General features: G+C 41.3%; 1 protein-coding gene across 1 annotated transcript; it reads right to left on the bottom strand.

Moving 5' to 3' along the window:
- Window positions 1–475: 475 nt before the first annotated feature.
- On the bottom strand, window positions 476–28913 carry s1pr2 (sphingosine-1-phosphate receptor 2). Its single transcript, XM_077619727.1, has 2 exons — window positions 28557–28913; window positions 476–1893 (listed from the first exon to the last, which is right to left on the bottom strand). The coding sequence occupies exon 2, from the start codon at window positions 1790–1792 to the stop codon at window positions 677–679; it is 1116 nt and encodes a 371-aa protein (XP_077475853.1). The 5' UTR covers window positions 1793–1893; window positions 28557–28913; the 3' UTR covers window positions 476–676.
- Between the last annotated feature and the right edge of the window lie 43176 nt (window positions 28914–72089).

A 72089-nucleotide genomic window follows, 5' to 3' on the forward strand; every position in this document is an offset into this window, starting at 1 on the left:
TGATGAGACAAAGAAAAGATTAAGGATTTCATTATTTGTGAAACCGATTCTAAAATACAACCAAAGTCTCAGTATTGTTTAGTTTATTGAATGTGGTGTGGTGCAGTGCCACGTCTCGTAATATTAGGTAAATATTTGTTGGATCTTAATATTAGCATTAATCAGGGCTGCATTCTGTATATTATATGCAAAGCAGAAAAAAATAGAGAATATTTTTTTGCTTTAACATTTAACACTTTTCCTATAATATTATGACTTTAATCTCGTGTAATGACAATTTTTCTTGTACATTTTGAAATTCTCAATTAATTTCTCTTCTTTAATCTCAAAGGCTTATCTTTTAATGGAGATGCGCAATGTTCTGTCTCATGTTATATAAAATAACATTATGATTTAGCCCCGCTGCATCTAAACATATTACGTAAAGTAATAATATTAATATTCTGAACTTGTGTTACGACTTTTTACCCTTCCAGCCCAAATGGATTGGACATCTATCGCTGTCAACGGCACTGAAACGTAATAATTCAATGTCGGCTTCCCAGTTCAAATGTATTTGACGTGTATCACGGTCAATGGCAGTGAGTGATTGAAAAAGTGGTCTTACACCTCGAGATGGGCGTCATTTGATTGCATGTTCAATACATTGCATCCGCTCATTTTTTGGCCGCAGCTATCATACGCATGTGGTGCAGTGCTGCATAATGGGCGTGGTCTGGTGTTCGTGTTTGTGCGTGCAGTGCTCCAGAGAGCTTGAACTCTTCAGTGGCACCAGGCAGCGTTCGGCGGGCCGTCCACTCTGCAGCACCCCCCAGCAACACAACACTCGCAAGAACTCCTTGCGCATGTCCTTGCTGCGCAGCGTGTAGATGACCGGGTTGAGTGCCGAGTTGAGCGTGGCAAAGCCGAAGAAAATGTTGGCTTTGTAGAGTATTGGACAGGACTGGATGGTGCAGGATGAATCCAAGAGGAGGATGGTGAAGGCCGGGAGCCAGCACATTATGAAGACCCCGAGCACGATCGTGACCGTTTTCAAGAGAGCGTAGGCGGGGGAGTTAGTGGCTTCCTGGTGGCTTGACCGTACGATCAAGTAGATCCTCACGTAGAGGATGACAATGGAGAGCAGGATGAGGCTGAAAATGGTCACCACGAAGAGGATGTACTTCTTGGAGTAGAGCGGAAGCACAGCCGAACATTCAGGGAGGTTGTCAATGCAGTTCCACCCGATGATGGGCAGCCCGCCGAGCAGGATGGACATCACCCAGCAGGCTCCGATCAGCAGGAACATGCGGCACGTTTTAGTGGAGCCGTAGACTTTGACCTTTGTGATGGCGATGTAGCGCTCGATGGCGATGGCCAAGAGGCTGAAGACTGATGCGGCTAGGGCAATGAACGCCGTGCCCTCGCGGATGAACCACTGCACGGGCACCAGTTCGAATGTCCGTGAGCCTGACAGGAAAATGTTTGCGATATAGGCTGAACCGGCCAGGAGGTCAGAGAAGGCCAGGTTGCCAATGAAGAAAAACATGGCCGAGTGGAACTTTTTGTTGCGGCACACTGCGATGAGCACCAGCAAGTTCTCCAGAATGATGATGGTGCACAGGACCACGATGATGATGCTGGGGTCGGTCAGCAACTTCTTGTCATCATAACGCTTGTCCAGCTCCTCGATGGTCATGTTCTTGGCGAACACGTAGTAATAGGGGATCAGAGTCCGGTTGTAATATTGGGAGTATCTGCTCCTCATGGTGACCTGCTGGCACAGCACTGCTGCTTTACGGCAAGGATTCATTCACTCTGCAAGCTGATGTTGGGGAATGTGAACATGGCCTTGAAGGAAGGAGGGAGAACCTCTGTCCCAAAGTTACGTCTCAGGAGATGTATGTGGGTCACCTGCACGCAAGAAAAAGATCACTTTAGAAAGGGGATTATTTGTGTGGAGTATGGAATGAATTCTTATGCTATTTATTAGTCAATTGGTTTATTTAGTGTAGTCACTAGAATAGAATTTTGCATAGCCTGGTGGAAATTTCCATCATGACACCTATTAGTTAGGGGCGCGTCATCTACCATGACACGCCCATTTCTTTGTTCACATTTTCCCGCCTAAAGTTTGTATCTATGTCACATGACCTTTGTCAATAAAATTGGTGGATCTGTTGGGGGCATGCATTCAAACTGGTCAGGCTGGAGGATAGACGCATCTCCTGGCGCTGGCTACTCTGACTCCCTCCTTCAGCTGAAGCTAGTTAAAACTCATCACGGCTGACTCTGTGTGCTTCCTCTAATTCGGAGTTATTGAATGTAAATGGATTAACTCCAACAATTTGGGTTTTACAAGACACAAGCTGTCACTTGTCTCTTCTTTACTCCTAAAATCAGATTTGAGTACACTTCAGAAACTATGATAGAATATTAAGGGTACATAAAGAAAATTGGGCTTCGTGGTAAGTTGTAATATAACAAAAAATAGGAAATTATTCGTACGAAATCAGAATCTTATGATTTTACCTTTAATCTCGTAATGTACATCCACCTGTGTGGAGTTTTCATGTTCTCCCCGGGCCTGGTGGATTTCCTCCGGGTACTCCGGTTTCCTCCCACATTCCAAAAACATGCATGGTAGGCTGATTGGACACTCTAAATTGCCCCTGGGTATGGGTGTGAGTGTATATGGTTGTCCGTCTCCTCGTGCCTTGCGATCGGCTGGCCACCGATTCAGGGTGTCCCCCGCCTCTGGCCCGGAGACAGCTGGGATTGGCTCCAGCACCCCCCCCCCCCCCCCCCCCACGACCCGAATGAGGATAAAGCGGTTCAGAAAATGAGATGAGATCTCGTAATGTAACAACTTTATTGTCAGCATATTACAAATTTCATCTCATAATGTTACATCGCATGATTTAAATCTCAGAACATTTTGACTTTGAGACCAGGGCTAGGGAACCTATGGCTCTGGAGCCACATGTGGCTGTTTTGATGGGTGCACATGGCTTTCCGCCAACCTGTGATGTAAAATATGAAAATCGCTGGTGAGAGAGCTGAGTCCCCAACGCACCAATAGGAAGCGTCACGTCGGTGTGTCATTGACACTACTACCTCTAGCGCAACTTTAATCATATTTTTTTCCATTACACTCTTCTTCGTGCATACTCACATTGATTCTCATTGATTAGCAACAGCGTAACATTCTTGTCAAAAGAATGCAAAGACTTTTAAAAGCGGTGAAATTACTAGAAAATGTACATATTCTCATGTACGATGCTTTCTTTATAATTCTGAGAATGGCTCACAATGAATAATATTTGAAAATATGAATTGTTTAAGGCTCTGTCTGTGAAAAAGGTTCCCGGCCCCTATTCTAGACCCTTTAAAAAAATCTCATGTGTTTTGAGAACCTAGTCCCAAAATCGCTGTGGCATAGTTTACAACAGGGGTCATTAACTCCGGTCCTCGGGGGCACCTAGCCAGTCTGTTTTCCATATCTTCCTGCTCCAACACACTTGAATCAAATAAACAGGATCGTTATCGTGGAGAACTGACTGGATAGCTACCCTTGAGGACCGGATTGGTGAACCCTGCTCTACAACTTCACTTTAGCTTCCTTGCGGTGAAAGGCCAGTTGGTGGCAGTGTTGCTTCATAAACATGGTGTGTCAGTAGACTCCTCAGAAAAACAAGGAATGCCTAGCTAAAGATACAGTTACAGTCATACCTCTACTTACGAATGCCTCTAAGTACGAAATTTTCAGGTTATGAAAGCTGTATATATGCAAATGAGTGCCGGGAGATTCGAAAAAGATCCAAGTTACGAAATCCCCCCAAAAGTAAATGCATTTGCTTATCTGTTATTAAATATTGTCGCGGATGCATTGATTCTCACTTTGGAACCTCGCTACACTGTACCGGGCTGTCATTGGCTGTCTCACAACAACCACTATCCATGTTTCAAGATTCTCTCTTACATACCTGTCAACCTTGGCTAAATGTTCCCCTTAATAATGATTGCAATTCCCCTTATTACGCAAGAAAAACTACAAATGCAACGCGGTACATATTTACACACACAAATATAGGGCACATGTTCATTCATTCATTCATTTATTCATTCATTTTCTTAATCACTTTATCCTTGCTATAAAAGTCTAAAATGTACTACAAAGTGGACAAATGAAAGGGACGGGTGAAAGGGGAATGCTCGTCCGCATATTTTGTCCTGTCCACCTTGGCTAAATGCTCCACTTATTAATGACTGCAATTCCCCTTATTAATTAAAACACACACACACGCATGCACACACACAAACACACACACACACACACACACACGCACGCACGCACGCACGCATGCACGCACACACAAACACACACACACACTGGGCACACGTCTCATCTCATCTAGTTTTCTGAACCACTTTATCCTCATTAGGGTTGCCGGGGGTGCTGGAGTCAATTCCAGCTGTCTCTGGGCCAGAGGCGAGGGACACCCTGAATTGGTGGCCAGCCAATCGCAGGGCACAAGGAGACGGGCCATGCACACTCACACCCACACATATGGGCAATTTAGAGTGTCCAATCAGCCTACCATGCATGGTTTTTGGAATGTGGGAGGAAACCGGAGTTTTAAAGGGTTTAGTTGGTAGTTATGTGAGGACCGTGGAACAAATGAGAGAATTTAAATATCAAGTACTGCTCTACTTACGAAATTTTCAAGTTACGAAAAAAGTTCTGGAACCTATTAATTTCGTAAGTAGAGCTACGACTGTACTAGGTTTTAAAGTACATTTAATTCATTGGCTGTAATTAATGGCTCGAGACGTCCAATCCATTTGAAGTGAGAGGGTTGGCAGCCATCCTTGCAGTTCAAATGAATTGGACATCTACTAGTCTCATCTTCTTCCGCTTTATCCAAAGTCGGGTCTACTAGTGATAAACTAATTTAAAGAGTTTTCATTTCGTTTTAAAGAGCCACAAGACGTCTATCTTGGGTCAGTAGTTAACAGACATCGAGGCCATCTAAAAGCCTGAAATCACAAAGACAGTTTTACTCGTCACATATTTTTTCTTGACATTCTTGATTTCTCATAACAGTGGCAGGCAGTTAACACAGTGTTTCTGTTTGGAAAAATCCTTGCTCATCGCCCCCACATACAAAGCTTTCTACTGCTTTTTGCATTGTACCGATAATCCCGTGGTTTGCATGACAGTTTAAACAGCACTTTGGGGAAACATATATCATTATGTGGTACGGTGAGTTCCTTTTTTCAGATGGAGATCCCATCTTCAGGTAGATAAACTGAGTTCAAGATGGGGGATGAGGATTGCCAGCTGGACAAAAGGGACTTCTCTGGCTGACTGAAAAAAGTTAGGGCCACAAAAGCCTGGCCCTAATGCTCTGCTGTCAACACAAGGCATTGTTGTTAGAACTAAACCATTCCGCTCTAGCAAGAGATTTTTAGACACCAGCCTCCTCAAGAGTGTAAGGAAGATGTCAAAAGCTACATACATACTATGCATCTATTTCAGACAGATAGAGTTTGTAGAAATAGGTGTTCAGAAAACGAGATTCTGACAATTACCACAACTCCTGTTCTATTTGCTGCAGTTTTTGTTTCTGTACGATACGGCTTTTATAAGAAATTACCTTTTAATGTAATTTTTCGGGACAAACGAGCTTCATTTTTTCTCATTAAAAAGAAAAACATTTTCATTTACTTTTGCTTTGTGGCCCCGCGAGTCATGCTGACGGGTTGCGTTCATAATCTCTCACTCTCTTTGTTTATTAAAACTGTAAATAGATCTCATTTCTCATTTTTTGAACCGCTTTATCCTCATTAGGGTCGCGGGGGGTGCTGGAGCCTACCCCAGCTGTCTCCGGGCCAGAAGTGGGGGACACCCTGAATCGGTGGCCATCCGATCGCAGGGCACAAGGAGAGAGACAACCATGCACACTCACATCCATACCTAGGGGCAATTTAGACTGTCCAATCAGCCTACCATGCATGTTTTTGGAATGTGGGAGGAAACCGGAGTCCCCGGAGGAAACCCACGCAGGTGTTCTGTGTGCCCCTATTGGCACTTGACAAGCCACACAAACTCTTTGGCTGGCCAATGGATAGCCAAACCATTTTGATTGGGGCTGCTAGCAACAATCAGATTATATAGATTGAACATCTGTTTCCGTTGTGTGTTTCTAATGCAAATCATGTCAATTCTTGTGAACTACCACAACACAGACTGTGAATTACGGGTGGATTTGTGAAATATAAACGTCAAATACAGTCGGATTACTGTGTTGCTGAATGCAAACACGCAGGGTTAAAGCACAGCTGAACTATGGAAACACAAGCAATAACCGGCTCAGTGTTTCCTTGAGCGGCAATGAGGAACAATAAACTCCTTGAGCAGGCAATGAGAGCTCATAATGCCTGCCGTTCACTTTGCATTGAGTCTGATGATGCATCATGAGGGCTGGCACGAATGGACGTACAGCTGCGAGCATCCAGCCGTCACTTTGCAGCTAGTAGTCTAGTCAGTCTGAATCTGACTGTTACCATTGTTAACTCCCTCATTGAGTCATTCATTTTCAACATCACTTATCCAGTGTTAGAGCCAATGGAGACACTGGAAGTGAACGCTCACACGTGTCGTGGTAGTAAGTTTGCTGCAAATAAATAAAAATAAATTCTTATGAGGTGAAGCGGTCTGAGGTGTAATGGCTGGTCTCTCCGCCCAGGTTGCTGTGCTGCGTGCTGCACCGACTGTTTTTCTCCCCAAAGCGCTCCCCCTTTCCTTGGCTACCGGCGCGCATGTGCTCGCATCTTCCAAGGTGGGAAATTGCAAATTCTCGTGTGGACGAAAACACCCGACTCCGAGGAAGAAAAAAATGAACAAGCATTATGATAGATTTACGCCCCAGATACGGCTGTGAAGCTGGCATGACGATAGAACATCAACACATTGCATGGAGCCTTTCGGAAGTAGACTGATGATGACGTGCTTGCAGCCATTGAATTTGGCAATCGTCTTGACAGTGTCAAAACAACAACAACAACAGCAAAAGAAATGCCTCTCGAATCTGACAAAGAGAACTTGGACTAACGCTCCAATATCCTCATCTCATCCCATCTAATTTTCTGAACCGTTTTCATTCATCTTCTGTCCTTGAAAGGGTTTGTTGCTGGAGCCTAACCCAGTTGACTTCGGGTGAAAGGCAGACTACTCCCTAGACCAGGGGTCGGGAACCTTTTTGACACAGAGAGACATAAACAATTCATATTTTCAAATTTTATTTCTTTGAGAGCCATACTCAGAATTTTAGGGGGTTATTTTACCACTTTTAAAGTACTAGATGAATTATTTTGACAGCACTGTTGCGCAGTTGCTAACCAATGAAAATATGCATGCAGAAAAGTCTAATAAAAATATAATTTAAAAAAAAGATGATTAAAGTTAGAGGTACTGTCAGCGCCATAGTCCCGACGTGACGCTCCTATTGGTGCATTCGGGACTCGGCTCTGTCACCAGCGGTTTGAAAACATATTTTACCTCACAGGTTAGCCAAGAGCCACATGCACCCATCAGAAGAGCCACATATGGCTCCCGAGCCATAGGTTCCCTACCCCTGCCCTAGACTGACCGGTCCCCAGGCAACCGTAGGGCACACAGAGAGACAAACAACCATACACACCCAATCATACCGCTACCAGCGGGAATTGAGCCCAAGCCTTCCCGCACCGAAGTCAGGCGAGTGAACCTATTCACCTCACCAGAATGTATTTTTATTTATTCTCAGCATACAGATCGCCACAACAGGCCAGAGGGGAAATGAGTTTACTTCCCGTGTTTCACTTTTAACCGCAAGGCGGACCTCATTAACATTAAAATGATTCCTCCCAGCTGAATTATGTACAAAAGAACAGTATCTATGCTGCAATGGCGTGCCACGCCTTTAGCATATCAAGGAACGTCAATATTTAGGAGGCATTTTCAATGGCGACTCAAAAAAAGTTTAAGTGTTTTTTGCACATCTGATGCGCGCAATGCAAAATTCACTTGCAACAAAACAGAAAATGGCAAGATGTAATGCACGGTATATATGATATTTGGCGCACCCATGTTCCCTCTATTGTATATTCTTTCTTCGGCGCTGAGAGATGAAGTGGTGCCCTGTCTTCTGCCATTTTTCATCACCATTTTTTATGTCTTCCGGTTGCAAGTTTCAGCGTAGATTGAGACATTTTTACTAACTTTTTTCATACAGTAATACCTCGACATACGAGTGCCCTGACATACAAGCAATTTGAGATACGGGTAAAATTTTCGAGCAAATATTTATTTTGAGATACGAGACAAATTTTGATATACGAGCATACAGTCAGGTGTGGCCAACGCGAGAGGCTGCTTTTGAGAACAACACTGTCGCAACTCCCGTCCGAGCGTTGCATTTTTTTCAGTGTTTTCCCCCCCGTTAGTCAGTGCAGAATGGCGGAGCTTGCTCGCTAATACGAGAGGAGTATACTACTTGTCGTTGGCAAGTGGGCGTGCGTTATCCTATTGTAAGGACATTTGTGTGCATCATTTTCGGAATATTTTGAAGGGAAGACAAAACCAAACAACCCTTGATAAATTGCAGCTGAAAGTCAGGGTGGAGGCGGGGAAAACAGAGCCAACACGGGAGAAGAAAGGTATAACAATTTAAAACAAAATTAGAATTAAGTTTAGTGTAAGGTTAGAATAAACGTATTTTGAGTGTCTGTACTGTAATCCAAGTTCATTTAAATCTGTTTATGTTATGTTACGAGCGCATTGCCGTGCAAAAAGTCTCTCTCTCCCCCTCTCTCTCTGTCTCTCATTCTCCCCACCGCAAAATTCGTCTAATTTTAGTACTATTAAACATCATAAACACTAGTTATTTGTTACTCTGTTAATAGATGGTGAATTAGAACAAATAAAATGTTTTCCGTTCCAATATCCTGTTTTTTGGTGTTTTTTTCAGAGGGTTGGAACGAATTAATTTGTTTTTATTTCATTTATATGGGAAATGTTGATTTGAGATACGAGTAAATCGACATATGAGGTCAGTCCCGAAACGCATTAAGCTCGTATTTCAAGGTACCACTGTATAACTCGGAAAAAAATGTGCGCTGTAGTGAAGCCGCGAAGTGAAGGATCACAGTACTCATTGTCCACACTCACAGTTCAAATGGATTGGATGTCTACAGGTGACAAACTCATTTAAATTGACAGTATAAAAATGATTGAATGCTTCGTCAATGGCACTGAAAGAGTTCAGGAGTGACCATATGCTTGGCTACACTGATTCTTGCTGCAAACACTGCCCAATGAAAAAAACAGTTTCTCTGTCAACCATGCCACTAAAAATGAGCTGGAATTATAATTTTGCACTAAACCCTAATGCAATGTTTCCCAACCACACACCAGTGGGAAATTACAAGAAGTCATACATTGTTAAATTCCGAGAGAAAAATCTTTATATTACGAAATTAAAATTGAACTATTATGAGGCTAAAATAAAAATATATTGAACATAAAATCACAGATTCTACTATTACAGGATTCAAATCGTAATACTATTATTAGTCATTAAAGTCATTTTCAGCTAACGGATGGTGCAGTGCTGTAGTCTGCCTTTTGCCTGAAGACAGTTGGGTTAGGCTCCAGCAACCCCCGCAATCCTTTCGAGGATGGGGGGTATGGAAGATGAATGAATAAAGTCATTTTGTTGCTTAATTTTCTGTAGCGTGAACTGAAAGTTGTTTGGCTTCATGGGCTTCAACTTTTGTCGCCGTTTAGTCTGTGTGAGCACAAAATTGCTATTTGCCTAATGTTAGGAGATTAAAGTTATATTGAGAGTAAAATAAATTGTAATGTTCCGAGATTTAAGACGTTTTCTTGTTTTTACGTTACGTGAACCGTAAGTTGTTCGATTTCAAGGGCATCTCCTTTTGGCGACGTAAAGTCTGTGTGAGACTACAGTCCTGAGTTGGAAAAAGGTGGCATGCACCCTCTGGGTCAGGGATGAGGTCCTTCCCCAAGTGGGGGGGTATTTGGGGGTCTTGTTCATGGGTGAGGGAAGAACGGAGCGTGAGAACGACAGGTGGATCGGCACAGCGTCTGCAGTGATGCGGACTCTGCATCTGTCCGTTGTGGTGAGGAAGGAGCTTAGCAGAAACATGAAGCTTTCTATTTACCGGTCGATCTACATTCCTTCTCTCATCTATGGTCACAAATTGTGGGTCATGACCAAAGAACAAGTTTCCAGATACAAGCAGCTGAAATGAGTTTCCTCCACAGGGCGTCCGGACTCTCCCTTAGAGATAAGAGGAGAAGTTTGGTCATCTGGGAAGGGCTCAGAGTAGAGCCGCTACTCCTTCGGATCAAAAGGAGCCACGTGAGTTGGCTCGGGCATCTGATTAGGATGCTCTCCTGGACACCTTTCTGGTGAGGTGTTCTGGGTATGTCCCACTGGGAGGAGGCCACGGGGCCGAACCAGGACGTGGTGGCGAGAACGCCTTGGGATCCACCCGGAAGAGTTGGATGAAGTGGCTGGGGAGAGGAAAGTCTAGTCTTCCCTGCTAAAGCAGCCGCCCCCGCGACCCAACCTTGGATAAGCGAGGAGGATGACATTAGATTGGAGAAAGATTTTACATCAAGTGATCTGGAACTTGTTTGGGGGTCCGCAGACATCAACTTTTGGTGTCATTAGATCAGTGTGAAAAATTTGATTTTGGATTAATTTGGGGGGTTCATTTGATTATTAGTGAGAACAACTTTATATTGTTAATATGTAACATATAAGAGACATAGTAGTTTAAATTAGAAGATTTTCAGCTGGTGGTATGCCTTGACAATTTTTGAATGCAAAAAGTGTGCCGCAGCTCAATAAACGTTGGTAAACATTGCCTTAATGCATATGAGATTATATATATATATATATATATATATATATATATATATATATATATATATATATATATATATATATATATATAATCTCATTTTCGGAACTGCTTTATCCTCATTAAGGTCGTGGAGCCTACCCCAGGTGTCTCCAGGCCAGAGGAGGGGGACACCCTGAATCGCGCCGGACTCACAGCTCTGGGGTCCTGGGTTCAAATCCAGGTCATGTCCATCTGTGTGGAGTTTGCATGTTCTCCCCGGGCCTGCGTGGGTTTCCCCCGGGTACTCCGGTTTCCTCTCACATTCCAAAAACATGCATGGTAGGCTGATTGGACACTCTAAATTGCCCCTGGGTATGTGTGTGAGTGTGGGTGGTTGTCTGTCTCCTTGTGCCCTGCGATCGGCTGGCCACCGATTCAGGGTGTCCCCCGCCTCTGGCCTGGAGACGGCTGGGATTGGCCCATGCACCCCCCGAGGATCAAGCGGTTCAGAAAATGAGATGAGACTTTATTTTACTTCTTTGATGTAGTATGTAGAGAATTTGAAATCATTTAATGCATGCCTTGCAAGTGCTAATTCAAGCCCTTTCTCTTCTTTTCTGATTTCTAGCAGGTCAGCACATGACTGATCTCCTCGCATGTGTTGTAGAGACAGCTTACAGGTCCTCCTGTCACCAAGCTGGCGTCTGTCGTTACGGGATGGGGAAACCTGATGCGCCGGTTTCTCCCGATGCACACACCCACCCTCAACCTGCCTTATCCCTACTTCACACACTCATTTCAGCCATTAGCTAATAAAAGACCCCACTTCCTGCTATTGGAAACCTCACACTCAAGAAGTGCCCTGGATTTGAACACACATTACAGCTGTTACATTTTGTCATAGAAAATAAGATTTAGAACATGCAAAAAGTTTTGATTGAGACTGAGAGAGCTGTTCATTAGTTTAGTTGTACTGCATTATACTGTAACTATATATATATATATATGTATATATATTATATATATGTGTATATATATATATATATATATATATATATATATATATATATATATATATATATATATATATATATATATATATATATATATATATATATATATATATATATATATATATTTGGCTGGCCACTAATTCAGGGTGTCCCCCGCCTATGGCCCGAAGTCAGCTGGGATAGGCTCCAGCACTCCCCGTGACCCTATAATATAAGAGGACCCCCTCTTTTTCAAAACTCAGGTTTGAAAAAGAGGGGGACGTCAATTTTTAGACACAATAATTACAGTACATCTGAAACAAATGATAATAACAATATATTGAAACCATTTATAAGCAAGCTCTGAAAGTATTGGACAAAAAAACAAAAACGTACCATCAGTGTTGGATAGAAAAACAACACAAGGGCCTGAACTGGGACAATATTGTTAAATATGCTGATACCATCTTGGTTTAATAAATCTTTCATCACAAAACTCCTCCACTGCAAGAGTTTGTAAAAAAAAATCCAACAGATCAACAAGAGCTAGTTCTAGAGGTGACTCTATAGTTCCCTTCAGAAAGAGTGCATTTAGCCAAAGCACTGTTCGTGTCTCACATAGCTGGAACTCAATACCAATTACCATACGTGAACTCGCGTCTCTGAACCTGCCAATCATCTTAAAGCTTGGCTCCTGGATGAACAACATTGTGATCATAATGCTGTCAAGACTTGTGCTACTTGTGTATGTCTCATGTCTTATCGTTTCTACACACAAAATGATGCGGCGGGCCAGATTTGATCCCCCGGGCCACCACTTTGACACATGTGCTCTAAATTGCCCCTAGGTATGAGTGTGAGCGTGAATGGTTGTCCGTCTTCTCATGCCCTGCAATTGGCTGGCCACTGATTCAGGGTGTCCCCCATCTGGTGCCGGAAGTCAGCTGGCTCCAGCACCCCTCGCGACCCTTGTGAGAATAAGCGGTTCAGAAAATGAATGAATGAATATATATGTATATATTTTTGGGCCTATTTGCTTGATTATCAAAATCTTTTCAGAGAATAAAAAGAAAACATTGTCTTGACATATGAGAGAGCAAGTTGTGCAAGTTAGCAATGCTTCATTCAACTGTCCATTCTGTTGAGTTTTTATTCCTTCATAACACGTGCATACCGATTATTTGCCACAATGTAAACAACAACAAAATACAGTAACTTTTGTAAGCACAACTTAAATTTACTGGTGTTTATGAGCAAGCAGCATTTAAATATAAGTTGTGCTAACTTGAAATATAAACTATAGTTGTGGCCTTGGTTTATGTCTGTCTTATGCCTATAAAAGGGTGCAATGGCCACACATTAGACAGCCTTACTGATTAGCTCAGTTGCCTACCCAGTGCAAGGCAAGCTCAAAATTCTATTGGGTTAACTTTATATTCATCTGCAACTTTTTTTTCTACAATGTATATACAGCATGTCCACAGTAAATTGGGTAAATACAAAAAAAATAGGATAAAGAACCAGTGTATTAGTTGCATGGTCATCAATGCTTTAGTAAAAATTATCTCGAAATAGGTTAAGTAATGCATAAAGAGCTTTCATCCACTCTGAAATGAATTTGACTGCAAACTTGTCACATTTTGTTTTGTTTGACACACGTCACCATGTGGCTTTGCAGGTGGCCAACAGGTCGCGCAAAGACAAAACAACACGACACGCCGTCTGGCTTTTTCTTTGAGAAAAGGCTGACGAGAAGCGTCATCGCCTGCGAGCCAGCAGGCAGGCGTGTCTGGACGAGTGGCCGACATACAAAAACAAACCAGGTACTTGTGGCTGGTGTGCACCATCCAAATTTTCAATTTTGGCTCTGAAAGCCGATGCCTACCAATTTTCCCAACAGATCAAGCTGTCCCACGAGGCAAGCACAAAAGGCACGCACACTTGGGTTTTTCTTTTGTTTTCAACCCCCAACCTACACTTTCAAACACCTGATAAGCTCCAATTAGCACTTGCACCACCTGCTAACTGTCACTTCTAAAAAAGTCCCCCACTTTCTCTTCAAATAAAGAACTCCACACTTTTCATTCACCTAACATTATTTTGTTCTGGTTAGTTTTTTTCCATTTCAGGAAAAGCTAGATTGCGCATAAATTCAACTGTCAGGTGGCCAGTCAGACGTTTGTGGTTTGTAACTAACATCCTGCAAGAAAGTAAGGCTTTCAACGCACTAAAAGGGATGTCATTCATGTTACAAACAAGTTTAGAAAGAAATTGTATTCATTCTTAAGGTATCCTGAACAAAAATTACTCTAAAACAATTGTCTTGATATCGCCATTGTAATAAATACTCAATAATCAAGACCATTATTAATAATACATGAATAAAATAAACCTAAATTAAATGTTTTTTATCAACTGTGCCACAGTGCCATTGACAAAGATAGACGTCCAATTATGTTGCATCCACTCATCTTTCAGATATCTATTTAAATGAGTTTGTAACAAGTAGAGGTCCAATCTATTTCAATTGGCAGGGCTGGCAGCAAATGAACAAATTTTGATTCATTGGAAATCATTCATTCATCATCTATACCGCCCATCCTCGAAAAGGTTGAGGGGGTTTCTGGAGCCTAACCCAACTTTCTTTGGGCAAAGGGAAGACTACAGACTAGACTGGTCGCCGGTCAGTCGTAGGGCACTGAGAGACAGATAACCACTCGCACCAAAGTCAGGCAAAAGAACCACTGCATCATCGGGTGGCTCATTGTAAATCTTTCTACGTCAAATGCATTGGATGTGTAGCGCCATCAATATCAATGGTTTTTTTCAAGATAACTCAAGAACGAATTAAGGGATTATTATCAAACATGTAGGATATGTTTGTGATATGAAATGGAATATGTGATTAACTAACTCCCCGGCTGCCATTAATGGCACTAGACCAGGGGTGGGCAAAATATTCCACAAAAGGCCACAGTGGGTGCGGGTTTTCATTCCAACCCATAAAGAGGACACCTTTTCACCAATCTGGTGTCCTACAAGTACACTCAGTGGATTGCAGTCAGGTGCTTCTTGTTTCATCAGAATCCCCATTGGTTGAACAGTTTTTACTGGATTGGTTGGAACAAAAACCTGCACCCACAGCGGCCCTTGAGGACTGGTTTTCCCACCCCTGCACTAGACCAATACAATCCACTTGAACTGGGACACACGAGTGGCTGTCTATCTTTGTCAATGGCACTGAAAGAGTTAAAATGAGATAATGAGGTCAAAGGTCACTAAGGTCAAAAAAAGAAATTTCCAGATAAATAGATTAGTTAACTCAAATTTGCAGGGTAGGTGATATGATGAGGATAGAAAGAGTTATGACGCTTTGGGGCATTAGGGAAAAGAGGTTATGAATGTACATGACAATTAGGCGGCATAAGGTTAAATGTTGTAAATGTAGTATATACTCCTCTCGTATTAGCGATCGCTCCGCCATTCGCACTGACTAATGGGAAAAACACACTGAAAAAATGCAGCGCTCCGCCCAGTGCTCGTAGAGACATTACACGAGGGAGTAGCGACCAGAAAGACAGTGGCCATGATGTTCTTATGAGCAGCCTCTCGCATCCGCTGTGTACTCCTATATCAAAATTTGTCTCGTATATCAAGATAAATATTTGCCCAAAATTTTACTCGTATATCAAATTGCTGGTATGTCGGGGCACTCATATGTCAAGGTATTACTGTACTAAGTTTCAGTATTATACATGAGAGACATTACTTTAGTCACTATAAGTGTGTATGACTTTAAAATATTATAAAGAGCAAACACATCACAGCTAAAACACAACATACCAACAGTGCAACCACTTCACCTCAAATAGAACTGTGATTACATCGATTGGCCTCATTTGAACGACACAAACACTGACATGCTTGTCTCACAATGCCGGTGTGTAGTAAGTGAAGTACTTTTGTGCATTACCAAAACAGGAAGCGCTTGGATGGTGTGCTGGCACGTGGCAATACTCTCCCTATGTCTTTACCCTGGGGCTTCATGTGTGCGGTTAATCATTGGCACAGCACAGTATTGATCCACAGTCAATATGCGTAGGATAAAAGCATGCACTAAAAGCAGGATGATAAATATCAGTGCTGCTAATCCTTTCAATGACTCCCCCTCATCCCTTGAGGGTGCAGACAGATCATAAACCCACACGATTCTGCTGGTTTAGTCTGCTAAATAAGATCAAAATAACAGCACTTACGTGCTTTAGCAGTGCTAGCCCGCATGTATTTGTTTGTGGCGCTCCTTATCTGCCCTGCATGCTCTTCTGCAAAGAGTTAATCTAAGTGTGCGTGTTGGGAGATGCATAGTTCCCCAGCAAGCAAAGCGTGGGCTGAGCCCGTAGGAGTACAACACTGCCAGGATCAGGTTTTGAAACAACTGCGATTTACAAAGTCATCACACTGAAAGATGACAAATTTTGAAGAGGAAGTTCAAACGAGGAAGAGGAGAGGTAAACTTGAAACTCAGTGATTTCCAAGCAGCAGCAAGATGGTTCAAGTTGAACTCTTTCAATGCAATTGACGATGATAGCTGTCCATTCATGCTGAAATTAGTTTGTCACTAGTAGACATCCAATCCATTAGAAGTGGGAGAGTGTCAGTGAATGAATGGGTGTTAATTGGCAGAGTAAAAATGGATTGGACGTCTAGCGTCATCAAAGGTAGCCAATGGGTTAATAAGAGGCTTTTTTCATAGTAAACTTTTCTCTACCAATTGTATGAATACAGCTACAGCCAATCCAAACAAATCCGATTACATAAAGTATCTGAGTTTGAATATCTAAGTGTCATTTTGACATTTGTTGACAGCAGATGGAGTGAACACTTCCTCTGTTGTTGACAAATAAATGGCTTCCCTCTTGGCCTTTTTGGTTCACTTTGTTCCTTTGTGTTCAACACCAAGAACATTCTTGGTCTTTGTAACACGCGAGGATAACACATGCTTCATTAAAACCGCCCACAAGCGTCTGCATATTCGCAGTGGCGGGGTGGGTGCCCTCAATTCATAGAAAGGGGTCTCGTCATTTAATTAGGGATTAACCTTTATGCTTGTCAAAGACTCTGACAGTTTGGGCACAGTCTGACATGCGTGTCAAGGCAGTTCCATCAGTACGGCGACAGAGGCGGACATGCCTTCCTCACTCAAGTCCAGCTTGGGAAGTTTGCAATTTATTTTTCACGGCAGATGTTCTTACTGTGGGGGCACAGGAGACAAAGTGATACGTGAACGAGGGCACGATACTGCCTCAGGAGGCATAACACACATGACTGGACCAGACCAGACCCCCCTGCGCAAAATCCCGGATATAGTCTACTCATATAGGGTGGGGGGTGATGGCTCGATGATAGACATGATGATAGACATCTAATTACATCCTTTCTTTCCATCCTACTGCTGTGGCTTGAAACGAGTTTATCATTATTAGGTGTGCAAACCATTTGATGAGGGAGCATTGGCAGCATAGAAAGGTTGTTCATATGAGTTATCGGAATATTTCTATAGATATCTTTGACATTTGAGGTCACAAAGAACAAGAAAACTCTACACAGCCTAATCCGAATATTGAATTGAATGCTTTAAGTATAATGAGATTTAAAGATTTCGCGAAATAGTGCTAAATAACAACAACAAACACACAAATAAATAATCAATAAATAAGAAATGAATAAATAAGTAGTCCAAGTGAGATCAGTTGAAGCAGAAGCTATAATTTGCAAATGTTCTTATAGATTTTTCTTTTTTTATTCACATTTTTAAATAAAAAACAAAATGACATATCTCATGTTGTATGTATATATATCTCAACTCTCATCTTATCTCATTTTCTGAACCGCTTGATCCTCACTAGGGTGGTGCTGGAGCCTATCCCAGTTGACTTCGGGCCAGAGACAGGGGACACCTTGAATTGGTGGCCAGCCAATCGGCGGGCACAAGGAACAAACAATCATTCACGCACACACTCATACCTAAGGGCAATTTACAGTGTCCAATCAGCCTAACATGCATGTCTTTGGAATGTGGGAGGAAACCGGAGTACCCAGAGAAAACCCACGCAGGCCCAGGGAGAACGTGCAAATTCCACGCGTGGACCGACCTGGATTTGAACCCATGTCCCCCACTGGGAGGCCGACGCGCTAACCACTCAGCCGCCGAGCAGCCCTGTATATGTATGTGGGCATATGTATGTGTGTATATGTATGTGTATATATATATAAATATATATATATATACATACATATACATATATATATACATATATATATATATATATATATATATATATATATATATATATATGCCTGCGTGGGTTTTCTCTGGGTACTCCAGTTTCCGCCCACATTCCAAAGACATGCATGATAGGCTGATTGGACAATCTAAATTGCCCCTAGGTATGAGTGTGAGAGTGAATGGTTGCTTGTCTCCTAATGAATGGAAACACAGTCTTGCAAAGTACTCACTATGCATTGGCACATTATTTCTTAGTACTCCTTGATACTGATTTTATAATCAGTGCAACGCTAACTCTTTCAGTTACATTGACAAAGATAGAGACAGCAAATCATGGCTTTTTTAATCCTTCTGCTGTCAATTAAATTCAAATTCATCACCAATACAAACGCTTCCAACCCTAAACATTTGAATGTATTTGGATGTCTACTCATGACAAACCACACATGTGCCATTGGAAGTCAACCAGCCCTGCCAAAAAAAGTTTCAGTTGACACCTTTCTTGTTCATATCTTCACAATGAGCTCATGTTAATGAATGGTTTTGAACCTTTTTGGGGGACTCTATTGTCCCCTCTCTGCTCCCATTCTTCTCCGTTCTCCGGATCTTAAACTAGACCCTTCTCGTGTTCACGCATGATCGTTTCGTCAAGGATTGGGGGAGGCAATGAAACGTATTCGTGGATGTTTTCTATCCCATGACTGCAGATAAGAGGGGTGACGAAATGGAACATGATACCATCTACGCAGACATTTACCGCTGCCTAGCACCTGCTGATAAGACATGGTACTGATGGATAGTCAGTCCATGCTCACATTACAGCAAAAAGAACAAAGCTCCAAGACTCAGGAAGAGAAGAGAAATCCATTAAGACAGAGAAGATATTTATGGAGGGAAAATGTTACATTTTTTTTAAAGTAACTCTTACCGTACTATTGATGATGGGCACCATCCAATCGTTTAAATGTTTTGGCCCTCCCAGTTAAAAAAAAGCCCATTACCATTGTCATGATCGCCTCGGGTACGTGGCGAGGACAGTACCCAGGATGAGAGTCAGGAAAAAGGCGGCGAAAGTGTAGGTGTACAACTCAGGACTTTTAATACAAAAATGGTCAATAAAAAAGTGACAAACACGGGGACCAAAATAACGACTGAACTGGGGTAGACGCACATTGACAATGAGGTAAAAACATGACTTGCGTGAAGGCTACCAAACGAAAGAGAGGGAAACAAGGTAATACTCCCACACGTTAGAACACTCGCGTTTAAATACTTAGAAACTGGGGCTAATCACAAAATAAGCACAGCTGGTTTGCGAATGGAAAGGGAAGCCAGGAGGGACACAAGAGGCAAAACCACACAATCACCCACTCAGCATACACAAGGAAAACACACACACACGCACACACAAACATCTCCACCAAAACCCCAACAAAACGTGACACCATTACTTTCTAGAGTAGTGCAAAAATAATTTTCCCGATGACGACAAATTTCTGGTGATCTGTCATAGTGCAAAAACAAATAAAAGAGCATCTTTTGCAATCAACAATTCTCTAAAATCAACCGGAGATGACGACTCACGATGATGGAGCAAAAAGAAGGCAACCAACACCTCAGCGAAATACATTTAGTAAATAAGTTACCAATTAAAAGGCAACCAGCTTGTACCCCAGCTGTCGAGTGCACAATAATGTTTTCAAGAAGATTCGGTCCCTACCTTCTTCAATTATACACTGGTATTGATTAATCCATATGCAAAAAGGCAGACTGATACCAGCCCACTAGTTAACCCTGTAAGACACCTGTGTGGCTCACAGCAAAATGGAAATTGCCTATTCAACTGCACTAGGGCCACAATACCTTATCAGCAACGATGACCTTGCTACCTGGAAAGAATCTGATAGCTCCCATTCTTCATATTCAACTCAAGGCACAGGTTACAGACACTGGATGAATTAGACAAAAAATCCGGGAATGAATATACACCTAGTGAAATGAAAAAAAATATTTGAAATACAGTGTGAATAAATAAATATATGTACAATATGTTTCGATAGCATGTTCTTCCTGGGCCTGTGTGGTTTTCCTCTGGGTACTCTGGTTTCCTCCCACATTCCAAAAATATGCATGGTAGGCTGATTGGACACTCCGAATTGCCCCTAGGTATGGGTGTGGGTGGGCATGGTTGTCCCTCTCCTTGTGCCCTGCGATTCAGGGTGTCCCCCACCTGTGGCCCGGAGTAAGCTGGGATATGATCCCATAATGAGGATAAAGCGGTACAGAAAATGAATGAATAAATGAATTTGTTTCGATACGTTTGACAACTCTATTAGGTCGGGATGAGGGCTTTTCCCACTAAAGAAAAATCCATGTCCTGGATATCTATGATGTCAATTCCATTGAAGGATAGCTACAATCTACGTTAGTCACTCTTTCATGAGTGCATGGAGAGGTTTTTCTGACAACACCATAAATTACAATCTCGCCTGCCAAAAGGAGAGTTAGCGTTTATAGGCAATTTGAAAACAAACTGTCTCAGAGAGCCGCCTCATGGTGTAGAGTTCCACTCGCCTGACTTCAGTGCAGGGAGTCACGGGATCGATTCCCGCTGGTGGCCGTATGATTGAGAGTGCGGATGGTTGTTTGTCTCTCTGTGTGCCCTACGACTGACTGGCGACCAGTATAGGGTGTAATACTCCTTTCGCCCGAAGACAGTTGGATTAGGCTCCAGCAACCCCCGCAACCGTTTCGAGGATGGGTGGTATGGAAGATGAATGAATGAAAAAAAAACAGTCTCAGAGGTTTCAAACTATGTTTGTCATGGGTCACATTGTAGTTATGATTTCCTTCCAAGGGCTATTTTTTGGCTAACCCAAATAAATGTTTAACTAATTTAGCTGACATTGACAGCGCTAGACATCCAATACTTTTGGACTTTCTACATTTTCAAAATCAAGAAAGAAAGCCCATAATTTTTTTTATTTGACATTAAAATAGGGAAAATGTTGTCTTTATTTTTATTTGATGAAAGAGAGAGGGAGTTAATATTCTGCACTTTCTAGACCAGGTACTAATCTTTAAATAAATGTTTTTTTTCTAAAAAAAAAAAACGTTAGATTGCTGCATCTGGTTTACTGGTTTAGTCCACACAAAATTATCTGGATCTGAACCTCGGGGTGCCACTTTCACACCCCTGTATCGTGAACTGGTTTATGGAAATCAGAGATCTAAATAGCTGTTTCTAAGCAAAAGAAACTATAGCAGTCAGCCAAAACCAATTGGTGGATTTTTTTTTGTAATATGTGTGCATGATATCCCAAGTGTCTGAGCTCAAACCAGTCGGATAATTCAAAACCTAAAAAAAATACCAGGATAACTGCTGGATTGGAGGTAACCCTGTTGAGTTTTGCAGCTGCACAAACAAAACTCAGTGAACAACATAGACATCCAAGTGAGAAGAACTGTAGTAGGAAGTGGAGGTGGGGCAGGTCTTCCCAACCACAGCCACCTTGCGTGTACCAGCCCTCACTCTGTCATGTTGCACCCTGAAAGGATCAGTCAGAAAGACAATGACATTTACTGCAACCTCAAGCTGTCAATCATGTCCAAAACCACTGCATGAACTTGAAAAATGAAAATGAAGATGCATTCAAATAATTGCTGAAAAATCTTAATCTTGTATGAATCAGCTCAAAATCTTGCAAAAAAGCAACACTTTGCATTTTGGACTGTTCTATCAGAAGATAAGTAAAAAACAAACTGGCAAGAGTTACAAAACATCAAGAACCATTAGAATCATATGCGTTGACTATTTGCAAAGTGAAGTTATATTCCTGTACATCAGGATAAAAAAGGATAAAAGGATCAAATCTGCGTACGTAAGGATATGGTGGTAACGTCATACTAAAGAGAAGAGCCAATGAAAACGTTGGTTTTCCCCTTCTGCACACAAATGCTGACAATAATTTTTGGAAAGTCTTATTGCTGGTTTTCATTGACCAAAAAGAGAAAAAAAGGAGATGAAGGTCTGAAACGTTTTTAAAAATAACACACTCCACGAACTGGGCGTAAAATTCCTGACCTCGTATGTTTCGAGACTGACTTTTGGAATGAAACGTGACAGTCCCCGTTTTAGAGGGCTTCGGGATATCCTGGCATGTCGCTACAAGAATCCGGGCCTGGTCACGGTGTGTTGAAAATTCAGGGAGGAAGGAGGGGGTGGAGATGCGGGGGTTCCTATACTTTATTCAAGTCCCTCAAGTGGAAAAGGAATGTAACAAGAGTTAATGGATTTTTCATTGACGGAGAACCTTCTGTGCCCAAGAAGAGCCTGTGTGAAAGTCTATATCGGGGTGCTGTGGGGTAGGGTCTGGTGTTCAGTGGAAAATCATCCACGTTCACCTAGTTTATAAAAAGATAAGGGATGGGGTACTGAACTAGCTGAATCGGAGTTAATTCACAAATTAACGACATTGACAGTTATAGACATCAAAACATTTGAACTGGGACTGCTGACATTGTTTCTTCACTGACATTGATAGCGACTGAACAATCACTATGAGCCAACTCAGTGAAAATTAGTTTGATTGCCATCATGGGCAGGCAATGAGTTCTATATTTTAATTGCCTATTAAAATTACAGCCCTTTAGGCTCCTTGACAGTGTGTTACTTGTATATAATACTACGCTGCAGAGATCAGGGGTGGGCAAACTATTCCAGAAAGGGCCGCAGTGGGTGCGTCTTTTCGTTTAAACCTATAAAAGGAAAGCTTTCCACCAATCTGGTATCTTAGAAGTGCAATCAGTGGATTGCATCTTCAAAAGGGCCACGAGGAGTGCTGGAGGCTATCCCGGCCAACTACGGGCACCAGGCAAGGTACACTTTGAATCGGCGAACAGGCAATCGCAGGGCACAAGGAGACGGACAACCATTTACGCTTACACACAATTTAGAGTGTTCAACTAGTCTACTCTGCATGTTTTTGGGATGTGGGAGAAAATCTGAGTATCTGGCGAAAACCCACGCAAGCCCGGAGAGAATATGCAAACTACACACATTGCGGACCGACCTCGGAATAAACCAAACCGCCCCTACCCTATTCAAAATTTAGGTGACTCAAACTCACGTGTGGTTGGTATATGCCTAGATTTTTTGGAAAAAATGGAAACAGTATACGGGCGGCCCAGCGGTTGGAGCGGGTGGTTAGCGCATCGGCCTCACAGTGGGGGACTTGGGTTCAAATCCAGGTCGGTCCACCTGTGTGGAGTTTGCATGTTGCCTGTGTGGGTTTTCTCCGGGTACTCCGGTTTCCTCCCACGTTCCAAAGACATGCATGGTAGGCTGATTGGACACTCTAAATTGCCCCTATGTATGAGTGTGAGCGTGAGGGGTTGTTTGTCTCCTTGTGCCCTGCGATTGGATGGCCACCAACTCAGGGTGTCCCCCGCCTCTGGCCCAAAGTCAGCTGGGATAGGCTCCAGCACCCCCCGCAACCCTAGTGAGGATAAAGCGGTTCAGAAAATGAGAGAGAGCGGGGGCAGTATACCTTAACTCAAATAAAGATTGAAAAACATTGGTTTAGAGATGATAAGTAGAGCTAGCAGGATTCTGAGTGGATCTATGTCTAAAACAGGGTGACAAAAAATCCTATGCATGACACTCCCTGTTTTTGCCAGTGAATGAGCACCATGCTGCCGGTGTTGTGTTGGGACTTGAAAGAACTGAAGTATTCTTTATTTTTTTACCGCATTTACCACACCCTACAAAAAGTTTTTCAAACTGTCAGGAGAAGTGTTACAACATTACACCCCCAAAGCACCCCCCACCCACACACACATAAAACTTAAACAGCTGCATTATCTGCCGTCATCTGTCACTTATTCTTTTACGCTTTTAGGTATGGCAATCCTCTCCTCAGATCTTACGGTGTTGTTAGCTCTCCAATAGACCTGAATAAAGTGGTGTGTGTCTCCAACAAAAGAGAAGTCACCCTCCCAAAGGAGAAGCTGTCTCACTCCCAGGCCTGGGCTGAAACCCTAGCTGGGGGTATCTACACCACCCACCCGCACCCTGTCCCCGCCCTCACCCCTCCTCCAGTGACCAGTCCCTTGCAACGACTCTCACGAATCCAGTTCCCACTGCTCAATTGTCTTTATTTATTTATTCACATTAGCAGTTAAACATCTAAATATTTGACAGATAAATGTAGTTACATTGAGTTAATCACCTTGCATCCCTCCCACTTCAAATGGATTGGACTTCTACTTGTGATAAACTCATTTAAATGGATAGGATTTATACTAAAGATAAACCAATTAAAAGTAACAGAAGACAGAAGAGGATGATTGGATGCCAACATTATCAATCGTACTGAAAGTTCATTAATTTATTCCTTTGCTGAACTGTTTTATCCTCGTAGGATGGGGTGGGGGTGGGGGTTGTTGTCGGAATCTATCCCAGCTGACTTTAGGCAGGGGGGACACCCTGAATTGGTGGCCAGCCAATTGCAGGAGACGAGGGGTCAGACAACCATTCACGCTCACACTCACCTCAGGGCAATTTAGAGTATCCAATTAGCCTTCTGTACATGTTTTTAGAATGTGGGAGGAAACCGCAGTACCCGGAGAAAACCCACGCGGCCACAGGGAGAACATGCACAGGGAGTTCAAAACCAGGAGTCACCAGGGATTGAACCCTCGGTCTCACAACTGTGTTTTTAATTCGCAATGTAAAACATTATAAATAAAACAGGGGACATTTTCTTTTATTTCTATATCCTCACTTGCACTTAAAGATCTTTTTGATTGGCAGATATCTTTAGCTGAATTGAAATCATCACTAGTAGAAGTCCCTCTACTTGAAGTGGGAGGTCTCGCAGCGAGCCCAACCACCTCAAATGGATTGGACGTCTTACCCTGTCAATAGCAGTTAACGAGTTAAAGTCGCAAGCAGGCCATACAGGTTTTGTGATGCCACAAAAGACTGTCAAAAGCCAGATAATCTGATATAACCAAATCTGTATATTCAACCAGCTCTTTACTGTAAATTGGTAAAGTATCCTGGAAATGACAATGTGCAAAACCTGTGGTAAAAATGTCTTTTGTGGTGTTCCTCAAAAGATACTGTTGTTGTACTGCTTGTCTTTCACTCCTTGAAAACATAAAGTTGCTGTAACTTTTAGACAACAGCTACATATGGTAGAAAATTCGAAATAACTGAAATGGAGATTTTACTTTTACAACTGTAGCGATTTGTCACTGGGATTAATTTGCCAATGTATGTTTTCAAGGCTACAATATCTTAATATGTTTATTAAAAAAGTTTTTGAGCTTGTTATAAAACTTCTCTGATTTTGGAGACTGATATGGTGATTAATTTTTTAAGGGTGTGGTGATTTGCGTAACAACATTGACTTTCATCACTTGGCAATAGACCTCTACCTTTTTATTTTGAGAAGACAGGGATTATATCAATTTTGCCACCATACCTGACAACCCTTATTATTTCAATAAGATTGCAAGACCAAACACAATAGGCAAACCTGTGTGTGAAGATGACAAAAACAGCGGCTGGCTAGGAAGTGTTTGTTCTGGTTCAATGAGCCATGCAGTCACACAAAGCCAAAATGCGAGGGAACAATTGACGCGTCAACTCCGGTTGGTCAGGGCCATGCTGGGGTTGCCCAAGAAATGGCACCCAAAACAAACTGAGCGAGTCCGGCGCCTCTGTCAATAAACCTGCCGACAGAGCCTTCGACACTCGATAAACCAACACCCCACGCTGCCGAGCGTGTTTCCTCCTTATGCACCGAGATGTTATCATAGGTGTGCTTGTTGTCTTATCCAAGGTGCATTTACATGTTTTTTATGTGTGTGTATTTTCGAGTTGCTTAATCGTCTTTAGATAATAGTCACACTTGTTACTGCTTTAGCTACAACAGCAGAGTGGATGATGGATCACCGCTTCTATCTCGGCAATAAACGTTATTTCCTCTGCCTTATCATGTTATCTCAGGGGTTTCTGATAATTTAACTCTTTCAGTGCAATTGACAATGATAGACGTCCAATCGTGTGGCGTCCAGTTATCCTTCTGATGGGAATTTAAATGAGTTTGTCACTAGTAGATGTCAGTTCGTTTGAACTGTGAGGGTGGCATGAGGTGGGTGAACAAAATGTGCATTCGCTGCCAAACCTCGCACTTTAAATGGATTGGACGTCCATTGCTGTCATTTGTCATTGACAACCAATGAGTGAATAGCCTTTTTTTTTCTTTTTCCATTTCCTTGATTTCGCTTTTTATTAACTACAAGAGTAGAAAGAAATGAATTAGTATAGATTTAAAAAAATGAAAAAACTTGTTCTTTTAATGTATTGATTCATTTATTTATATTGCCTATTATTCATTGAAAAAGAATTCATATAAAAATTTCTGAAGTCTTCAGTGAGAGATCCCGAACTCCAGATAGTCGATTTCGTTATATTAACAAAATTATTAAGAATTATAATCAGTAATGGCGGCCCGGCAGATGAGTGTTTACCGCGTTGGCCTCACAGTTCTGGGGTTGAGGGTTCGATACCAGGTCGGTCCTCACTGTGTGGACTTTGCATGTTCTACCCGGTCTTGCGTGGGTTTCCTACCACATCCCAAAAACATGCAGCATAGGCTGGTTGAACACATGCACTGCATCTGCCTCACAGTTCAGGAGTTGGGGGTTCGATACCAGGTCCAATGTGTGGAGTTTGCATGTTCTCTCTGGGCTTGCGTGGGTTTTCTCCGGGTACTCTGATTTCCTCCCACATCCCAAAAACATGCAGAGTAGACTAGTTCAACACTCTAAACTGCCCTTAGGTACGTGTGTGAGCACGAATGGTTGTCCGTCTCCTTGTGCCCTGCGATTGGCTGGCCACTGATTCAGCGTGTCCCCCGCCTGGTGCCCCTAGTTAGGCTCCAGCACCCCCCGCAATCCTTGTGAGGATAAGCAGTTCAAAATATGAATGAATGAATTAGGAAAAAACCTGCACACGTTCAGATGATTTTTAGTGGGAGACATGGCTTTTTAAGAATGTAGTGACAGTATTGTGTGTTTCCTCAACAGGAGTGTGTTAAGTCTGTCATTGTTTGAGATGTGAGCCTTTCTCTGGGGAGGACAACTCTCATCTCTGACCCAAGAGACTAAGCCAGAACATGGTGGTGTCGGTGGGGGGTGGCAGGGCTATGTTACCAGCGATAATGGAAGCTTTTGTTTTATTAATACATCCTTTCAATACAATGCCTTCTTTGGAGTGACGGATGAACAAGCCCCAACAACATTGAAGGGGTCATAGCAGTGCGGGGGTGCACAGCAGGCTGCGCAACGGCTTTAAGGACAACCCCCCCCTCCACTTCACTCATCCTTCGACACCACCCCCATGTACATGCATGCAGAAGGCAGAAAATGAGGCATCGCACCCTCTGTACATCCATTGCCATCTATTTAATGTTTAACACCATTTATGTTAACCATTAAACACACACACACACACACACACACACACACACACACAGACTTGCTATTACAGAAAGCGCCTCATCATCTGTGCTGCAACTTTCACTTTAGCGTCAAATGTAAAAACAAAGAAGTATTTGGGAGCGCCATAGATTGGTTACCACACATTATCAGGGCCACACAAAGACAGCAAAAAATAGGTCTACCAGAATCTAGTCGTAATGCTACGAGGAAAAAAGTTATAATATTATAAGAAAATATTTGTAATATTATGAGAAAAAGTCATAATATTAGGAGAAAGAGAGGTAATGTTACGACTTCAATTTTGTAATATGAGATTTAAGTCTCAATATGGGAAACCAGTCTTAAAAGTAAGACATTAATATAAATATTACTTGTAGAGGCGCAGAATGGCTACATACTGATTTGGTAAAATATTAAGGATTTTTAACCCAATTCTAAAATAGAACCTCATGAAATGCTCAATACTTTTTATTTTAATGCAAGCGGTGCAATCTGGTAATATTACATAAAAGATGAAAATTTGCGTAAAATTATATTGCAACTCAACCATGCTGGATCCATACATATTCTTAAAAAAACATATTCCTCGTAAAATTACGACTTTAATCTCATATGACTACTTTATTCTCAAAATATTGCGACTTTTTCTCATAAAACTTTAGACATTAAATAAAATATTTTTTTCTGGTCCTATTCATACTTTATTCTCGTGCTATTACAACATTAATATCGTAAAATTAATACTTTATTTTTAAACATCATCATTTAAATCCCTACTTTATCCTCATAGGTCTATTTTTGGTTTCCTTTTTTTGTGTTACCCTCATACACCGTGATAGTTGACTGTCACATGTTCTAAAACTTACCCCATGAGAGGGAAAAGATGGATTTGATCCCCAGTGGAACTCACATGTGATCACAAACTTGGGGGGAAAAAACACCAAAAAACGCTGCAAAATGTTCAGATCTCCCACTCCGATCCAGCGGATGACAATCAGGACCGTTTCGGTGCCAAGACGCGCCGTCTGATCCGTGCTTGTAGACGATCCATAGTGGACAAAAATGACAAGAACTCCAGTGCGAGTTGAATTAACTCTTGGGTACCGATGGAGGTTTCCAAAACGGGTCCCGTATCGGTCTAACTTTCTCCGATCCAGCAGCCACGATTGCCGCTGCTTGAGTGTTCGTCCTTCAGCTGCTCACTGAGCACACACACGCACGCACACGCGTTCTCCAGACACGCGCATGACGCCATCATCGCGCACGCGCACGCACACATGCATAAAAATACCCTTGCTCTTCCGCGCGAAGACAAAGCTATGAGATCATGGGCGCAGATTTGCGCGCAGAAATTTTTATATCCAGCACAATACATGATTGCTGTTTGTATTAGCTACTTTAGAACATATTAAGGCCCATATAGATGTGGCACCTTGATTCACAAGTTTTAATTCACTAGTCGTCCAAGCCATTTGCAGAACTGCCAAACTCCATCGATCCCATTTCAGGAGTACCTTTGTCCCATTTCCGGAGTTTTTCCGGAGTGAATGCGATTCACGCAAAATCAATATAAAATGTAAAAAAATAAATAAGCGTAGGATAATTTAGACCGTGGCAGCATGGTGGGGCGAGTGGTTAGCGCATCGGACTCACAGGTCTGGGGTCCTGGGTTCAAATCCAGGTGGTGTTCATCTGTGTGGAGTTTGCATGTTCATGCCGGGCCTGTGTGGGTTTTTTTCCGGTTTCCTCCCACGTTCCAAAAACATGCATAGTAGGCTGACTCTAAATTGCCCCTTGGTATGGGGGCGAGCAGGGGTAGGGAACCTATGGCTCAGGAGCCACATGTGGCTCTTTTGATGGGTGCATCTGGCTCTCTGCTAATCTGTGAGCTAAAATATGGAATCCGGTGGTGACAGAGCTGAGATACTGCATTTTTTTATTTGCATTAGACTCTTCTGGAATGCATACTCTCATTGATTAGCAACTGCAAAAGAATGTTGTCAATTTTGTTTTCCACTTTATAAGTGGTGAAATTAATAAAAAACAGGGGAACCCATTTACATGTATTTTGACTTTTAAATTCGGAGTATGGCTCTCAAGGAATAACATTAGAAAATATGAATTGTTTATGGCTCCCTTCATCAAAAAGGTTCCCGACCCCTGGGTGTGAGTGTGGGTGGTTGTCCGTCTCCTGTGCCTTGCGAACGACTGGCAGCCGATTCAGGATGTCCCCCACCTCTGGCCCAGAGTCAGCTGGGATAGTCTCCAGCACCCCCCACGACCCTAATGAGGATAAAGCGGTTCAGAAAATGAGATGAGCTGAGACTAAATCAAATATAAAATGTTAAAAAAAAAAAAAACTTTTATTATCATGTTTGTACATCAATTGAAATATTGTGTTTTTGCAAACTATTGAAAAAGTACAGCATAGTGAAAATAAGTTTATCTTTGTGTTTGGGTCCTTCTACGTGCGTTTTACAGTGAGTAATTCTATCATGCCACCCGATGGTGCAGTGGTCCTTCTGCCTGACTTTGGTGCGGGCACTCTGGGTTTGATTCCCTCTCGGTGGCAGAGTGATTGTGAGAGTGAGTGGTCATCTGTCTCTCTGTGTGCCCTACGACTGACTGGCGACCAGTCTAGCATTTCAAGTGGGAGGGCCAATAAAAACGTTTTTCCATTGTAATATTCAGTTTTTTGGTCTTTTTTCAGAGGGTGGGAACAAATTAATTTGAATTTAGTTCATTTCTATGTGAAAAATTGATTTGAAATTCGAGTAAATTGACATACGAGCTTGGTCCCGGAACGCATTAAGCTTGTATCTCAAGGTATTACTGTACTGTAAAGCAACCTTGGTGGAGGTAACACATGTTAAATCCTATTTTTGGGGCTGTTTCCCTACTTTGGTTCGTAGCACAAATCAAGTCCAGATGTTCCACCTCCTCACTTCCTCTCCCCCTGATGCAGATCCCAGCGTGCCGCCGAGTCCTTGCTTTTCCCAACAAATCTCGCTTCCTTTGCAAGCAACTGAAAGAAGCATAGCGGTGCGTTCAAACTTTGACCCATGGTGGCGTTTCACATGTCAGTCCAATCTACTTACTGGCTGAACATTATGAACATATAAATGCTTGACCCCGGTCACCCTGCTGCGTTGACCATTTAACCTCAAGGGCTTGTCGTTCATCATCTTTACTGGAGCAGGTGCTCTCTGTGTTTACGGCTAATAACGTCTTCATATAGTCATTGCAATAATGTCATGACTCGTGTGTTGCGTTGCGAGCGGGGAAGACTTTTTGCATCGGTGAATCGTAACATAACATAAACAAATTTAAATGAACTTGGATTACGATGCAGAAACACTCAAAAATAAGTTTAATCCAACCTTACACTAAACTTAATTCTAATATTGTTTTGCATTTTTATACCTTTCTTCTCCCGGGTTGGCTCTATTTGCCCCGCCTCCACCCTGAGTTTCAGATGCAACCTATCGATGGTAGTTTGCTTTTGTATTCCCTTCAAAATATTCCGAAAATAATGCACACAAATGTCCTCACAATAGGATAACGCACAACCACTTGTCAACAAGTAGTATATATAACTCGTATTGGCGATCGCCTCGGCATTCGCAATGACTAACGGGATAAAAAAACACTGAAAAAATGCTACGCTTCGCCCATTGCTCGCAGAGACATGACAAAGTGGGAGTTGCGACCAGAGACATTTCACGAGGGAGTTGCGGGGAGAGAGACAGTGCCCATGATGTTCTTATGAGCAGCCTCTCGCGTCCGCTGTCTGCTCGTATATCAAATTTTTCTCGTATCTCAAGATAAATATTTACTCGAAATTTTACTCATCTCAAATTTCTCCTATGTCGGGCCACTTACAACTTTCCTTGTTCTGTTAGCCTGGCTTCTTTCGGCTACTTATTTTTTTGGAACCATTCAGCCATGCCTGCGCTGTCACACACATGGGACTAGCTGTTACAATACGCAGCGGAAGGAGCAACACCTCGGTGCCGCCGGGAATTCGGAGCTGGACAAAAGTGCCGGGAGAAGAGGCAACGCTTCTGACCAACCATTCCATCGTGGGATAAGATGGAAGAGCTGTCGGCGCTTACTAGCAATGGAGTCGAGGTGCCCTACTCTGCTTCTGTTGTCTTGAGCTCCAGACTACTGAGGAACTGTGCGGATAAGCTTGGAAGAGTGACTCTGCATATTCTCTACCTCGGTCACAGTCTGCAGAAGTTCCCCATCTTGTGGAAGACTTCCTGTGTGTGGTTCCAGTTTTTGTTTCTATTTTCCAGTTTCCATTTACTTTGATTTGCTTTGTACTTTTTGCTTTTGCTTTGTTGTTGTGCGGCCTTTGCGACTGTACTGTCTAACTTATAACTATGCATTTTCTTGCTACTGTCACAATGAAATTTCCCGAATACGGGATGAATAAAGTTATCCAATCCAATCCACTCGTATGTCGGACCACTCGTATGTCGGGCCACTCGTATGTCGAGGTACCACTGTACTACTTCTCGTGGGCAAGTGGTCGTGCGTTATCCTATTGTGAGGACATTTGTGTGCATCATTTTCGGAATATTTTGAAAGGAAGACAAAAGCAAACAACCCTCGATAGGTTGCATCTGAAAGTCAGGGTGGAGGCGGGGCAAATAGAGCCAACCCAAGAGAAGAAAGGTATAAATATTTAAAACATAATTAGAATTAAGTTTAGTGCAAGCTTAGATTAAACTTATTTTCGAGAGTGTCTGCATCGTAATCCAAGTTCATTTAAATTTGTTTATGTTATGTTACGAGCGCGTTGCCGTGCAAAAAGAATGTTTTTTTCCTCAATTCTATACATGTGCATGTATAGTCTAAAAATTAGCAAGTTTGTCTTGTACTTTGTGGTTTGGGCTGGATTTCAAATTCAAGGCAAGAGATGGGGGGAACAAACAAAGTGAATTTGAATGTGTTGTAGTAAATAGAACACAGCTGAAATCCATGCACCATGTGAACATGCAACAGTTTTTTGCTGGATGTTTTTCACTAGTATACTTTCCAATCTATTTGAATTGGAAAGGCTAGTACAAATAGATTGGATGTCTATCGCAATGATTGGCTAGCCTGGCAAGCCGGGCTTGGACTATATTCAAGATAGACATAACAAGTCAGTCTGGTATACTGTGGTTTGGGCTGGATTTAAAAATTGAGGCTAGTGGTGAGCCTAATAAGCACAGGAGGAAGAAGAATTACAGAAGCATGGATGTGGTGTAAACATGATGTGACTCACGCTGTTGTCAGTTTGTAGTACACAAACAATCACAGGACGCAGTCAAATAGAAGAACTGCACCGGTGAACAACACTAACTGCCTTTTTGTGAGAATAATCCAAAAGTAAATGGTGTATTGTCATCTGCAGTACTTTTCTTTGATAAGAGAACACAAAAAGTCTGTTCAAAAGATTTGCGGAGTCTGCCTTTGACTACATGTGGCAGCAAGGCCAACAGCCTTTTATGCAGTTTTTTTAGGCTATAGTTATCCCGAAAACAGATTTTGTTACATTAACAGGTGCCTATTTTGTCACCTTCTATTTTACTATTACTTTAACATATCATGTTTGTTCTTGTTTTCTGATCAGTTATAAAACTGCCGCCTAAAATGCAATTTATGCTCCAGTTCGACCTATATATTTTTTTTCTTTTTCATTGTGAGTTCTTTGGCTAGTGTGATTTATACTCAGGCTAAAAATATATGTTGGTCTTCTTTCATGTTTCGAATGAGACGCAAATAGGCGCAAGACTGACAATGGGAATGAACTTAACAGCAGCAAGAAATTTATAACGGTAGATCCTTTGGTATATTTCTCTGTGACCATCTCGGCTGAGAAGCAGTCATTCATTGTTGTAGGATGTTAGCAGCCAGTGTTATCTTCCTGTTGCAATTGTTGATGCACTTTCGTTATGGTCTTACATGAATGAGCTGGTCAAACGTATGTGTAGTAAGTTCTAAACGTATGTGTAGTAAGTTGTAAGCCTTACAGTGGGAGCACTTTCCTTCCGAAAAATCAAAATCATAACTAAAACATGCTTTTTTTGTTGTGTTTAAAATAAGAAAGGAAACTACATTCCATTGCCTGACATAATGTTTACAATTTTTTTTATGGTGGTAAGCAGTGATGTTTGGAAAACAAGCACATAATTTGTACTTTGTTTTGATAATAACCTTGTAATATAATGCTTTGCACTTAAAAGTTTTCTGCTCCATGCAGTAGGCCTACTGTATGTTTACAATATCCATGTCAAGTCGATTGCCTGCACTTAGTTTAGATAAATATTTCCTTCTATATCACTGCCTACTACTGTTTGATTAAATGTTTGGCACTTCATCAGGACTGAAAATAAATGCGCCCAAGTGTAAGTGGGAGTTGAAAATTATTCTATCGGGGGACTCTGTCATGCGATCACAGCATATTATATATATATATATATATATATATATATATATATATATACACATACACATATGTATATATATACATATATATGTATATATACACATATATATATATGTATATATACATATATACGTATATTTATATATACACACTTATACATATGTGTACATATATATACATATATATACATATATATATATATATATATATATATATATATATATATATATATATATATATATATATATATATATATATATATATATATATATATATACATTTCCTATATCCGTTATTTATTTTGAAATTTTCGTGGCTGCACTGCTTTTTGCTTGACAATTTCCCACACTCTACTGGGCTTTCATTGGCTGTCTCACAACCCTCCATGTTTCTTTGACCGCCATTGTCTCCTTAAACTTATGCTTGGAAGAAGCTGTGGCCGAATGCCTTCGTCGGACTCGCAGTCGACAACAACTCTCCATGTTTTTTTCACCGCCGTTCATTATTGTGGGCTTAAAGTTTTGCTTGGAGGAAGCTGTGGTCGCCAAGTGCCTTCGACGAATTCGCAGTCGAGCCTCAACCTGAACCGCAGCCTGCGATGGCCGAAATTGTGTCGCGGTGGCAGGCAATTGAGCTTTTGGTCAGTAAGGAGGACGTTGACGAGTTGGTCGAGGTGCCCCAACGAACATTCCGACTTCGTGGAAAAAACATCCTAAAAAAGTGTTCACGAGTCGTGCGATCGCCCACTTTGACGACGTTTGTCTTGTGCATTTTAGAAACATCATTAATTGTATTTAGATCGATTTTTCTCAAAACGTCTTTCAACAAGCACCGCCTTAGGGAACTTAGTAAATCCAAACAGGTAGAAGCAGTGGCGATAAATAAAATGGGTGAAAAAGAAATCATAAAACGTTAATGAAAAATACTAAAAGTTCAATGTAATATTGTTTTGAATTCTTAATTTTATGTTTATTAGATGTGTGTTCATGTCTTTGTGTGCTTTCTGCCTCTTTTGCCTAGCATTGGTTTCCTGACACTTGTGAACATGCGCTTCAACACCAATAGATTTTGCATGTTTAATCATTTTAATGGCTTATTATATAATTTTATGATAATTTTCTCTCATTTTTGTGTCTTCACACTTTTCCTAAAAAATTGGACCCCGTTGATGAAATTTTAGTTTGTAGTTTTGTGGGGACTGTCGAATGGATTAGAGTATTTACATATAAAGTACTGCTTTACTTACAAAAATTTCAACTTACAAAAAAAGTTCTGGAACCAATTAATTTCGTAAGCAGTATATATCGATATGGTGTATGTATATGCTGTGAACTCCTGACAGAGTCCTCCAATAGAATAAGTTTCAACTCTCACCTACAACAGAGCTTCTCTCATGTCCAGGGTGAGGACACTTTTCCATGAAGAAGCAGAGCCTGGAGTTCTTCAAACTCTGGGGTAGTTGAAAAGCTCTTTGGTGGCAAGGCCCCAAGGGTGAATGAGATCTCCCCGGAGTTTCTAAAGGCTCTGGATGTACTGGACATCGGGGACAGTGCCTCTTGTTTGGCAGACCGGGGTGGTGGTACGCCTTTTGAAAAAGGGAGACCGGGTGGTGTGTTCCAATTATGAGTTGACTTGGGCATCTGATTAGGATGACCCCTGGATGCCTCCCTGGTGAGGTGTTCCGGGCACGCAGACTACACCCTAGACTGGTCGCCAGTCAGCCGTAGGGCACACAGATAGACAAATGACGTTTCGTCGAAAGACGTTTGGTCCCCGGACGTTTGGTCCCCGGACGTTTGGTCGACCGGACGTTTGGTTGAATGGACGTTTGGTAGAACGGACGTTTGATAGAACGGACGTTTGGTAGAACGGACGTTTGGTAGAACGGACGTTTGGTAGAACGTACGTTTGGTAGAACGGGTTCGCATGCAATTGATAGATTTTAACATTGGGTGAATAGGGATTTACTGACTATTATTTAACATTGAGTGAATAGGGTTAGGGTTAAACAAATGAAAGACCCCTGGATGCCTCCCTGGTGAGGTGTTCCGGGCACGCAGACTACACCCTAGACTGGTCGCCAGTCAGCCGCAGGGCACAAAGATAGACAAATGACCGTGACCGGACGTTTCGTCGAAAGACGTTTGGTCCCTGGACGTTTGGTCCCCGGACGTTTGGTCGACCGGACGTTTGGTTGAATGGACGTTTGGTAGAACGGACGTTTGGTAGAACGGGTTCGCATGCAATTGATAGATTTTAACATTGGGTGAATAGTGATTTAATGACTATTATTTAACATTGAGTGAATAGGGTTAAACAAATGAAAGTCTCGTGACTCAAACCTCGGGACTCGGCGACCAAACGTACGTTCTACCAAACGTCCGGTCGACCAAACGTCCGGTCGACCAAACGTCCAGGGACCAAACGTCCAGGGACCAAACGTCTTTCGACGAAACGTCCGAGTACCACAAATGACCATACGCATTCAGAATCATACTGCCACCAGTGGGAATCGAGCCACCGCCTTCCCGCACCGAAGACAGGCGAGTGAACCTCGACTCCTTCAGGTGGCTTCTAATGTATCATATACTAATTATGTATAACTCATTGGTTGTCATTGTTGTTAAAAAATGAAGCAGTTCTCCTCTGAAAATGGGCTGTTTTCACTTTGACCACACATCAACTTTCGCATTTTATCAAATATAACCCTCATACTTCAAATGAATTGGACGTCCACTAGTGATAAACTGTCATTTCAATTTACAACAGAAGGATGATTTGACACCAAGATGTTGATATTTAACCACGAGGTCCGTACTTGGAGTCACAAGTGAAATAAAACGGGCTTCCCCTCTTGTGAAACCCAACTTATGAAATCAGAGGTGCACGTCCACCATCATATCTCATGGAGAGGATGGAGGGGCTGCACTGGTGCTGTAGGAGGCTGCTAATAACAGCTGCCAGATGTTCAGAGTCCCTCGAGCCCATGCACATTCTCACAGACAATGGAATGCTTGTGAGTAACCCCGACAGGAAGTGAGGTCAGGGCTTGTGTCCCCTCCCTTAAACTATAAGTGCAGTGGAGAAACTCCTGAGAGTGTCCTGTCATAAAAAAGACACTCCTTTAAGTGACACCGTACTCGCAAAATGAAACGTGTGAAAAAAGAGTCCTAAAAAAAAGCAGCCTGAGTACTTTCCACATACCAGCTGCTGTGCGGGGGCGGCAAGGAGGCTGAGTTGCACTACTTGGTTGACGTTCTCCCCGAGTTAGGCACGGGCAGACACGACATGAGTCAAAATAGATTCGTCTGCAGTTTTCCCCCCATTTCTGCTGGTGAACTCTTGCTCAGTGCCACAGGTGGATACTAATGAGTCGCAGACTGCGGTGTAAGTGCTCTGATGTCACTCAGCCAGGTATGAGCAAAACAACTGTCTCAGAGGGAATTCTCCATGTGTCATAAGTAGCGGGGATCCACCCAAGCGCTGATGGTAAGATTTCACTTCAAATGGATTGGAGTCTAGCAACATCAATGGCAGAGTTAAAGAACGAGGCAATATTCAGACTAATATACAGACGCTCCCCTACTTACGAACATTCAACTTACGAACAACGGTACATACGAACATGTCTGCAAATTGCGTTTAAGTCCAAAAATGTTCGCAAGTCCAATTTTGTATTTCGCGCCTTTTTCGGAGTAGTACTTCTTTCCGCCGCTAATACCAACGCCTGGCGCTGTGAGAGCTCAGCTCACCCAGCATCTACCTTCTTCTTCGTTGCAATGCGGAAGTGCGTGAATGTATCTCCAGTGTGCAAAGAACCTTTTTCATTTGTATCATTAAATATCTCATGCATCCAATATTGAATATGGTTGGTAAAAAAGCTAAAGGCTTCTATTGAGGGAGTTGCAAGGAAGAGGCAAGCCATTTCATTTGAAACGAGTGGCAATAATAACGAAGCTTGATGCGCGTGAGAGTGGTGAGCGTTGCACATCGTTCGACCGTCAGTACCATTTATAAACAGAAAGATCGAGCAGCAGGACCCAAATATTGAAGGTTGCACAAAGTTTGCAAATCAATTGAATGATGCCATACAGTGCTAGCGCATCATTTATGATGGAAAAAAGAAGAAAACTGCAATTGTCATTAGGTCGCTTCTTTTGGCCAGTTTCTAATACATAAATCTCTCTCTCTCTCTACAGTACTGTACATATTCTCTCCATTTTATTAAATTTTTTTTTTTCAGTACAAACCAATGCGTGTTACTTATACAAGCCTTAAACATACAAATGCACTTATATAAACCTTCAATATACTTATATCGGCCTTAAACATAAATTATAATACAAAATATAGCACTGAATCAACTTACAAACAAATTCAACTTATGAACAATCGCTCAGAACCAATTGCGTTCGTAAGTAGGGGAGCGTCTGTATTGCATATTGGGCCACACGATGGTGTTGTGATTTTCTCCCTGACATCGGTGTGGTCAGTCTGAGTGAGATTCCCACTCGGTGGAGGTGAAATTGTAAGCGCGAGTGGTTGTCCTTTTGATTTTGCCCTGTGATTGGTTGGCAACCAATTCGGGGTGTCCCCTGCCTGCTGCCTGTGGTTCGCTGGAATGTGCTCCAGCACCCCCTGTGACACTTGTGTGGATATTGCACATTTGCTGTCCAGCTTTCCCTTACCTCCCAGAGTAGTAGGCTATGTTAATGTTGAAATTTTGCATTCAGGTTACCGACAAAAGATGACCATACAGTTATACCTTGACATACGAGTGCCCCGACATACTAGCAATTTGACAGAGTAAAATTTCGGGCAAATATTTATCTTGAGAAATGGGACAAATTTTGATATACAAGCATACAGCGGACGCGAAAGGCTGCTCATAAGAACATCATGGGCACTGTCTTTCTCGTGGCAACTCCCCTGTGTAATGTCTCTACGAGCACTGGGCAGAGCGTTGCATTTTTCAGTGTTTTTTTTCCCGTTAGTCAGTGCGAATGGCGTAAATACTACTTCTCGTTGGCAAGTAGTCGTGCGTCATCCTATTGTGAGGACATTTGTGTGCATCATTTTTGGAATATTGTGAAAGGAATACAAAAGCAAACAACCCTCGATAGGTTGCATCTGAAAGTCAGGGTGGAGGCGGGGCAAATAGAGCCAACCCGGGAGAAGAAAGGTATCAAAATTTAAAACAAAATTTGTGTTCAGTTTAGTGAAAGGTTTGATTAAACCTATTTTAGTGTCTGCATCGTAATCCAAGTTTATTTAAATTTGTTTATGTTATGTTACTAGTACATTGCCATGCAAAAAGTCCCACCCCCCTCTCTCTGTTCGTCTCTCTCCCCTCCGCGAAATCCGTCTAATTTTAGTACAATTAAACCACTAGTTATTTGTTACTTTGTTAATAGATGGCGAATTAGAACAAATAAAAATGTTTTCCAATCCAATACAGCGGTACCTCGACATACGAGCACCCCGACATACGAGCATTTCGAGATGCAAGTAAAATTTCGAGCAAATAATTATCTCTAGATACGAGAAAAATTTCGAGATACGAGAAAGCCAGACATTTGCCGCATCTCTTTCGTGTATAACAGATATCTACGAGCCCTGGGCGGAGCGTTGCATTTTTTTCAGTGTTTTTTTCTGTCACTCAGCGCGAATGCCGGAGCGATCGCTAATACGAGGAGTATTATATTACTTCTCGTTGGCTGCTCATAAGAACATCAGCGGAACTGGCTCGCAACTCCCTCTTTGTAATATCTCTGGTCGCAACTCCCTCTTTGTAATGTCTCTCTGCGAGCACTGGGCGGAGCATTGCATTTTTTCAGTGTTTTCCCCCCCCTTAGCCTGTTAGCTCCCATTGGTGGAGCGATCGCTAATACAAGACTACTTCTCGTTGGCAAGTGGTCGTGCGTTATCCTATTGTGAGGACATTTATGTGCATCATTTTCGGAATATTTTGAAGGGAATACAACAGCAAACAGCCAATCGATACTAAAAGTCAGGTTGGAGGCGGGACAAACAGAGCCAACCCGGCCGGAAGAATGGTATAAAAATGTAAAACAAAATTAGAATTAAGTTTAGTGTAATCTTAGATTAAATTTATTTTTGAGTGTGTCTGCATCGTAATCCAAGTTCATTTAAATTTGTTTATGTTATATTACGATTCACCGGTGCAGTCTCCCAGCCTCTGTACCACTCTCTACCCTCTGCGAAATCTGTCTAATTTTAGTTCTATTAAACACATTTTAGTAATATTAAACCACTAGTTATGTGTTACTTTGTTAATAGATGGCGATTAGAAGAAATAAAACATTTTTTTCCAATCAAATTTCCTGTTTTTGGTGTTTTTTCAGAGGGTTGGAACAAATTATGTGATGTTCAGATAGTATTAATAATAATTGTTTAAGATGGTAATCTGAATGACAGAAAGCACAAAAGCGTATTAAAACTCCTCGACATGTACTAGTGATAAACTCAAGTTTTTACTAGATGTCCAATCCATTTTGACTTGGCAAGGCAAATTAAATGTAAAAGTTCTTTTAATTTATTCATTCATTTTTCATTTATATCTTTATTTATTTACAATTTTTAACATTAAAAAGAAGGCAAATGATAACTATTCTCCTTTGTTTAATTTTTTGGATGTAATTTTAAAAAATAAAAATTTGAAAAACAGTAAATATGGGTTATTTATTTTGAAATGTTTTAAATTTGACTAAAAACCTTAGATATTCTCTTAAAATTTTAATTAGATGCATATTATTTACTTTCGCAGGCCACACGAAATGCTGTGGCACGTTGGCTCTGGCCCACTATTTTGTCATCTGTAAAATATTTATTCATTCATTCATCTTCCATACCGCGCATCATCGAAAGGGTTGCCGGGGTTGCTGAAGCCTAACTGTTACGCCTCGGGTGCGATGTAGAGCGTGGTACGTAGAAAGCAATTAAGGGACGAGGACGTAGAGTGCTCTAACAAAATTTTAATCACTGATGGTGCAAGAGAATCAAGAAAATAACAAGGACTTAGAAATAAATAACAAATCAAACCTGACGTAGAAAGACATGGGGTATCAAACAAGGCAGACGATCCGAAAAAGACTAACAAACACACTGGGTTTAAATAGACAGACAAGAGTTGATTACAATTAGTAACACCTGGATAGAACAAGAGGGAGCAATCAAGGGACACAACAAGGGCGTAGAAACGATAGGTGAACACAATGGTCAATCACTCGGACAGGACACACAAGGGAAAAAAGCATAACAAAACCAACCAAAACACAAACTTACCCTAACATTAACCTAGCTGACTTCGGGCGAAAGGCAGACTACACCCTAGATTGGTCGCCAGTCAGCGATAGGGCGCACAAAGAGACAAACGACCATCCGCACTCACAATCATACCACCACCAGCGGTAATCAAGGTCGCGTGTGCCCGCGCTGATGTCAGGCGAATGCACGTCTACATCATGAGGCGACATCTATAAATTGGGCAGGACTAAAACGTGTGAATTATTTTTACTTTTATGAACAAAGACATATTGACCTTTTCAGTGCTCTTGACGATGATAGTATAGTCTGTTGTGAATTCAAAATAGTTTGGTATTAGTGGACGTCCTTGGCTTGCAACTAATTCAGTGTCCCTCGCCAGCACCCCCTGCGACCCTTGTGAGAATAAGCCTTACGGAAAATGAATAAATGAATGTATGTTTTTCCCATCTGACACCCCCCTTCCCCTCCCCGGCGGCTGAGTGGTTAGCGTGTCGGCCTCACAGCTCTAGGGTCCTGGGTTCAAATCCAGGTCGCTCCACCTGTGAGGAGTTTGCATGTTTTCCCCAGGCCTGCGTGGGTTTCCTCCCACATTCCAAAAACATGCATGGTAGTCTGATTGGACACTCAAAAGTGTGTGTGTGTGTGTGTGAGTGTGAATGGTTGTCCATCTCCTCGTGCCCTGCAATCGGCTGCCCACCGATTCTGGGTGTTCCCCTCATCTGGACTGAAGTCAGCTCAGATAGGCTCCAGCACCCCCTGCGGTCCTAGTGAGGATAAAGTGGTTCAGAAAATGAATGAATGATAACTATAGCCTAAAAACACAACATAAGCTGTTGGCAGTCAAAGTAAATAAATAAAAGATATACGTAAGTCGCAGGTCCAGCAAAACCAAGTTATAGTCCACAAAATATGGTAATCATATTTTACCATATAAAAAGTGCCACCCCTAATTTTTTAATACATTGTTTGTAGATAAAACAGTTCAACCAATTCAAAATGGCCATTTTCAGTTAAAAATACTCTGGTTTGAACAGTCCCCAATATGTTTTTTTTACCATATGACACCCCCCAAGCCCTCCCCCAGGAGCATCCTGCTTGAGTATTGGATGTCAAATGTGTTTATTGTATTGTACTCCGTAAGCCAAAAGAGGGGGTCTAAGTGGATAGTAAAGCCGACCACATGGTTTTAAAGGGGGTGCTACGGAACAGGAGAGTCATGACTTTTGCGGCTTCCTGCAGATTAGACCATGTTTACAAGGGCCCTCGCAGAAGTAGTATTAGAAAAACACTTTTAAATCCGGACTTCCATAACAAGTCTTAACCATTGTCATCTTCATAGTAATGACGTCCAGTGAATTTGGCAGGAAGAGCACTGCAAACGTGCATTGGCTCTATGATTATGGCCAGATTTTGGATTTTACTTTGACTCTCTAGCTGCCATTGACAGCGATAAATGTTGAATCTATTTAGACTGGGAGAGACCGTCTCAGTCCAGATGGATTGGATGTCTAACGCTGTTTAAAGATTATTAGTAACTTTCTTATTCAATTCTAGCCATTCCAATTCAGATAGATTGGACGTCCATTGCGGTCAAGGCTGCCAATGAGTTAAAAGATGTGAAGAAACACTACAAAGGCTTCAATTTCGTGACACAATCGCACATGTGAGTTGCTTGGTATTTAATCTTCACGGGAATCACCATATGGCTCCCATCAGTGTTCAGAAAGTGGAGCCTGACATTTGTGGCGCTAAATCACAGAGCAGAGGGGAAGTTCAAAAGGTTATTCATCATGAAGTATTGCAGGACCCTCCAACGTACCTCTGAAATGGGCATTTACTGGACATTTTGGACTCAATGGCAGGTATTTTTTCAGTATAGGCCACGACAACAACTTAATATGAACATTTGTTTCTTACAAGTTACACGTTAACTCTCTGTGTCAGTGATGGATGTCTAATCGGGAGGCATGCAATCATCCTTCTGCTGTGAAATGAAATTTGTTCATCACTAGTAGGCGTCCATCCTATTTGAACTCAGTTTATCATCAATTTCAATTGAAACCTCTCCCAATTCAAAGGGATAGGACGTCTTGTGCTGCAAATGGCAGCCAGACAGTTAATAGTAGGTCTGGGCAGTGGTTACTAATTTCAAACCCTTGAAATTATTCACATCGCATTCTGTATAATAATGGATTAAAAATACCGATTAGCACACATTTATATTAAATCTACTCCTGCCATATTAGCAAACTATATTAACTCATTGGATCCCATTTACTCCCAGTTCAATGGATTAGCTGTCTATGGGAGAGCAGGAGGACAGTTAAAATAATTCACAATAATTTTTAAAAAATGACTATATACAGTTGTGGTCAAAAGTTTACATACACAATGTCATGGCTCTCTTGAGTTTCCAGTTATTTCTACAACTCAGATTTTTCTCTGATAGAGTGATTGGAAAAGATACTTCTTTGTCACAAAAAACATTCATGAAGTTTGGTTCTTTTATGACTTTATTATGGGTGAACAGAAAAAAGTGATCAAATCTGCTGGGTCAAATCCCAGCTGTCTCCGGGCCAGAGGCGGTGGTCAGTCGATCGCAGGGCACAAGGAGACGGACAACCATGGACACTCACCCATACCCAGTGGAAATTTATAGTGTCAAATCAGCCTATCATGCATCTTTTTGGAATGTGGGAGGAAACCGGAGTACCCGGAGGAAACCCACGCAGGCCCGGAGAGAACATGCAAATTCCACACAGGTGGACGTGACCTGGAGTTGAACCCAGGATCCCAGAGCTGTGAATGAGGCCAACACGCTAACCATGTATGTATGTATGTATATATATATATATATATATATATATATATATATATATATATATATATATATATATATATATATATATATATATATAAATTCTGGGGGTCTTGATTATTAATTGACGGATGCTGAAATTTTATATAAAATTTAGTTTAGCCAGTAACAAAGTCAATATGAAAAATTTGTTTTAAAATATTTCTACTTTTTTCCCCATTTAAAAAATAATGCTACTAACTCATTGGATGCAATCGATGGCACTACGTCATATCCATTTGGGGGAGAGTTGTTAGTGAATAAATGAATATTCAGTAACAACCACGCTTCCCTCTTCAAATGAATTGTGCATTTACTAGTGATAAACTTAATTATATGTCTATCATTGTCAATGTGGCTGTAAGGGTTAATTAAACTGTACTTGGATGCTGGATAGTCGCTCCCTTTTTAGCCTCCACATCAGTGAGCGCTCACCAACATCTGAACTTGTGCTTTGACATGAGCGGTGCTAGTAGAGAAAATTATCCCGAAAGAAAAAAAAAAAAAACCTGAGAAGTAATGATCATATAAAAACGGAAAGTAGATGACGTTCTTTAGGCAGAGGAAGTGAAGTTTGTCAGTCGAGGGTAAAATAAGCTTCGGATAAACAGGTCAAGCGTGTGCCTGATGGAATCTGGCCTGGAGAGGCAGGCACGCTGCCCGCCCGGAGGACTTTGTCCATGTTGATCTTTGTGTATTTTTACTAGAGGCACGGCGCTCGCTGTTTGTTTAAAGGCCGATGAACAAAAGGCAGTTTGTGCAAACACGTGCGTCAAAGGTGCACATTTTTCTTCTCCCCCCTTCCTAGAGTAGTGCTGCCAGTCTCTTAGCTGCTGGGTGGTGGTCAATGTTGTGGGCTGGGGGTCATCAGATAAGAAAGATCAGGCTCAGGCCATGACTTTATTTCAAGGTGTGAGTGTGTAGATGTTTTTTTTTTCTTCCCCAATCAAGAATTCTGTACACAAGGCAACCACAGACATAAGCTTTGTGGGCAAGGTAGTAAAATATAGCATAGAAAAACAACACCTGATGGGGGCATTACAAAGGAACAGCAGGGACTCAAAAGTCACACTGGTCTAATATAGCCCAGAGCAAAAATGCGCAATTTAAACAAAGACATCAACGGTTAGCTAAGCAGTTAAATAGGTGCAATAGATTCATTCTTTCATTCATTATTCTTCTGTTCTGGTTATCCTCACAATGGTTGGAGGGGTGGTGGAGCCTATCCCAGCTAACCATTGGTAGTAGGCGGGTGACATCCTGAATTGGCTGCCACCATTCGCAGCACACGATGAGACACACTCTGTTTTTCTGTTGTTAGCTGTTTTAACATACCGAATTCAGTGCCTTGTTGGAACGGAAATCACGGTCCTAAATGTTTTCACCTGTGTTTTAAAATGGACTTTATGCGTACTTTACAATCTCATTCAGAGTACAAAATACATTTGGAGTGCTTGAATGTCATATTCTTCTGAAACCACATAATTAATGTTCAATACCAATGATATCCAAGGCCTGAGCTGTTTTTTAAAAAAAATGTTTCTTTGTTTTACCTCTTCCAAAAATATTTTGTATATTTGTCGTAGTTATTATTGAGCTTTCTTTTGTGATGCCATAGATGTCCTACAGGGCAAGTTTGAAATAAATGGTAAAATATTTAGCTAGAGAGAGAGGGATGCAACGATGGATAGACAGACAGACAGGCAGTGGGAGGTAGGTACGAAGGATGGATGGATGGATGGATGAAGAGCAGGTAGTTAGGTGGTGTATGTATCTAAGTGGGTCGGTAGATTCGTGTGCGTTCGTTTGGTCGCAGGTCTTTTGGTCGCCGTCTTTTGGTCGCCGGTCTTTTGGTCGCCGGTCTTTTGGTCGCCCGGACCCAAACAACAGGCGACCAAAAGACTGGCGACCAAAAGACCGGCGACAAAACAAGGTAAAAAAACACGGTCTACGCATCAATAAAAGCCAACAATGGCCCTGAGCAGTTTCACTGAGTGGCCGTGTGAGTGTATAAGAGTTTGTATGTACATGAGTTGTCCCCTTAGGAAGGGACGTCAGTCAGGGTCTTAACAAGTTCTCCAACAAAACAATAAAAGTACGGGAAATGTTGAGCTTTTCTTTAGCCTAATAATTAATAGGGCATTAAGTATGACTAAATCATAATTCGCAGTTTGTATTTAGGGAATTTGAGCAACGATTTAAATGTTAATTATCAATAACCTTCCGGGCGACCAAAAGACCAGCGACCAAACGACCGAGTACCGGTAGATAGGTATGGAGGTCAGAAGGGAGGTAAGTAGGATGGATGGACAGACGACAGGTAGTTAGATGGATGGTTATTCGGTAGATAGGTAGGTAGTCGGAAGGGAGGTAAATCGGTCGATAGGTAAGTAGATTGGCAGCTAAGTAGGTAGTTCGGTAGATGTGGACAGGCTATCAGATGGTCTCAAGTGTGAAAGTGACAGGGAGATACAAGTTACGCAGGAAGTGAAACCAATGAACAGGAAGTGAAGCAGGGATAAACCAGTACACCAGTGAGCTAAGGGTGAGAAATCACCAAAATCTAAGGCCTTGTGTTGCAAGCTGTTGAAGAAACAAGCATGAATTTGTAACATTCTGACAGATGAATGGTACATGATGGGAAGAACATTTTCCAAGGTTCCTGCTTGGAGGCCATTTCCTGGCTGGGAATCATTCCACATCCAAGCTAAGTGAGGTTCCTTCTGTCCTTTCCCCAACATAAATTTACTGAGGCCGTCAGCTACTGATACTTTTTCTTGCGACACAGTGATATTGCACTAAATCATAATGCAGGTTTTCGAACCCATATAACAATATGATATACAGCGGCAAGGGAATAACTAAGGTGGATCAGCAGAGCATAAAAAAGGAGTAACATTCCTCTTTTAGTGCCATTGGTGGCCAATCTCGTGATGCTGGGAAATGAAATTAGTTTGTCACGAGTAGGCGTCCAATCAACTCATAGATTTCTCACAAGTAGACAGCCACACCATGAAGTGGGAGGGTTGGCTGTAAATTCATGGTTGTTCATTCATGGTAGGCCCTCCCACTTCAAATGTATTGGACATATCGTGCAGTCAAGCCAGCCCATTGCCTAATAGCAATGTTTTTTCTTATTGCTTTGTCATTTTTATTTATTTTACTTTTTAATTTAAGAAAATGTATATAATCTCTATTTAAGAAAAGAAAAGATACTCTTTTAATCTGTCACTTAGTTTAATTTGATATTTTATATTGTATTATTGTAAATTTGAGGTTTCATTTAAAAGAAAAAATACATTCGGATAGTTTTTTATGTATTCGTTTTGTTAAGACATAAAAATATACATGAAATATTCCCTAATTTCTTGAGTCCTTGAACTTTCCACTGAGGACTCTGGAAATGTGGTATATAAATAAATGAATAAATAGATTAGCTCTAACCATTCGCCCACCGGGCTGCCCCCAAATACAGATTAATGTCATTTTCCCACTTTAAAAAACAAAAATAATAAATAAAAAAGTGAATCTCTTTGGTGTTAGCTCTGAAATGATTAAAATGGTGTAAATTATAACGGGTTGATAACTGCTGTTATATAATGGTAGTCCTGCTTGGGTTGCTTTTAAACCAGTGCAGTTGACCAACCTGCCCATGTGGTCAATCTTAACACAGAGCCAGGGGAGCGAAACTTTGATTCGCTTCATGCGTGCATTCTTCTTATCACCATTGCAATTTTTTTTATTACACACAGCTGGAATGCCTCCCTTCCTGGATCACCTCTGTTTGACTGAAGCTGAAATAATTATATGCAAGTGCAGCAGCAAAAACAGGGGAATATTACGTGCATAGGTGCTCGTGCAATTTAATGTCATGACCCAACGGCATGTCTGTGTAAACCGGCCAGCGTGCATGCCAAGTTGGATTATTTCTGTCCTAAATGAGCTTAGAGATGGTTCGCCCTCCTACAGCTGCAATAAATCTTTTCCTTTTTCCCGTGACCTCTAACCTCTGCCTGAGAGGGGTACCAGTGATAAGGCCCCGCACTGAATGTAACCAGCTCCATGTCTCTCTTTCATGAGGGAGGAGAAGGAAAGAAAATAGACTGCGCTATGTCACGCTCTTGAAGGGACGTTGCATTCCACATTGGTTCACCTGCAAAGTTGTATCGTGTGTCAGAGCAAAGAAGGTAGATGAATGGATGATGGAAATGGGAAAGAATTTTTTTATATTTTTTTCCCTGGTTTGATTTAAATGCAAATAAACACCAGCACTTATTTGCATTTAAATCAAGTGATGTAATATATATATATATATATATATATATATATATATATATATATATATATATATATATATATATATATATATATATATATGTGTATATATAAATATATGTATATATATATACGTATATATTACATATATATATAAATATATATATATATATATATATATATATATATATATATATATATATATATATATATATATATAAACTTCACTCTTTTTAAATGGTGTTTATTAGCATTTAAATCAAACCAGGGAAAAAATATAAACATTTTTTAAATATACACTAATTGCAATTCACTTCACAGCTAATTATTTTAACTCCACATTAAGTCATGGTATTCCGTTGATGGTGATAAATGACTAACAGTTCATTTACTGCTGGCTTTTACCAGTTTCAATTGATTAAATATCCATTTCCATCAACAGCATTTATTGAGGTAACATACAATATTTTGATAATATGGCTGCAGTACATTCATAATTTATAACTAAAAGTGTGATTATTATAACTTTTAAACCATTACCATACAGAAGATGATTTATCGCAATTTATCTCACCTAATTAACATAAATAACCATTGCCCAGTCCTACAATGAATTCATTGGTTGACATTAACAGTGCTGGATGTCCCATACATTTGAAGGGGGAGGGCAGACAACAAATGTTCACTGCCAGCCCTCATTTCAATTCACAGTAGAAGGATAATTAGACACTGCATAATTGGATATCCATCACCGTCAATGTTATTACAGAAATTATTCCGCAGACATAGAATGACCTAATTCTATACAACCAATCAAGTAGCAAATGCCATGTCACCCACTGCCAGGCCGTAATAGCCTCTTCAATTAATGGCGAGTTAGCATACACCACAGATGGATTTGCACGTATTACTTTCAGGCAAATAAAAAACTGAGAACCACTGCAGCAGAAACTCAATACGGTGTGATTATTATAATTGCTCAGCAACCGGCAACATCCGATGGCTAAATAATTCCTAATGAAATCCAGTCCTTTCTGAAGACTGACTCAAGAGCGCCACCCTTCATTATGATGAATCTTGCGCCAGCTGGGCCCATGTCCAATGAGTCACACTATGAGTTTCATTATTTTACTCTGTGGAAAGAGTAGCATCCGCCATCAAACTCACTGCTAGATTCGGCCCACCACATAATTTTTTTGTGGCAGGCGAAAGTAAGTCACATTTTTATTCGTTCATTCGTTTTCCTCACCGCTTTCCTCACAGGGGGAACGGGGGGTGCTGGAGCCTATCCCAGCTAAATATGGGGAGCAGGCAGGGCACACCCTGAATTGGTGGCCAGCCAATTGCAGGGCACAAGGAGATGAACAACCATTCTTACTCACACGCATACCTAGGGGCAATTTGGAGTGTTCAACCAGCCTACACAAGGAACATGGTTATAGGAAGTTCTGACCGCTGTTTCTTTTGTTTGTACAAATATGCTTTTGTACAAGGACTGTCAAGATGATTCCCAAATTTCATGGCTCTGACCATGTTGTCGTCAATCCCCTGGACCTGTTGTTGCAAATTATATGCCATATTGAAGATCTGCAGATTTCTTAAAGACGTTTTTATCCTAAATCTCGTCATTTTTGTTGTCCGCTGCCTCTGCTTCCTCACTCCCTGATTGCATCATTTCAATGGGATTCTAATCAGTTGGTGGGGTTGAGTGGCTCTCGAGCAGTGTGTTGAGAAGCCTTCAGTGGCTACCAACTGAGCCAGCTTCACGGGCTTATTTATGGCGTAAATTCCTTATTATCTTGGTTGAGTTTTTTTGGGACACAAATTTACAGTTAGTGATCTTGACCGATAGAGCATTCTCGTTCTTAAACATATTTTTATCCCTCATGGTTACCACTTGCTTGGTTTCCTTGGAAAAGGAATCCATGGCCATTTTCTGAATCTTCGCTTCTTCTTTCTTGATGTAACACACAATATACCCAATCATACTGCTACTTACTGCCAAAACAGGAAAAGGCAAGACGTTGTCCTTCTCGGCTTTTTATATTATTTGGCGCATCATTCCTCTTTGGTGCTGAGTTTGGTGGTGGTGCCCTGACTTCCACCATTAATCTCCTGTCTTCTGCTTGTGAGTATCATTGTGAATTTTGACATTTTTATGAACATTATTGATTTGGATATAAAATACTGCAATGTTCTGAAGCCGCAAATGTTGAAACCATGGAGTGGTGAATGATGACTAGTTTGTAGATCTGGCAAGTTTGCAAAAAACTTGCCTCTTGCTCACAAGGGCTGGGTCAAATAATAAAAATATTTTCCACTGGCTTTGAACAAACCCCCTCGAAAAAACTCTTACATAACAACACTTGTCACGGGTGACTTTCCCACCCCCCTAAATGACACATTGCCACTGCCTGCACTAAAGCAAGTTGCACCTTTTGTGGTCACATTCACATGTTGTTTTGCGGTTTTTAGACACCCAAATATGACTTGATTGAGTGACTGGCACCGACCGTCCTTGTATTGCAGGCTGTAAAAACAAAACAACACCCTGACCGCACGCTGAAAACACTGACAGTTAAGAGCAGCGGCGCCACTTGACGCAAACGCGGTGTGACAGACACTGTCGTAAAGACAAATGCACGGCGAGCAGCTCAAAGGATGCGATAAAATTGTGAGGAAGTTCTCATCTGCCAGTGCAGTAAAACAGTCGGAGAGGAGGGGGAAGATTAGAGTGGGGTGGAGGTGGTGGGGGGATGATGTTTCTCCCTGATGGTCTGGGGAGGGTGATTTGTGGAAGTGAGAACTTCACACAACTTTTCCTGGAATCTAGGGCTCGTCTGAGTCAAATGGGAAAGACTGAAGAAGAGGTCAGGGGGACCTTAGATATTAGTCTACTCCAGGAAGGAAAACGGGAAGCAATTGACTTATCCTATTGTGTACATTCATTCGCTGCCAACCCTACCACTTCAAATGGACTGAACATCTAGTCCCATCAATGGCACCCAATCCGTGACAAGGAAAATGCAAAGGTATCTTCAGTTACTATCAATAATACTGAAACATTTACCCCATGATAACAAATCTCTGATGATGTGGTCTTGAAAAGCAAAAAACTGAGTATCGCTACTTTTCAAATACCATATACAAATCCAACATTTCAGCTGCTTCATCGTGTAGAGGTTAACTCGCTTGACTTTGGTGCGGGCAGGCGTGGGCTCGATTCCCGCTGGTGGCGGTATGATTGGCAGTGCGGATGGTCGCTTGACATATAGCCCCATCAGTGGTGGATAAACTGTAGGTCTCATCTAATTTTCTGCACCACTTTATCCTCACTAGGGTCGCGGGGGGGTGCTGCCACACCCAGCTGTCTCCGGGCCAGAGGCGGGGGACACCCTGAATCGGTGGCCAGCCGATCGCAGGGCACAAGGAGACGGACAACCATGCACACTCTCACCCATACCTAGGGGCAATTTAGAGTGTCCAATCAGCCTAGCATGCATGTTTTTGGAATGTGGGAGGAAACCGGAGTACCCGGAGGAAACCCACGCAGATCCGGGGAGAACATGCAAACTCCACTCAGGTGGACCGAGCTAGACTTGAACCCAGGACTCCAGAGCTGTGAGGCTGACGCGCTAACCACTTGCGCCACAGGGCTGCCCTTATTTATATACTCTCGATTTATTTTTTTCATTCTCCCTGAACACTAATGGGAACATACCTGTACATTTTTTACTCTGTACTGTTTGTACTTTTCACTTGACTATGTACATTAACAACGATCAGCGCAGAAAATTTCTCCGCGAGGGGTCGAAATGAGCTTTCTCTGTAACCCCATTCCTGACAGCTCACAAATTTCATATCGATAGCACGGCTGAGGTTCAGGAACAGCAAGACCCAAAGCTCTGGCGGGAACTCTGTCGTATAAACAGAGAACATCCGTAAACAATTTCGAAAGGCTAGTTTGGACTTCCAAAGGGGTGGTGAGTGGGAAGGAGGACAAACTCGAGGGGTGAGAGCATGAAGCAGTGCAGCTGATATTCCCTCCATTGCGGCCAAGTTAGGAGGAGCAACAGCAGGCCGCCTCTGTGCTCCCCCTTTGGGACATTCTGCCTGTACAAACAACGTGATCTGGGGCCTCTGGTCTAATGGGAACCAGACCTGCTAAAGGACCAAAACTCTCCCCTTTGGTCCTTTCTTCTTCTCTGTATGATAAAGCTGAAGGAATCATTCCAATACATACCTGAAAATGTCACCTCCCTTCCCACAACTCATGATTCTTTTCCAGACGATCTCACACGGTTGAGGTTCCTGTCAGAGTGCTGACCTTCTTGACTTGAGGATCAGCCAGACTCCACTGACCGGCACTTATCTTCATGTTCAGGCACTCCTAAATGCTTCCTCTAGCACAGGGGTGTCAAAATGTTAGTTTGGCCTTAGTTTACTTGTCATTGAATCACTAGACAAAGTAGATGAACGATCAACAGTTGAGACCCCCCCATCAAACTTGATTGGATGTCTAGCTATGTCAATGGCTGCCAGCGAGTTGAATGCAAGCCCTATAAAGGCTTAAAAAAGAGAGCTGCATCATGACAAGAGCGCATGCTGTGCTCCACAATGTGCCCCGGGGCTCAGTAGAAACAAGTACTGCATGGACTAAATACCCCTTGCCCCCCCTTCCTTGTGCTTCCACCCCGTTACATCAAACCATCATCTGCTTTGCCTCCCCTCCCGCCGTGCCCTTCAGTCAAGACTGCTGTTATTGAGCAGGAATTTCACAGACACTCCCACTGAGACTGAGTGACCTCATCAGCGGACAGGAAGTCAGAGGGTTCAAGTTCCCCCTTTGCAAGAGCGATCCCACACATTATCGCCATCATCACACGATGCAATGTGAGGACGGAGGAGAGCAATCTCGGAGGGAACCCAGCTGGATCCAGGTGTCTCAAACTTCCTGACTCCCACCATGGTGGTAGAACAATATGGAGGAAGTGGAATAGGGGGGGTTTGCATGTAGACAATTGTATATTTAACCATTAACGGACAAAGATGTGGCCGGTATGTGATCATTCATAGACAAAAGCCAGCTCCTCCCACTTCCTGTCCCTTCTGCGGCGTAATATGAGGGGAATAAACATCAGGGACGCACACATGATTGGAGGCTGTTTTTATAATCCCTCTAGTGGGTCAACGACCTTGACTGTTTGTCCTTTCCTGCAGTCTGCCCAAATGACATCAGTAAGAATATGAGGTGATACGGACTCAGCGTGCCCACCTGGTTGGTATCCAGGGGTTGAAAAAGTACACAATTAAATCTACTCAAGTAAATGTACAGTTCCATTGATGAATTTTTACCAAGTTATAACACAGTTTTTCCACCATTGATCTACTCAAAGTAAAAGTAGAAAGTATTCATGAATTCCTTTTCTGTACTGCTCATCCTTACAAGGGTTGCGGGGGGTCCTGGAGGATATCACAGGCTACTATATTCTCAAAATGTTTTAAAGCATCTCGTTGTACTACGACATTGAAAATAAAGCTATCAATTCTAATTCCAATTCCAAAACATAAAATGAATTAGTTTTGTAATGGTAGTTGTTTAAAATATAAATGTTATGATTAACTTGGTCGTGGAACGTGGTTGGACGCAAATGAAAGAAAGCAGGCAATGGACGAGTGGAATGGAGTGCTCTCACAAAACTTTAATTACTTGAGGCAGGGTCTTTAGAAAATAATAAGGACTTCAAATAACAAAATCAAACCTGATGTGAAACCTGGCACGGTACAAACAAAGCAGATGATCCGACAAAGACTAACAAACACACAGGTTTTAAGTAGACAGACAAGGGCTGATTATCAATCACGAGGAGCTGGTCACAAGAGGAAGGGAAGCTCGGAGGGAAAAAGCAAACACACACACACACACACACACACACACACACACACACACACCACCACCCAAAACCCTAACAAGACATGGCAATAATTCTGTAATTTAATTTCAACAAAATATTTGGTGATTTAAAAAGTACACAAAATAAACTACTCAGTCACATGGTTAGGGGTTAACGTAGGACCTCAGTATTGATCCACTTTAATTTCCGGCCACAAAATTGCGAGCTCTTGATTAGAGTGGATCAATAGCAAATATTTTCCATCACCCGAGGCGGCATCACACACCGGGTCTCATTATCACACCCCAATGAGCAGCCAAACTCCACCCTGGTATTCGAGTGGCTTTTGCTGTGATTCACGGATTGACCGTAGAGGAAAACACTGTCTTATTTCACGTACCGAATACAGACAAAAAAAACAAGATTGAGATTGTTAGCCCTTTGATGACTTTGAAATCACATGGGTTAAGTCACTGCTAATGCACTTTATGGACAGAGAAGTGTATATTAACTATTTCAAGTGCCATTGACGACAATAGACATCTAATTGTGTAGCATACAATCATCCTTCTGCTTTGAATTTCAATGAGTTGATCACTAGTAGACTTTCAGTCCATTTGAAATTTTCAAATGGATTAGACAACTATGTGGTCAGTGGCAGCCAATTAGTTAATAGAACTAATTCACTACACACTACCAACTGTTTTACATTTCATGTGGGAATGTCAAAACTACAACGAATCAGACGAACCCTTATACATTTCATTTGAAAGAGAGACAGCGGGCAGAGTGAAAAAAAAAACTGTGCAAGTACAGAGTATAAAATAATACTGTCCTCTGGTCCATTACCCTTTTTTCATTCATTCATTCATTCATTTTCTGAACAGCCTACCCTCACAAGGGTCACAGGGGGTGCTGGAGCCTATCCCAGCTACAATGAACTGAAGTGACCAGGAAATGTCCTAACCAAATTCAACAGGAAATGACATGGAATTTAAATTAAATAAAAAGAATGTGACCCAAATGAAGTGGAATGCTCCAAATCACCAGGATATGAAATACAATTGTCAAAAAAACAACAGGAAGTGACATAGAGATGTCCCAAAATCAACAGAACATAACCCAGTGTTTTAATTTTCTTTTTAAGGAATTACATTTTCTAGTAAACCCATTTTCCTTAAAATCTTAATTCATAAATGTATTCATTATTAAACAAATATAACAAATACAATAATTCATAATAAAATAATGATATTATAATGTCATATTTAAGTTGCTTACCAAAAAATGGCCACTTGCTAAAATTTTATCATATTCAGAAAAGATGAAGTGATTAATCTTCTTAACCATGCTTGGAACTCCAACTAACCATTTAACCTAAATAGTCCCTGGATGATCCAGTGAAGTACTATAATCTTCTAGAAAGTCTTGCACAAACAATGCTACCATTCGCACACCTCTTGGGAAAATGAGAATAAAAGAAAACAGCAACACAAGTAAGCGTTAACATGCTGTTCTTTGACGTATCACAAAAGAAGAATGAATGCCGAGATAATGTGGTCAAATCTAAACAGCTGTACGTCTTAGAGGCTCACTGTCACCAGGCAACATTACCAGTGCGTGTTTTTTCAAGCGCTTTCGTCTGAGCATTCTGATCTGGCTAAAAAACGACATTGAACACAATTGAGGCCCCACTGAAAACCGGGAGAGCGTTGACTGATAAACTCTGAACCCTTTCACAATGACAACATTCAGACAGACCCTGCGATGAGCTCACTTAGCGGTTGGCGGGGCAGCGTGAAGCCTTTAGCAATGGAAAAGAACATAATGTTGCAGTTTATTAGTCAGCTGATTGTGAAACACTTTCAATGAAGCTTTGGAACTGGAATCTCAGCTGTTTGACATTAGATTTGTTTTTGTTTTGTTTTCTTTAACTCTTTCGTTGACATCAATGATGATAAACATTGAATCATGTGTCCAATCATCCTTATGAATTGATAATTAGTAGAAGTCAGTGGCGCTCCGTGCATTTTCTTGTAGCGCCTTCAACGAATCAATCCAACCCTCAAAAAATATTTTATGGCTATGAAACCTCTACTGCAGCTACAGCTGCGACACATAAAAAATAATCAATAAATCAATGCACAAAAATGGGGTAAAATCCACTTCCTAGCAGCATTTAATGATTATATATATATATATATATATATATATATATATATATATATATATATAGGATATTTTTTGTCCCCCTAAAATCATAGCAGCGATACTGTATCAGCTGATACCACAGATGGGGTTATACTTCTCACCAGGGGGGATTAAACCCACAACCTTGAGGTTGGGAGATATTTTCTCTACCACGAATATATGTACTATACCACTGAGCCATGCTGAATCATGATTTGTAAACACTGTTACAATGGGGCAACGCTGCTGGACTGAAATACACGAGACAACGAAAGGCGCAGGTTTCCAGCAACAGTTTTTTTGGCCTGTATCAACAGGCAAGCTTCAAAGCTCAACAAAAACAAAAAGAACAGAGATCTTCAAAACGAGGGCAAGAGAAAAACTACACAACAAGTGTTATATAAGGACGAAGGCTAAGAACACACAGGTGATTGGGGGAGCAACAAAAATATCAATCTTAAAATTACACAAATATTAAAGGCAATTAAAGCCTCTCTTTGAAACTTTTACTAGCAAATATTATTCAATATATTTTGATTTTATGTATTTTTCGAATCTTTTATCTTTTTATTATTATTGAAAAACAACTTTGCCCTGCGATTGGTTGGAAACCATTTTAGGGTCTCTCCCACCTGCTGCCTGTGTTTGGCTGGTATAGCCTCCAGCACCCCCGTGACCCTTGTGGGGATATGTGGCATGGAAGATATATGCATGAATGGAAAACTACCTGCATTTTCAGAATCACTTATCGCAGCCGACATCGGGCGAATGGCCGACTTTACATCTTAAACTGGTCGCCCGTTACTTATAGCGTACACAGAAAAACAGACAACCATTCACACTCACAATCAATGAGGCTGTCGACGAGTCAGATGATTGTCAATAGTGCGTTTCAAGTGGTCCCGGCAACTCATTAAGTTGTTGTACACAAAGTTCCTCAGGGGTACGCTAGCTTTTGGCTAATGCCTCCAACATGAAGGCTTGCGTGAAGGTCAGCTCAAGGCTGCCTGCAAGGGAGATTAATGTGAGATTCTGGCATCTAAGATGCCCAAGGCGGTGCATGGCGTAGTGCTAGGCAAGTTGAACAGGAAGAAGGGAGGGGCAGCATTGATGACTGCGCATACAAAGACAGTTTGTTTCAAACCGCCCGGTCCTCAAACAAAGAGCTATGCTGTATGAAGCAGTCTTACAGTAAGCAGTCAATTTGTGTTCCCCAAGGCCAATGTTGTCAAACTCGGGTTGGTTCGCGGGTCGCATTAACGTCAACTCGATTTCATGTGGGCCGGACCATTTTGGATAAAATATTTACATTTTTGTTTTTAAATATAAGATTAAAAGAATTGGATCAAATGCCCTAAATATTCCGTTTTTTTATTGATCTAAAACAATGGATAGTTGAGCGTTTTCTTCTTAGTAAGGGAAAACGTATTTTAATCATTTGTTTCTCATTTTAAAAGGAAACAAAATATTTCTTTAAATTTTGTTCAATAATAAAGTGGAAATCAGAATTTTTTTTTAATATTTATTTTTTAGATTTTCCAAAATGCACAAAATGAAAAAAATGGATTAAATAATTGCAATTATTTATTTAAAAAGGGTAAAAATCTGGAAATGTTATATAATCTATATTTTTCATTTGAATTTCATCATAAAACAGAAAGTCGGCACTCATGATTTACTTTGTCGGGCCGCACAAAATAATGCAGTGGGCCATATTTGGCCCCCAGGCTACCACTTTGACACATGTACCCAAAGCGATAGTCCATTTATCCCATTGGGAAAATGTTTGAACGTGAGTGGGACTGTTTGTACCCTTCTCAGACCATTAGCATTCTTTTGTCAGCCAGATGGTGCTGCTCTGAGTTTGAGTTCATCAACGACGCCAATTCTTTTGAGTTGGTATCAAATAAATATTCGACAATTCACTGCCAATCTCTCAAATTGAAAGGGATTGGATGTACGTATCAATCGCTGAGTATGAGTTAGGCAGGGTGAATCTTCTCTTTTCTTGACCAGTTAATAATGGCGTTGCCAGATTGTGTTTCCAGTTTTGGAAAGTTTCTATATGTTGTTCTTCAAGAGCAAAAAGATTCTTTTTCTGTAAGAGTTTTTTCCCCCATGGTTCCATCACTGCACGGAGTGTGTTGCGTTTAATGCCAATTCAAAATAAGAGTTTCAAAATGATTATTTCGATTACTTCGATTTATTATTATTATTAGCGCTATTATTGACATTTTAAACACGTTTTTTATTGTATGGTGGGTCAAGTTAAACATTTCAATGTGTTTAGTTTGAGCTTGTACATTTTTTTAAATGTCAGGACAAATACATTTGATCAATAAAATAATTTTGTATTAAAATTTCATATTTATTTATTCCTTGTCATTTCATTTTTTTTTTTAAATCTGACTAATAGTTTTCTCATATACACCATATAGTTTTGGCCAGGAATTTTCATTTCAGTGCATCGGCTGAGAAAATATTGATATAAAAATCTGTAAAAAATAAATACATAAATAAATAAAATACTAGCAATGGAAAATGGAAATCAGCGACCAAAAATTGAATATGATCAGTTAAAAAAACAGTCATGCAATACAAAATGAACAAAAATGTTGAATAGAATGCTGGTGCTTTGGTGAGAAAATGTCCTTCTCCTGTTTGGTAATTAATTGCAGATGTCAACCTTAATCGACTCAATTTGTTATTTTTTAAGTCTTCCAGAAAGTTTCTTAAAAGCACACTCACACCCACGTCATCATTCTGGAGTTTCACCTGCGGCCAACAACAGTTTGATGCCTTCCAGATGTGCACACGCTGAATTCTCCACTCTTAGCAAACCTTGGAAGTCGCTCAGCCTCTCTAGTGGTGTTTACAGTACCCAGGAGGTCTCTTTCTATGGGCAAAGATGGGGTTTGGGGGGGTCTCCGAACCTTTTAAGCTCCTGCTGAGCCCACAAAACATGAGAGAACCTTTGGATCCTTTCTCTTTCACACGTTAATGGATCATCTATCTTCGCCGCCCAAAGGAGCACGGGTGTGGTTTAAAAAGACATCCTTATTGTGTTTTAAGGTGAGAAGGGCTGCTTCGGTCCAGATGGGTCGAGGCGGGTCTTGTTATTAGGTTGCATTGGGTCCTTGTTCTGGCCTGTGGTTCTCATGTCAGCCATTAATAGTGACAGTTTTAATCTATTTTTTTTTCAAACATTTTACAGCCACTCTAATTTGCCCCGAGGTATCGGCGTGAGTGTGAATGGTTATCCGTCGGCTTGTGCCCTGCGATCGGGTGGCCACTGGTACAGGGTATCCCCCACCCCTGGCCCGAAGTCATCAGGGATAAGCTCCAGCACCCACTGCGACCCTAGTGAGGATAAAGCACTTAAGAAAATGAATGAATTAATGAACATTTTAGAGCAAATCGCACCATCAGGGGCAACGTGAACTCATTCGCGGCCATTGATGGCGTCCAATCCTATTTGACTGGAAGGGGCAAATGAGCAAACGTTCATTCGTCCTTTCTCTGTCATATTGGACGTCCAGTGGCGTTAATGGCACTAAAACGTGACCATTCATTGCCAGTACAATGTTAATGTTGCACTGAGATTTTAGAACCAATTTCCTCATGAATTACGACCACCAGGCTCCATCTCCCTGGCTAAATCGGAACCAACAGGCAACAATAAGTCTGCAATTAATTACTTTTATAATCAACTATGAGAAAATAAAAAGAGAGAAATAGGGCTTCAATGATGGATGTCTGTTTACATAGCTAGAATATACACACCAAATTTCATTCTAAACTGTCCATGAATAAGTGTAAATTCTAAGTTCAGAAGTTCTCCTCTAGAAGAACAAAGTAAGTGAGTTTTTGAGAAATGGTTTTATACTGGAAAATTGTTTTGATCGATCCTGAAGATTAATAGTTGATCTTTTGTCATTTTAATTGAATACAACTGAACTGGCCCGGCGGCTTGAGTGGTTAGCGCGTCGGCCTCACAGCTCTGGGGTCCTGGGTTCAAATCCAGATCGGTCCACCTGTGCGGAGTCTGCATCTTCTCGCATGGGTTTTCTCCGGGTACTCCGGTTTGGTCCCACATTCCAAAAAACATGCATGGTAGGCTGATTGGTTGGACACTCTAAATTGCCCCTATGTATGAGTTTGAGATTTGAGTTTGAATGGTTGTCCGTCTCCTCATGCCCTGCTATTGGCTGGCCACCAATTCAGGGTGTCCCCTGCCTCTGACCCAAAGTCACCTCGGATAGGCGCCAGCACCCCCCGCGACCCTAGTGAGGATAAAGCGGTTCAGAAAATGAACGAATGAATACGACTGAACGGTTCGCAATATATACATTGTCACTGATTACATTCAGTCAAGCTTAGTACCAATAGAGGGAGCCATGTAGAGGTGGTGGTCCTCATACCGCACTTTGACAACCACGGTCTTAAAAAAACAAATTTCTCCTGTCCTGTTTTAGCCTTTCACTTGCGCATAAAATCAATGAGAAAATTCTTATGGCTCAAAAACAATGTCCCATGATCAGCTTGGCGTCATCTTAAGTTTTGCATGTCACGCATGTATTTCTTTTACAATGAGGACTCTGTAATGTCACATGCTTGTATTCAGTTCCACTACCCTGGCTGCTGTACTACTAAAACAAGAGGTGAAAGTTTGGTGGTTTATTGCATTTTCACTAAAAGAACATGATTTATTTTTGGGCCTGAAATTTACATACTGTTTCTTTCACAACAAGGACTCCTTTCGAAAGGATAGTGATTTACCCAATTCACAGTAAAACAGGGGTGGGCAAACTATTCCACAAAGGGCCACAGTGGGTGCGGGCTTTCATTCCAACCCATAAAGAGGACACCTTTTCACCAATCTGGTGTCCTACAAGTGCAATCAGTGGATTGCAGTCAGGTGCTTCTTGTTTTCTGCAGAAATCTCATTGGTTCAAGTGTCTCAGCTGGATAGGTTGCACCAAAAACCTGCACCCACAGCAGCCCTCGAGGACCGATTTGGCCACCCTTGCAGTAAAAGGATGAATGGACATCACCCGATTGGACGTCTATCATCACAGATGGTTTTGAAAGAGTTAACATTAAACATTAAACTGGACTACAACTTTATAGCTTCCCAGCAGGTCCGCTGAGACCGAACGCGAGAAAGTCCCTCTCCCCCAAGTCCCCCCTTCTCTGACCCCAACAAAGACGCTTCAAGCTGGAAAAAGCTCCAGACCTCTGTGAGAAAGTGCCCATCTGCAGCACACGCTGGAGGCGGCCCAAAGCAAACAAGTTAAAATTAAACCACAGAGCAGACGTCCAATAGTTTCCCTGTTTAAGGTCTTCACAAATAGAGGATTTTTACCATTTCACAGGGTGGAGAAATTGTCAGTTCTGTGGTTTGCTTTGCCACAAATGAACCGATAATGTGTGTAACAGCTGCAAAGCTGAAGCACAATGCTGCAAAACAGCTGATGAAGATTTGGAAGACATTAACTTTTCCACAGGTGGATGAAGAGCTCCATTTCTTGACGGGGCAATATTAATGTGCTTGTAGTGAACAACTGTAATGGATCCAATTGACAGATGCTTTTTTTTGGTAAAAGAATGGTTTTACAATGTACAGGTGCAAGTCAACCTATAAGACAGACTGAAGTAGACAATTCTATACATAATTTAGTTGTTGGCTGTAATGTTTACACGGAATTGGATTGGATAACTACTCATCCCATATTTGGGAAATTTCATTGTCACAGTAGCAAGAGGGTGAGAATGCAGATACAGGAAAATACATTTTAGACATAAATAGATAGGTAATAAATAAATAAGCGTGTTGCTGAAATAAAATATAATAAATAAAACAAAATGAAATATATATATATATATATACACACACACATATATATATACATATACATACATATACATAGATGTACATGTATACATATGGTTGGTTAACATTCAGCCATTTGTTTTGAATCTTGGTATTCAAAGCTTTGAGGGGAAAGTGCCTTCAAGGCGAAACAAAGTGGAAAGAAAAATGTTAGAAAATGGCTGGCAAAAAGTGTGGAATGGACTCAAAGCACAAGGGTGGAGAGACTATAAAAGTACTGTTACATCAGTGAACTTTTACTGTAGTAACTAGGTAAGTAATGTAGTGAGTGTTGTTGTAAAAATCTACTCAAAGGTAAAGTAAAAATTAATTAAATCGATTAAAGGTGACTCAAAGTAAAAGTAAATTAGTGACTTTTGTGTGCTTGTGGGTAAAGGGAGGCTTTTAGTAACTTATTAATGATATGAACCCAATTAAAGAATACATTTATTCCAGAAAAATATGTAATGTGGTCTATGTGGTGGTCTCTTATATTTTCTTTGGCGGCGTCTTTTTAGTGTTCTTCAACCATCATTTATTTGCATAAAAGTAAAATTACTGATTTCGTTTTCAAAATATTCATAAAATTACAAGTTACACAAAAAATCCTAGTTACAGTAACCAGAGTGAAAGTAATTTGTTACTTTCTGCCCCTGTCACACTGTGTGTTGTCAGATCAGCTGCTGACTCACATTTCCTGCAAAATGTGGCACCAAATGTTCATGTCAACCTTTCCAGTTTCACTGACGAGTACATGTTTCAGTACCTAAACATCAATCTTATTTCCTCCAATAAAGGGCACATTGACATTAATGTTACAGTTGTGGTCAAAAGTTTACATACACTTGTGAAGAACATAATGTCATGGCTCTCTTGAGTTTCCAGTTATTTCTACTGGCACGATCAGGAAGAAAACGCAAGCTATCACCTGCTGCTGAGAGAAAATTGAGAGAAAAGCAGATCTGCCATGAATTAGAAGCTGCTGGAACACAGGTGTCAGTGGCCACAGTCAAGCATGTTTTGGATCTCCATGGACTGAGAGGCTGCCGTGCAAGAAGGAAGCCCTTGCTCCAAAAGCGGAACCTTAAGGCTCAACTGAAGTTTGCTGCTGATCACATGGACAAAGATAAGACCTTCTGGAGGAAAGTTCTCCAGACGAAACAAAAATCGAGCTGTTTGGCCACAATGCCCAGCAATATGTTTGGAGGAGAAAAGGTGAGGCCTTTAACCCTAAGTACACCATGCCTACCGTCAAGCACGGTGGTGGTAGTATGCTGTGGGGCTGTTTTGCTGCCAATAGAACTGGTGCTTTACAGAGAGTAAATGGGATAATGAAGAAGGAGGATTATCTTCAAATTCTTCAAGATAACCTAAAGTCATCAGCCCGAAGATTGGGTCTTGGGCGCAGTTGGGTGTTCCAACAGGGCAATGACCCCAAACACACATCAAAAGTGGTAATGGATTGGCTAAATCAGGCTAGAGTTAAGTTTTTCGAATGGCCTTCCCAAAGTCCTGACTTAAACCCCATTGAGAACTTGTGGACAATGCTGAAGAAACAAGTCCTTGTCAGAAAGCCATCAAATTTAACTGAACTGCACCAATTCTGTCAAGAGGAGTGGTCAAAGATTCAACCAGAAGCTTGCCAGAAGTTTGTGGATGGCTACCAAAAGCGCTTAATTGAAGTGAAAATGGCCAAGGGACATGTTACCAAATATTAGCGCTGCTGTATGTATATTTTTGACCCAGCAGATATGATCACTTTTTTTCTGTTCACCCATAATAAAGTCATAAAAGAACCAAACTTCATGAATGTTTTTTGTGTATCTGTTCCAATCACTCTATCAGAAAAATCAGAGTTGTAGAAATAACTGGAAACTCAAGAGAGCCATGACATTATGTTCTTCACAAGTCTATGAAAACTTTTGACCACAACTGTATGTCTGAAGAAGAAACATTACAATTGATGTATTTTGACATATTGGAATACTTCTATAAGCTTCAATGACCTTTGCATAGGTCAGGAGTTTCCTTGTAAGTAAGGACAAACAATTTATTTTCCATTTCTAATAGAAAGACAAAATTGAGATTCCACCTCATTTTATTTTAACAGAGAGACGTCGTTTGGGGATTGCTAACTTATCGGCAGCAAATTGTGGCGCACATAAACGCTGAGCATTCACTTGCAGTTCTTCCAGTTCATAGTGAAGAGGAGGGAATCTGAGCAGATGATTAAATTTAAATGAATCAATTCTATGAAAGCATGGGCGAGGCTTTTGTTTCAACAATTGAGAAAAGGCTGCCATCTCGTGGTAACAGACCATATGCATTTTTTCTCATCTCATTTCATTTTCTGAACCGCTTTATCCTCACTAAGGTCGCGGGGGGTGCTGGAGCCTATGCCAGCTGACTTCGCGCCAGAGGCAGGGGACACCCTGAATTGATAGCCAGCCAATCGCAGGGCACAAGCAGAGAAACAACCATTCACGTTCACACTCATACCTAGAGGCATTTTTTTAGTGTCCAATCAGCCTACCATGCATGTCTTTGGAATGTGGGAGGAAACCGGAGTACCTGGAGAAAACCCATGCAGGCCCGGGGAGAACATGCAAACTCCACACAGGTAGACCGACCTGAATTTGAACCCAGGTCTCCTACAGTGAGGCCGACGCGCTAACCACTGTCCCCACCGGGCTGCCCTTTTTATTTTATGTTACCAATAATATTTTAATATTTCTATTAGTACTCGATTTATGTATAGTAATCCTTTTTTTATTGCTCCAGAATTTTGTAGTCTTTCTTGACAGGAGGAAGTCCCCACTGTTAAAATTATTGCCATAGGACACTTTCTTCTCCCTATTTTTCAAGTTAGATAATAAACTGAACAATTTATTTTATATTTACTAAAAAAATAGTATTTTTTAAATTATTTATTATATTTTATTTCAGCAACACGCTTATTTATTTATTTATATATTATTTTTTTACATTTTTTAAAAATGTATCACTTATTTGAAATTGTTACAAGAGCCAAACTCAAAGACATTGAACAAGTCATCAAATAAAATAATGAATTTTAAAATGTCTCTGATTGGCTGGGTACTGATTCAGTGTGTCCCTCCGCCTGGTACCCGTAGTTGGCATGGATAGGGTCCAGCACACCCGCTACCATTGTGAGGATGGGCGGTTTGGAAAATAAATGAATGAATTAATTTTAAAATGTTTGAATCGGAATCTAAAATAAAATCTTATTATTGCAATTATACATAAACTACATCAGTCATAATGGATGTTTCTCTCTTGATGTTATAGAAGCAAAGATTAGTGGACGATAATCACTCGCTCAGGCGATCAATTGATTTTTTCCCCCTGATCATTTCTACTAGTTTTTTCTTTATTTATTTTCAACTTTCTTGAATTCTTGGAAATGCAGTAGAGTGATAGAGTTTATGATATTCAGCTCAAGCACACATCCCAGCAGAAGGAATCATATGAAACCACTCACATGTGCTTTTAACCCCGTGAGCAGATGTTATTGCATTATTCCTCCTAAAAAGAAGAGCCCCCCCCACACACACACACACACAATTCCCTTGTCATAAGTCCAACTGGAAAACATTGAGCATTTATGACTCCCAGAAAGCATGACATCATTCATCGTGCAGTTCTTACCCCACCTTAACCCACATTTCACACACGTAATCAAACACAGAGGGGCGAAGAACTCACTCGTTGATTGCTCCCCATGCTTTCTCTACAAATAGTCTTTATTTCCAACATGTTCTTAGCGCCTCCTAAATATTCACATATGCTGATGATGTCATAATTCTATCGTACAACAGAAATGTCAAGATGTTCATGTTAATTTCAGCTGTGATTGGCTGGCAACCAGTTCAGGGTGTGCCTTGCCTCTTCCCCATAGTTAACTGGAATCGACCCCAGCAACCCCACGATACTCGTGAGGATAAGCGGTCCAGGAGATGATTGAATGAATGAAGATTATTCATTTCGAGTGATTATCGTTGACGGCAGAGGAATTTTATGAATCTTTTGTTATTGCCATTTTATTTCTTTTTTATCGGGGTCATAACCAGTGTATTATATTTTAACTATAATTTTAAGATTGTTTTTTATCCATTCATTTCCCATACCACTTATCCTAACGAGGGTTGCGGGGGGTGCTGGAGCCTCTCCCAGCTAACTACAGTCACCAGTTAGGGGACACTTTGAATTGGTGGCCAGCCAATCGCAGGACACAAGGAGATGGACAACCATTCACGCTCACACTCATACCTAGGGGCAATTAACAGTGTTCAACCAGCCTACCATGCATGTTTTTGAAATGTAGGAAGAAACTGGAGTACCTGGAGAAAACCCACACAAGCCCAGGGAGAATATACAAACTGTTTAATGAGTGGGCCTAAACAGTTTTGCAACCATATGCTTATTTATTTGACTAAGAATCATTACTTTTTTTTGGAAGGGTGTGTAAACTTTTTATATCCGTTTCACTTTTTCTTTTGAAATCCCATTATCACTACATTTGGTTTAGAAATGAACTCATCGAACAGGGACACCATTTGTATTGTCCCTTTCATCTTTTGTAGATATCCTGAATAATAGAAATCCCTACTCTATTTACAGGACTCAACCCCCGAGACTCAGCAGGACAGGGGAGACTGGAAGAAAGAACACAAAACATTTTAGTTGCAGTGAAATGACCTCTTTCTTCTTGGGTCTCATTTCCAAGTCAAGAGAAAGTTTGCATGAGAAAAGGAGGGTGGGAGAAAGGAGCAGACAGAAAGTAAAAAAGAGGAAAGGGAGGATTTGGGCTGCCTTAAGCACATTCAAACGAGGGGTTGTTGGATAAACAAGTTGAGTAAGTGGCGCCACAGGAAGTCTGTGCAAATAAGCTAAATCCCACACTAAAACGGAACACTACTTCAAGTGAACTTCCAATCAGTCAGGAAGAGGGATCAAACAAGAAAGGCTTGGACGGTACATAGTTTGACCACTTGACTGAGCTAGAGTTCATCTGATAACAAGAAGTAACATCAGGAAGTCCAGCTCGCACCTTCGCATTTCCTGCTCTTGTGGAAATGTGTACGTCTCGTTACATCCCGAGGAAATCTCACATTTCTACAATTGGAAAATGTTCCGGATGAGTGGACTTTCCCAGAAGAGTCCAAGTTGTAAAACAGAGTGTCATACTCATATTTGTTGCATATCACATGGTTTCCTTCCTTGGCCATTATGTTAACCAACCTATATAAATATTTAACTCATTATTTGCCATTGACAACCCTAGATGTTCAATCCATTTTTACTTGGGGCAATTAGTTCATTTTTGCTCCTCCTCATTAACATGGATTGGACATCTACTAGCGGGACCAAAGAGTTCAGTCATAGACAAATGGTTTTAGATCATATTAGTATAATTAAGCTTTGTGTTATCGTCTCTAATTTTGATCTCAATACCTCCTCTTTAATGTAATGTTCCAAATTGCATGAAAATATATCAAGCCGTCACATTGAGATCATCACAGTCCATTTGTACACCACATGAAACCAGTGTAATAAGTAGTGAGATATGTTTTTTGTTTTTAAATGAAGTATACTACACTATTCATATGGTTGCCTTTATATTCTGATGTTAAGTGTGCTAGCATGTAAAGTGATGCTTCCCAAAAGCACACATGTGTCCCAGAACCAGCACCTCCCTGCTTTAATGAGGCACAGAAACAATAGAATCCTTTTTGGCAGATTGGCTTAAATCATTCTATTGAAATAGCAAACTAGGAAGTCTCGGGTCCAAAGAATCACAGGAAATGATCTTATTCAAACAAAATGAAAATGCTTTGACTTAGCGTGTTGCACTTGGTTAACCCTTTGTCAGCCACTCATCTAAATACTGTGAATTATCTCATCTCATTTTCTGAACTGCTTTATCCTCATTAGGGTTGCGAGGGGTGCTGGAGTCAATCCCATCTGTGTCCGGGCCAGAGGCGGGGGAAACCCTGAATCGGTGGCCAGCCGATCGCAGGGCACAAGGAGACTCTCAACCATGTACACTCACACCCATACCTAGGGGCAATTTAGAGTGTCCAATCAGCCTACCGTGCATGTCTTTGGAATGTGGGAGGAAACTGGAGTACCCAGAGAAAACCCACACAGGCCCAGGGAGAACATGCATACTCCACACAGATGGACTACAGTGAATTAAAAAAAGAAAAATTATAGCAAAGGTACTCCCCAGCACACTCCAGACTGTCCACACGTTGCCTCTACTGGCTAACTTGTAAGCTACAGGCACACAGGCACCAATAAGTCCATGTCCTGTGCAGACTGCTCTCTATTGGCTGACTTCTAACTATTATTCCACAAATAATTAGACAGCCGTAATACATCTCTCATCTTATCTCATTTTCGGAACCGCTTTATCCTCACGCTTTATCCTCACGCTTTATCCTCACTAGGGTCACAAGGGTGCTGGAGCCTATCCCAGCTGCAGGGCACGAGGAAACGGACAATCATTCACACTAATGATAATATATAATAATATAAAAATCGAGCAAAAATTGAGCAAAATCAAATTTAACCCATGACACCAACTGTTGAAGTGTTGTGGAAAAACATAAATATCATTCATTCATTTTCTGAACCGCTTGTTGCTCACTAGGGTCGCAAGCCGATCACAGGGTACAAGCAGACGGACAACCATTCACACTCACACCCATACCTAGGGGCAATTTAGAGTGTCCAATCGGCCTACCATGCCTGTCTTTAGAATGTGGGAGGAAACCGGAGTACCCAGAGAAAACCCACGCAGGCCCGGGGAGAGCATGCAAACTCCACACAGGTTCGACTCACCCTGGATTTGAATCCAGGTCCCCCACTGAGAAGCCGACGAGCAAACCACTCATCCACCTCAATACATATAAAATCTTAAATAGGGTAGATAGATTTAAGGATAGATTAAACAGACAAACAGATGGACGGACAGACAGACAGATACATAGATAGACAGACAGACACTAGCCCATGCTACCACATAGCTGCTATGTTTCAAAATGATTGATTCAAATATGATGGAGGAGTAAGACAGCAAAGTTAGACCCAAAAAACAACATTATCCTGAAGGGCCTTCAGCAAGTAAAATTTAACAGGAGTGTTGTTGGCGAGCATAATCAATGTATATTTCTCGAAGAAATATCACAAGGTCAACAGACAAGGACCCAGAAATGCCCCAAAAACTAACAAGAAGTGACCTCCCAGTAATTCTCATAGTGTACATTGGCGTGCTTGTTACAACTCCCCTGTCAATGTGAATGGCAGCCAAAGAGTTAATGGAGATATATATATAGAAAATGTTCACCATGAGCCCTGAGTTAATTAAAATTCTGAAAACAGTGGTGGACCGTCATGGCCTGCAAGGCCTTCTCTGCTGGCCTAAAAAAAGATCTGAATCACAGACTGATTGTAATTATGTTTTGTCCATGAATACTTATTAAATAATTCCAAATTGTCTGGCAACTTCCTTTCATTGCTTCTCCCCTGGTTGCGCTGCTTCCAGATGTGTGTTTTCATTTTCAAGCATCTAACCAATCACATTTCAGCCATTATTTGTTGCCAGGGTCAGAAATATGCCTTGAAGCCTTCACAATCAGTTCTGCAGGCTCTGCTGCATAAAACAAGCGTCGATAAAACTGTTGCTTTAACCAATCAGATTTTGAGTTGGCAACGCCAAGACCTTCTCACAGGTCTACGGATACGTCATCGCTTTCACCAACTATGATTGGCTAGTGATAGAGTGGACTAGCCAGAGCTACCAAACTGTATCTGGATCGAGCTGCACAAGCAAATATATTGTTGTGTTGATTTAATAGCGGTTTTGTCAACCTGCAATGGCTGAAGGAGGAGAAGAAATTGATTTTTTTGCAGATTTACTGTCAAAGCCATTTTCAAGATTGACTTTTCAAGAAAAGCTGGACATCATCAAGAAAGGTCAGACAACTCGGAAGCAAGCAAGCCTGTCACAACCGGGAACGAACATTTTCAGCACTAAATCGAATAAAAACTTATGCCAGAAATACGACAGGACAGGCTCGACTTTCACTATTAGCTTCGATGGCGATAGAAAAGAAGGAGGAAAGAAAGGAGGATAGATTTTGTGTACGGATAAAAATGATTTTTATTGAGTAAAATATGGCTATACAGTGGTACCTCGAGATACGAGCTTAATCCGTTCCGGAACTGAGCTCGTATGACGAGATTCTCGTAACTCGAGCGGACGTTTTCCATTGAAATGAATGGAAAACAAATTAATTGGTTCCAGCCCTCTGAAAAAAAAAAAAAACTGGATATTGGATTGGAAAAAATGTTTTATTTCTTCTAATTCGCCATCTATTAACAAAGTACCACATAACTAGTGGTTTAATAGTAATAAAATGTGTTTAATCTAACTAAAATTGGGCAGATTTCGCCGACGGGAGACAGAGACGTTTGGGGGCGTGGGGGGGTGGGGTTCGTTTTTTTCCACGGCAACGCACAAATTTAAATTAACTTGGATTAATATATACAGACACTCAAACATACGTTTAATGTAACTTTACACAACTGAATTCTAATTTTGTTGTAATCTTTTGTTACCTTCGTTTTTCGGGTTGGCGGTTTGCCACGCCTACGCCCTCACGTTCGCTATCGGTGGACTGTTTGCTGTTGTATTGCCTTCAAAATATTCCCAAAATGATGCACACAAATGTCCTCACAATAGGATAACGCACGACCACTTGCCAACGAGAAATAGTCTTTAAGGAACGATCGTGGGACCTTTCCTAAGAAAGAACAACAGGAAATGACATAGCTGAGCTTCCCACATATTGATTGTGGGTAATGAAGTTTTATTCTGAGAAAGGTTGCCATTGCCTATGGGTGTTGTCTGCAGGAGTATACTTCATTACCCAGAAAGCCTTCTTTTTGCATGCGCGTTGTGCGTTTCCTGATCCGAGGAGGAACTCGTTTGAATTCATCGTTCCGTGCTCGTAAATATTGTTATACACGAAAGATATGCAAAAAAGACCTGGCTTGGTCGCATCACGAAATTTTGACCGCATAACGGGCTAATTATTCGATCGAAATTTCCCCCGTAAGAAGAGCATTTTGTATGACGAGCGGTCGTATGACGAGGTACCACTGTATTCCTAAATTATATTTCAATTGTATGAGGTTATTATTGATGCTTTTTTATATGTGTTACAGCTGTAGCTGCAGTAAAGGTTTTATAGCCATAAAAAAGTTTTTGAAGGTTGGATTGATTCAGACATAGCACTGAAGGCGTCGTTTTGAAATTCACGGCCCGCCACTGAAAAGTATTATTAAAGTAGCTTTTTAGTAAGGATAGAAGAAGGATACCAATCCTTATCTCAAGATGATATGCTCACACTCTCTCATGTTGGGCTTTAGAATATATTTTTAGCTGATATTTTATCCCTCCTCCTTGAAAAAAAAAGTTAATCTGTAATAATCAGTAAAGAATAATTTATCCTGCCTTATTCACAGCAGTTTGGATAGCAACAGATGGAAAAA

This window comes from Stigmatopora argus, chromosome 14 (genome assembly GCF_051989625.1).
Source record: "Stigmatopora argus isolate UIUO_Sarg chromosome 14, RoL_Sarg_1.0, whole genome shotgun sequence".
In the NCBI taxonomy this organism is placed as follows: domain Eukaryota; kingdom Metazoa; phylum Chordata; class Actinopteri; order Syngnathiformes; family Syngnathidae; genus Stigmatopora; species Stigmatopora argus.

Coding starts and splice junctions, on each gene's coding strand:
- s1pr2 (XM_077619727.1), bottom strand. CDS start 1,792: ATGAATCCTTGCCGTAAAGCAGCAGTGCTGTGCCAGCAGGTCACCATG.